Here is a 66,516-nt window from a genome sequence, read left to right on the forward strand (position 1 = left end):
CACAGATGGTTAAATTGTCTGGTCTCTGAATTATACCTCAATAAGCAAGGCTGGAGTGATAGCACAGCGGTTAGGGCGTTTGCCTTGCAAGCGGCCAGCATTGCCAACCCAAGTTCGATTCCTCCACCCATCTCGAAGAGCCTGGCAAGCTACCGAGAGTATCTCGCCCACACGGCAAAGCCTGGCAAGCTACCCATGACGTACTCGATATGCCAAACACAGTAACAACTGTCACAATGGAGACGTTACTGGGCCCGCTCAAGCAAATCGATGAACAACGGGAGGACTGTGACTGTGAAAGCTATTAGGGAAGAAAAGTAATCTTACAGATTATTTTGATGCTTAACATGACCCATGTTTTGGAATATGGCTCTGTATCTAGGCTCAGACACTGTCCCTGTAACCAGAACTTCTGCTTCAAATGCGCAGTCTGACCTCCTGGAGGCGATGTCCTGTCTCTCCCTCACCATTTGGCTTGTCAAGAAGGCCAGGAAGAAGACACGGAGGCTCCAGGTGGAGGGAGGAGGGAGCTGTGGAAGATTCCCTTGCATCCACCCAGACTTAGGCACCCCGAGCTCTCAGCTAGCACCAGGATGCTGGCAAAGGGAGGATTCACTTCTCTGAGAGGTCATGAAGACCTTCCAAAGCTTCACTTTCTCAATCTCAGGTTTCAGGCCAAAGTTTTTGAACAGTCTCCCTGGAGGTCAGTGTCCCTTGGGAAGCTGATTCTCCTTGTGGTGAGGTCTGAGAGGCACAGCGCCTGGGCGGCTAACCTCAGGTAATTAGGAACATGGCCCAAGGCTCCACACGACCTAGAGTTTACCTGAGTGAGTCACTGAACTGGGAGCTTAAAAAGATCTAACAGAGATTATTTCCTAGTCCAGCAGTTCTCCAAGAGTATTCCCATGCATTGTATTCAACGCCTGGGAATTTACTGGGATTGCAGAATCTCAGATCCCTCTCCAGATACCATGACTTGAAAACCCCAGGGTTGGAACCCCACAATCTATGTTTCAACCTTGCATTGCCAAAGTCTGTTGTCATTAAGCTGAGAACCAGCCATAGATTCTAAGATTCACAAGGAGGAGTAAAGAAAAGCCACTTCCCTTGCTTGAGCTGCATCCTCCACTCCACGCTGGAGCTGCACAAAGTCTGGGAGGCAGTCATGAACATCTTACTCAGTGAGAGGGTGAATAAATGAATTGCTTAGCTCCATTTGCCACAGACTGCTTTGGCCCATCAGGTGCCAAATGGGTCTTCGGCGAGCTGATAGGAAGAGAAGGGTGTGGGTATATCTGATCATCCCCTCCAGCTTCTAGTTGGCTCTGTCAGGTCTCTGAATTATTGAGCAGGACTTACAGCCCATTTCTTTTAGAGATGAGGTTTTGGCTTTTGGACAATTGTTTTCCTGATCTTCAGAAACAAAAGCACTTTCCATTTGATTTCAGACTGAAGTTCTTCTGCTCTTCCGGCCTGGAAGGAAATGGAGGATACAGCTGGAAGGATGTTGTGCATTTTACAGTTAAAAGGTACCCAAATTAGTATAGATCTGGCTCTCAGGGGAACCGAGAAACCCAGGGAAATCATTTCTTTTAAATCCTGGGTGTGGGTACCCAAGAAACAGACCACGCTGGGTTGGTGGTCAAAGGTGGGGTGGAGTTGGAACCTCCCTCATCCAGCTGAATGATTGACAAACATTCTCATTCTCTAGTGCTGTCACCTCCTATAATGCCCTGGAACCAAGATTTCTTTGTGCTCATACCTCCTGACACCACCCTTCATTGGTCCAGTCCTTATCTCCTATGCACCTAACACATGCACTTCAGTAGGCCTCAGAGAGGCCAATGCAGTGCCAGGACACTGAGCTGGTGATGTTCTAGCCCCAGCTCTTCCTGGTCACACACTCAGCTGGCACACCCTGAACACTTTTGGGACCCACAGGGCTCCGCACACCTCTTAATCTTCACTGTGTCTCTGTTCTAAAGCTCAGAGTCTTAGCAGCAGTGGGATGGAACCACCAGGCTGAAAAAGTAACTGCTCTCGTCAGGGCTACAGGTTCATACTGAAAACAGCCCCCTGGTCCTACTTGGGGGGAACTTGAGCTATACCTCAGGATGGGTTTCCTGGGTTCACCCTGCCAAATGGGCCGATCAGGCAACCAGGGAGGTGGCTCAGGAGGGAACTGTCCAGAGGGGATGGGAGGAGGAGGACATGGCTCCCAGGCTCGCCAGGGCCCCTGTTTGTGAGTGGGGTGGTCCCAGGAGAGGGGGAGAGACAGTGGGGAGCTGAGAACTCCCACCCAAAGCAAGAGCCTGGCTTAGTTTGAAAGAGGAAGAACCTGGAGCCTGAAGCCTTCTCGGGCCCCAGGAGAAGCAGCCACTGGTGGGCTAAAGACAGGGAGATTCCCCCACCTCCCACAAGTGTGTGCAAACCAGACAGAGTGTGGAAGAGGAGAGGAAAGAGAGACCCTAGCAAGAGACAGGGACTTTTTATTTTTTCCCTTTGGGTCACACCCAGGGTTACTCCTGGCCTCTGCACTAAAGAATTACTCCTGACGGTGCTTGGGGGACCATATGGGATGCTGGGAATCGAACCCAAATTGGCCGCGTACAAGGCAAACGCCCTATCAGCTGTGCTATCACTCCAGCCCTGAGACAGGGACTTTTAGTCAAGGCTCCATTTGTCCTCACCCTTGTGGGTCTAGAAGAACACATGCCCTCCAATGGCTGTGGGCGACGAGCACACAGCAGGTAACAGATGACAGGCACAGAATGTGTGATACCAGAGCTGCTCATTTTCCTTCTCCCCCTTCTTTTTCCTAGCCCTCTCCTTCCAATTCTTTTAATTTTTGCTTTAATATCACTGGGGAGCTCCCAAGCAGTGCTCAGGGGCTCTGGGGACCACTCCTGGCAATATTAAGCCCATCAGCAACATGGTTCTGTCCTAGAGCCTGACAGTGCCATGCTGCTCTGGCCAAGGCACTGGGGACTGTCAAGGTGACTCCTGCAGTTCAAGGGCCACCATGGATACACCTGGTGAGTGCTCAGAGGACCTTGTGGTGCTGGGGATCAATCTTGGAGCTACGCACATATAAGCCTGGACCCCCTGCTTAACCCCTGAGCTATCTTCCCAGCATTACTGTTTCAAGGAACTAGTTAGGGCATGATTTACACAAAGTAGAGTACATCCTTCTTGGTGTACAGTTCCTTATTTTCACAGACTCATTAGTCAGGCAACCCCATCACAAGGCAGGTCATAAAATCACCTCTGAGCTTTCCCCTGGATTCCCAGCAAGCCAACGCCCCATTCTCTACAGCAGTCTCACAGACCAAGATCCATTCGTTGGTGGCTTCTTTTCTTACCATGGTGCTTTAGATATGTATCAGTATTTTCATGGGTGTGGGCAGTTTACTCTTTTGGGGGGCCACCTCCCACCCTGCACTGCTGTGTGCTGCAGATGCATACCGGGTACCAGGAATCACACCTGGTGGTGTTCAGAAGTGAAGCTTTGCTGATGGAAAAGTGTGACCAAAATCTGCACCAAAATCTGATTTTCTCAGCGGCCTAAGGGAGTTAGAATGGCTTTTTCAAAGGATTCTCATACTGTCACTGTAAAACTAGTTAAGATACATCAGTTGACTAATGCAGCTTCAGGAAGGAGGTGGGGAGGTGGTTCAGGCAGCCTCTGTGGTCTGACACGCCCACCAGACATCACAGTCCTGGGTTCCCCAGCTCTGTGTCCTGCCCACCTTCACCACCACATTTTTCCCCTGTCTTCACCACACGGCTGGCTCAGAGCATAATCTTAGACATGCTGTGTGCAGAGACATAAGGTTCTCAGGGTCAGAACTAGGCTTGTCTAAGGGCCATAGGTCTGTGTGGTGCTAATGTAGAAAGTCCATGTGTATTGGTTGGACCTAGTCTCGGACTTTCTTCCTGTGGAGAACTTAGCCAGGTTGCAAGATCTCTTTCAAACTAGCCAAAGAACTGAAGGTTGTTCAATGGGTACACCCAGCTCGGTAGTAACACCTAAAGAAAATGAGGGGAACTGTTGCAGGCAAAACAGAGTTATCATAGAGATGTTGCCAAAACAGAATTCTGGGCCTAAGAATGGTGAAAAAAGGTACCTGTCTTAGTGTTGGAGACATAGTACAAGAATAGTACAAGAACAAGTCACTTGCCTTGTACACAGCAGACTCTAGTTTGGTTTTTTTGGTTTTTATTTTAGTGAATCATCATGAGATGCATTTATAGACTTACAGACTTTCATGATTGCATTTCAGTCAAACAATGTTCAAGTATCTATCCCTCCACCAGAGCCCATTCTCTACCACCAATGTTCCCAGTATCCCAATGCTCCCTCCACCTCCACCCCTTCCCATCTCCTGCCTCTGTGACAGGCACAATCCCTCTTACTCTCTCTGTGCTTTCAGGTGTTATGGTTTGAAATACAGAGAACAAGAAGCCACCATGTTTGGTCCATAATCTACTTTCAACATGCATCTACTATCCCAAGCGATCCCTCCAACCATCATTTATTTAGTGCTTCTCTCTCCATCCCAGCTACCTTTTCCCCCAGCACATGAGATCGGCTATCAAGCCCTGGGGTAGTCCTCCTGACCTTTATAGTTTGATCCCTGGTATCTCCTATGTTCCTGAGTCCCATCAGAAATATCCCTAGAGCCAGAATAAGCCCTGGGCACCACTAGGTGTGGTCCCCAAACAGAAAAGTGCCTGTCTTACAAGGATAAGGCCCTGAATTCAACCCTTAGGACCACCCACATATGCAAGTATGACCCTGGCAACTCTGTGGACTGGGAACATCCCCTCCAAGCACAGAGTGCAGGTCTAGCATAGGGCCAGGTGTGGGGCAAGCATCATAGCTAAAATGTGGGACCTCATAGCTAGCTCAGGGCTTACTCCTGGCTCTGTGTTCAGGGATCATTCCTGGAGGCACTTGGGAGACTATATGTGGTGCAGGAGATCAACCAGCTGCATGCAAAGCAAGCTCCTTACCTCTTATACTATCTCCCCAATCTCTAGACTGACATTCTAACACCAAACATACAGGATGTTTCAAAAAGCCAAAGAAATACTGAACAACTTTTAAAATGTCCAAATAAAGAGAAAAATGTTTTGAAAAATGTGTTACTGTAAATGAAATATGCATGCTTGCTTCTTGCAAAACATACCAAGTTGTAAAAACTAAAAAATCCTATGCTATTGTTAAAATGTCAGAAATAGTCATGAGGGAAAGTATGGGAATGAGATGAATGCGATTTCATTATTGGATGGTGCTGGTGTTTGTCACCTTACATGGCCTCACTTTAACAAGCACTGTCCACAGTGGTGCCGTGGAGCCTCTGTTATGATTATTTGCAATTTACCTTGATTGTGGCATCAGCAGAGAAAACTGGGTCTTGTCATTAAGGCTTGGTGGACCCAAAGCTCGGAGCAAAAAGAGAAAACAGCAAAAGAGAACTCTCTCACCCTCCCCTCTCTTTGTCCCAGTTGAGAAATTTGATTATCATTTTGTAGATGGCAGGAAGTTTATAAAATGAACCTTTGGAGGCCCTGTATGGAGGCACATCGCCAGCGGTGTCCCCAGTGATGATCATGACAGCATCTCCCACTGCACCAGCTCCCTGCCGTGTCCCACACAGTCCACCACGCACCACCAGGAGTGACCCCTGAGCAATGGGTGTGGAGCAGCCCCTGAGCACTAGCATGTATGACCTCCAAACAGACAAAAAAGTGACTTCTATTTCATTGAGACTCAGAGCATACTCTATGCTCCTATTCTTCTCCTTTGGACATGTGGAGAAGGTCTAGGGTCAACAGGGAACTGCAAGTTTAATATAAAATGTTAAGAGAAAGCAGCATACTTAGCTAAGTTATATGTGCTAGAGCTCCAAATCAGTATAACGTGTTGGCATATATACCCATACATCACTGTATCACTGTATCACTGTAATCCCATTGTTCATCGATTTCCTGGAGCAGGTATCAGGAGCATTTCCATTCATCCTAGCCCTGAGATTTTAGCAAGTGCCATATTGGAGGCTCTTTCAGGGTCAAGGGAATAAGACCCATCATTGTTATTTGGTTTTAGCATATCAAATACACCACAGGGAGCTTGCCAGACTCTGCTGTGCAGGCAGGATACTCTCAGTAGCCTGCTGTGTTCTCTGAGAGTGAGAACATATACCCATACATATAGATCTGTATTTTCATTTTCTTTCCTTTTCGGGGGAGGTGGGGTTTAGACCACACTTGTCAGTGCACAGGGGTCACTCCTGGCTCTGCACTCTATAGAATCACTCCTATCATGCTCAAGGGACTATATGGAATGCCTGGGAACAAACCTGAATTGGCTACACACAGGGGAAGTGCCTTCCCCACTGTACTCTTGCTCTGGCCCCCTGCATTTTTATTCATATATTCTCTTCATGAGCAATCAGCATGCGTTACTTTTATAAGAATACACAGACACTATTTTTAAAACAAGAAGAACAGACTACTGACAGAGTTCCAAACAAAAAAGAAACACTAGGTGCTTGTTCAAGGCCGTGTTCGCCCCTGAACACATATTTCACTTGTTTGTCTCTAGGTCTGCTTAGATCCACTCTGGACAACTGTGTTCTCGCTTAAACATGTAAATTCCTTTCTCTACCCTCACATTTTTCTAAATATGTTTAAATAAAATAAAAAATAAAAAAAACCCTATCATGATTCACACACACACACACACACACACACAAACACTCAACACACCAGACAGCTGCAAGTGGCAGTCATCACTGATGCTTGCTCAGTTACTATTTTCTCTTCTATTTAAAATGTTCTAATTTAGTTCTTAGTTTTTTGGTTTTGGGGCCACAGTTGGCAGTGCTGAGGAGTTGCTCCCAGCTCTAGGTTGCCTCTGGCAGTACCCAGGAGATCATGTGGTGCCAAAAAATCAAACCCAGGCCTCCCACATCTCTCACATGCAGAGTATGCACTCAGCTTGTTAAGCGCTCGCTCTCCCCACTCCCTCTCTCTCTCTCTTGTTCACCTGCTCTCTCTCTCACTCTCTTGCTTCCTTTTTTTAAAATTTTTTTCATTTTTCATACGTACTCTACCCAGTGGTGCCTGGGGTCCTGCTGGTGATGCTTGGCTTAACGTTGTGGGGCTGGCAGTCGACTCTGACCCGGCCTGGCAAGGCTCAGAGACATCAGATTGCAGCCTGCAGTGCTCAGAACACTCAGCACTGAGGTGGAGCACAGGGTTTCAACTATGCAGGGCTTGTGCTCTCCACATCAGTCATCCCCTAGCCCCCTTCTTACTTTTCAAAACAAACTCAAATTGATTCAGAGTCAGTACACCCGACTGAGAGAAACAAAATTATAATTAAATTATAATTATAAGCAGAAAATTGATGGTGACTACTAGGAAAGTTTCCTTTTTGGTTACAAATTATTAGAGAATTACAGAGGAAATGATTCCTTATGTGCTGTTTCTAAGTGTTTGTCCTCTGTGTGTATATAAAGTTATTTCTTTTTTACAACTTCATAGTATTTGATTGGAGGTATATATTATGATTTATTTTTATGAAGCCTCCATGGATAAACAGGGTATATAACAAACAATATTACAATAAACTTCATATCATTGTAGTGTGTTAGATAAAAGGAGTTGAATAGCCAGCAAAAAGTAGTCCAAACCCTAAGGGTGTATTTATCATCTCCTGTGGCAAAGGATCTAGAGAACATGGTTCATGGTTCATGGTTCATAGCTCAATGACAACGGCATCGTTTAGGGGTCAGGTGCTTTTTCTGCTTCTTTTGCATCCACAGAGCACTAGATTTTGCGTTTTGGGTTTGGAAGTTAAGATGGCTCCCAGCAGTCCACACTTCTCATCTGTTCAGAGAAAAATACATTTTTTTCTTCTACATATCCCCCCTTTAACATACTTCCCAGGAGGAAAACTTAGCAGAAGCCATGTTGCAAACTTCTCACACATCACTGCCAGAAAATGCCCATTCAAGCCCAACCAAATGACTTTTATTGGTTTATTCCCATTGAAATCATCCCTCAACAATGAGAAGCGCTCATGTTTGCTGAACACAGAGAATATTAGTGCCTGAATCTGATCTTGATCAGATCCTACTAAGAAGTGTCTATAGGGAGGCAGCCAACAATACAATTATATTCACAGAGAGAAATCTTGGCAATAGACTTCCTGGGTTTTAAAGAATTTGTTCAGCACTGGGGAGATAATACAAATGGCTAGAGCACATGCCTTGCATACACTAGGCTCAGAGTTTGATCCCTGGCCCTACATGGTCTTGCACCCAAGCATCACCAGAGTTAGTTCCAGTGGTTTCTGCGCACCACCAGGTATGGCCCCTCAGTTCTCTGAGCACAGCCTGGGAGCAAGACAATAATTTTTTGGCAAAAAGAATTTGTTCATTTTAAACATTTCTAAACATCAGTGGATGCGTGGATAAACAACATGTGGTATACTGTAAACATGAATGGGAAATGATTCAACCATAAAAAGTATTGTGATTCTGACACATGCTATAATATGCATGGGCCCTGAAGGCATTATGCTAAGTGAAGCAAACCAGACATCAAAGGACAAAATTGTACGATCTCATTGATATGAGCTCTCCCGCACTCCAGCATTTTCAGCCAATTCCCGGACAGTCCCTTCCCCGACCTCACGCAGCACCGTGCTGCCTAGAGCAGTCAAACTTACAGACACAGAAAGTGGAATGGTTTCCGGAGGAAAGGGAATGCGAGGTCATTGCTGGCATTTCAGGGACTTGTTGCTGGGGTCTCCCACCCTTAGCCACATTATTCCAGGTTCCCATTCATTCCCTTTGAGTGTCCCTGCCCTGCACTGCAGCTGCTCTCTTCTCGGCAAGGCTGCTTTGCAGGCCCTCGTGGCCACAGATTTCTCCCTTCTCTGTCAGGACTCTCCAGCATTCCAGCCGTTTCAGCTGCTTCACAGGGGGCCCCTCCTCAGACCTCACGTGTCTGGGACAGAAGACACTGCAGCCCCTTTTCTCTAAACTGTTCCCTGTTCCCTTCCTTCTTCCTGCCCCTCTCCCCTCTTTAGAGACATCTAGAAATTCAAAATTCTTCGCGCCTTCCTGGGAAATGTATAGCCTGGTCCACTCTGCCCAGGACCTGAGTGAGTACTCACCTCTCACACCCCAGAGACCCTCCAAGGGTTTTCCAAACTACAGTCATTCTTCCGGGAATTAAGACATGGTTCTAAGTAAGTGGCATACTTGGCTCTTGGTTTTTTTCATCTTTGTTTTAATGATCTTTGTTTCCTCCCCCTCTCCTTCCCTCTATTATTGCGAGGCAATGGTGAGTGGAACGGTTCTCACACACACCTCACTGCGTTGATGAGCATCTTAGCTGTGGTGATCGTGCTCACTCTCAGCTGAGGTTGTGCTCGCTGGGCTCATACAGGCATTCTGCAGGGTCGCACCTCCCCAGTAGTGGAGCTCGCACCTCTGTTCTCAGTTACAGTGCTCTTGACTCATCGTACAAAGCTGGCAGCACCGTATCCAGAAACTGCTTGCAGTGCTAGGGAGGGCATATGGCAGAGCTGCCAGGATCATCACTGGCACAGGTGGCAGCTCTGGGAATTTGAACTGGCTGGTGTAGGAACAAGCATATTCTTTCAAGGCATGCATTCTATGACACTGGGTGGCCCCTCCAGGCCCCAGCTGGTTCTTGTTTTAAGAAGCAAACTTTTGGGGCTGGAGACATAGCACAGCAAGTAGGGCATTTGCCTTGCACAGTGAGTTCAATCCCCAGCATCCCCATACAGCCATACGGTCCCCAGCACCACCAGGAATAATTCTTGAGTGGAGAGCCAGGAGTAATCTCTGAGCATTGCTGGGTATGACTCCCCCCTCACCCCCCAAAAAAAAGTGACTGGGGTGGGGGAGGGGAAGAAGTAGCAAACTTTTCTTCATGTACGCACGTTAGAAAATAACAGAACAACTAAATGGAGAATGAGAATAGGAAATTGTCACATGGATGCCCAAGGAAACATTCTCATTCTGAGAAGCAAAAGAAGCAAGATAAAGTATTTCCCCTTAGGGAATAATGCAGCTTCCCAGATGTAGAACACATCTCTGGGGCCCAGACCATAGTGTTTGGGGCAGCAGAGGATGCAGAAGCAGCAGTCTGCAGGCAGGGAAGATGCAGGATGCTGTTGCAGGGTATTGGCCCATGATCCCCACGTGTCAGTCAGCAGGAGTCGGGAAGCAGATCAGCTGCACAGTATGATTTCTTCAAAATAAAATTTCCTAATTCTGAGTTTCATCAAGCTTTCATTTGATTTTGTAATATTATGCTTAGGTTCCTGTCTTCTGACATTGTCTCAATTCTCACATTACTTTTAGGAAGCGTCTCGATGTACAAAGAGGTGACCCCAAGCTCCACTTTGGAGAGGGAAGGATTCTGGATTGCAGACCCCGGACTGCCATCCCAAACGCTGCAGACTGCGCAGGCTGAACAATGGAAGCTAATTTCTACACATTCTATTTATTCCTAGTATGTATTCTTGAAGGCAAGAAAGTTCAAGGTTGAGTGGGAGCAAGGTAGATTTCCTTCTGGGACACTTCTCTGGGCTTCAAGCAGTCCCTGCCCTCTGGGGCTCTGGGTTATGTAGGGCAAGAGCACGCCCTGCTGATTCTCTTCACTCAAATCCCCTCACCTCTCAAGGTTCCAAATACCAGCTCATTGAGAGGTATGGCCTCTGCATATGAACTGGAGGGGTCGCTATCCCATCCAGAGTCAGATCAGCCTTTGGGCAGTCTCCCCAGTTCCTGATCACATGAAGTGAAACCACTTTTTAACTCTGAAAGATCAGGGTTGGAGAGATAGTACAGCAGGTAAGTTGTATACCATGCATGCTGTCAACCCCAGATCAATCTTCAGAACCACATGTGGTCACTTAAGGTTCACCAGTACAGAGTCAGAAGTAAGCCCTGATCACCAGCAGGTGTGCCACACACACACACACACACACACGAAAGAGACAGAGACAGAGACAGAGACAGAGAGAGACCGAGAGACATAGAGACAGAGAGAGACAAAGAGAGAGACAGAGAGGGAAGAAACTTCGTAAAGGCCAAAGCAATAGGGAATTTTCCTTGCTTGCAGCCAACCTGAGTTCGATCCCCGCCATCCTATATAGTCCCCCAAGCACCTCCAGGAGTAATTCCTAAGTGCAGAGGCAGAAGTAAATCCCTGAGTATCACCAGGTGTGACCCCCAAAAAATAAGAGAAAAGAAAGGAAAAAAATTTCTTTCATCTTCTATCAGACATATGAGAGGGGGTATGGTTCAAGCAGCAGGGCACATGTCTTGTGTGTGTGAGGCCTTGAGTTGAACCCCCAGCACTGCATGCCCCTCCAGCACAGTACAGAGTGCCCCAAAATTAAACAGGAACAGAAAAGTTCCTCTAAGTTTCAAAAGATTTATCAGTTTCTGCCAAATTGCCTTCCTCTGGAGAAAAAGAAACTCATGATAAATAAAGGAAGAAGATGACAGTAAGTTTCTGTGGTGATCTAAAAATATCACAGAATGTTGCATGTTAAAAAGCATTAGAAATGCACAATGACTTTCTCTCCATCCTTTTATAACTCTATTTATGAACCATGATTCATAAGAATGCATTATCACTAGAAAAGCATAAAATCAAATAAAATCAAAGTTCACTCTGGCATATTTATGATTACTAGTAATGAAATATGTAGTGTTAAAACTGAATGTGATTATTTTCCCATTGTTTTTTTTCTCTTTTCTTTGTTGTCATAATTTTGTTGCTTATCTAATTATTTAGGGCTAGAGTGATAGCAAAGTGGGTAGGGCATTTGCCTTGCATGCGGCCCATATGGCCAACCCGAGTTCGATTCCTCCGCCCCTCTCAGATAGCCCAGCAAGCTACTAAGAGTATCTCACCTGCACATCAAAGCCTGGCAAGATACCCCTCGCATATTTGATATGCCAAACACAGTAACAAGTCTCACAATGTTACTGGGCCCACTCGAGCAAATCGATGAACAACGGGAAGACAGTGTCAGTGACAGTGATCTAATTATTTACTGAGCAAGAACAAATACTGAGAACTAACACTGACAGACTCTTAATTACTTACTGACAACCTTAATCTCAACATGTGTTTGCCCATCAAGAAACTTGTAATTTAAAGGGAAAAACAAAGGGCTGGGGAGATAGTACAGCAGGCAAGGTGCTTGCCTTGTATGCAGCCAACCCTGGGTCAATCCCTGGCATCCCATATGGTCCCCCAAGCGCTGCCAGGAGTAGTTTCTGAGTGCAGAACCATGAGTAACCACGGAGCATTGCCGGGTTTGACCCCAAAAATAAACAAAGTAAAGGGAAAAGCAAGTTGCCATTAGTGAAAGTATATGCTACTTAGGGAGGGAAAGATGCAGTTTCTAAAGCCAGCTGATATCCAAAAATGTTAAACAGGGCTGGAGAAACAGTGCAGCAAGTAAATCTCTTTCTTTGCATGTAACTGAACCTCAGTTTGATCTGGCATCACAGATAGTCTCCCTTCCCTCCACCCTAAGACACTCAAATATATCAAAGCAATTGATAACACCCATCATTTGAGCAAAACTTCTTCAAAGACTAGTTCACTTATCCTTTGGGGCAGGGATGGAGCATGATGTAAGCAGCCATATTGTCTGGCTATTCCAGCCATAACATTGTCATCATGTTGTGTTGCAAAAATTTCAACCAGTTCCCTTTTATTCTGAGGGATGGGAGAGGCTAATCTTGGACCTCGAGGACCACCTGTGTGTCTGTGCCCTGATTCATGGGGTTAAGCAGATGTGTGCAGGCACTGAGGTGAATGTACTAGGCCATTGGGATCACACAACTAACCCGTGCTATCAATGCACGTGCTGACCAGGGAATAGAGTCTATAATGGGGCTTTTGTAACACCAAGAACTGAGCCAGGATCTGCCGGAAGCTGCCACTTCCCCAAACAAGAGGAAGACCAGACCTGGCTCCCACTGATGAAAATCTTAACATATGACTCCAGCTGCCAATTACAAATCCCTATTTCTCTTAAGCCTCACAAAAGCCTCATGCGGTAGCTATTATTATTCCTATGATTATTCACAAAACCACACACACACATGAAATGTTAAGTATTTAAAATTGCTTCACTTTCTAAAATGGTGGGTTTCTCAGGGGATTCTTTTTTCATGGTGAGGTGCTGCTGGCAACAGGAATTGAAGAAGTCAAGGGGAGATGATTAGATTAAAGACATGGAGATTGAGAATTATAAGGATAGAGAAAACACAGGAGAGTTTTAAACAGAAACAATGTGTTAAAGAATACAATAGCTTAGAGGCCAGAGAGATAGTGGGTAGGGCACTTTCCTTGTACATAGTCACTGTGTACCTCATATGGACCCCCAAGCACCTCCAGAACTGATCGCTAAGTGCTGAGCCAGGAGTTAGTCCTGAGCACTGCTGGGTGTGGCCCCCAAACAAAACCAAACACAAACAGAAAGATCACAATAGTTTGGCTGAAAAGCACAGAGAGGAAGTCACAGCAAACAAAAGGAGATAGCTGATAGAGTCACAGTGTTGGAATAAAGTCAGGTGGAAAACACACATACAGGTGTTAAAAAATATTAAAAACAAAAACAGCATAAACGCCCTATGGGATATCAGCAACCTTGAAGGGGAAAGGGAATAAAAAAAAGTTTTTCATTCATTCATTCATCATCCTGTTATTCGTCGATTGCCTCGAGCAGGCCCCAGTAACATCTCCTTCATCCTAGCCCTGAGATTATATTCAAGGCTCTTTAGGAGAATGAGACCCATCATTGTTACTGGTATTTGGCATATTGGGTACGCCACGGGGAGTTTGCCAGACTCTGCCCTGTGGGCAGGCTACATTCGATAGCCTGCAAGTTTGTCCAAAGTAGGAATAAGATAATAATAATAATAATAATAATAATAATAATAATAATAATTTTAAAAAGTAAAGCATTAAATTATTTTTAATTTACAAAAGATGAACTTATGCCAGTTTTACTAAATTGAAAAAAAATTGAAGATTCTGAGAAGCAAATAAATATAAAGAGAAAGACTAATATTAGATTATTTCACCTTGCATATAATAGAAGGAAGCAAAATTAATGATAGAAGAAACAAAATTTTGAAACAAACCAGTAGATATTTGTTGGATATTAACCCTAAGTATTTTAGGCTTCATCAATGAATTGCCCCTTTTCCTCCCCGCAGAGAGCACCCCTAATCCACCTGAGTTTATCTTTAACTTTCCTTTGTGCTTTCCCTCTCCCTGTCACAATACCCCAAGGGTTGGTTACTTATAAGTCAAACTTTCTGATAACTCTGGACTTTGTATTTGTAGTGAGTTACTTGCTTTACTATTTTCCCTATAACCTTTCCATATTTTACTATAGAGCAATGCTCTTTGCTCAAACGCAGAAAGACTATTCATGCTATTCACCTAATATTTGGGAACTGAGAGACTCTGAAATATATCTACTCCGGGGCATGTCATAAACACTTGACTCAGGCTTCAGTGGCCGTACTTTCTAATACCCAAAAGGGGGGGTCCTCACTCAGGACTTGAAAGGACCCGGGGCAAGCAGCAAAGCTACCCCTGCATTGAAATGGGGTAGTCTAGAGAGCATAAAAGTACTGTCTTTATGCAAGCCATTTTGAATTAAGAGATAGGATCCCCATGGGGAAGGACAAGCTGAACTGGCCTGAGGACTTAGTCTGGGGTTTACATTAAAAGCCTTGCTTGCTCTCAGAGCCCAGAAAACTTAAGTTTTGGAATCTCTGTTTCTTACTGTGTTTATCCATAATAAGAAGTAAATTTAACTGTTTAACATGTGCAATTAAAGGGAAAGAGAAAAGCAATATAGATGTCCCTGGGAGACAGAGTGTCTACTTAAGTTAATCCCCCCCAAGAGAATTGCCTCTCTAGAAATGCTTTACCTCTGTAAATGATCAATCACACTATGTGTAGTCCTACACCTTGAACCCCCTCAGATGTTCTCTAAGTATGCTAACAGCTCTACCTTAAAAGGGGCCATTTTTGACCATCAGTCTGTGGTCCCCCATCTTTTTGCTCCTCTGCTGGGGGGGGAGGGCAGGGAGGCGGTTCTCAGCCATGGAACATGTTGCGCACCCTACTTCTGAACTCACAGATATTCACAGGAGAACTAAGGTTTTTGAAAGGAAAAATATTGAAGGTAGGAGAAAGGGCAGAAATGGCTGAGAAGGGAGGTGATGGGTATTAATTTTGCTATTTATTCTTTTAAGTAAATTAAAAACCTATAACCCTTAGAGGTTGGAGGGAACTGGGGCTAGGGGATAAAGAGAAGAGTCAGGAGAGTGTGAGGGGAGAGGGAAAGACCAAGGGGAGCCAGACAAAGTGGCAGGCTGCAGGAGGAGACTAGAGAGGAAATGAAGGGAGGAACTGCCGTGGCTACCACAGAGGAACAAGAATTTTGCAAGAACAGGCTATCAGGAGAGGAGCTTTCAAAGATCTTGTACATGAAATATCATTTACTTCTTCCACAGCTATAGGAAAAACTGGGCACAAAACCTGCCAAATTTCATCTCAGCTAAAATGCAGAGACTATAACATGTAATCAATGGCAAGACACATTATTATTTTATGGATGGAAGGAAGGGAGGAAAGGAGGAAGGGAGGGAGGGAAGGAGGAAGGTAGGGAGGGAGGGAGGGAGGGAGGGAGGGAGGGAGGGAGGGAGGGAGGTCTTTCCTTCTCTCTCTTTGGGGATGGGGATTAAAGCCACACCCAGATGTGCTTAGAGGTTTCCTCCTGGATCATTCCTACAGTGCCCAGGGGACCATCAGTAGTTTCAGGGATCCAACCAGGATCTGAAGCATGCAAGGAAAGCACAAGAACCCCTGTACTATCTCTCCAGTTCTTTCCTTTCTCTTTATTGTTATTTTCTTTGTGGGTGTTGCCACGCACCAGGGTGGTACACACTTGGTTTGCTGGACCACACGGGCAGAGGTAGGGATCACTCATCATGATGTAACCTCATGCATACAGAACAGGCACACTACCACTGAGTCATGCCCCAGAATTTGGGTATTAGTCTTCAATCCTTTCACCATCAGATTTATGGGCTTTTCTTCTCTTAATGCATCATTATTTGTCCAGGCCAGATTTAAGCTGCTTAAGAGGTCTGGTTATATTTTAGTAATATCTGCTTTCCAAATAAAAATATTAAGCCTCAAAGACACTAAGTTACTTATCCCCAGGCTCAGGGCAGGTAATTGGAGAGACAAGATTTCAGCCAAGTCTGCATGATTTCTAAAACTGTGCTCTCTTCCTTAATGAAGATATCCGATCAATCACTGGCTAGCATTTAGTCGGCCAGTAACTAATCTGTAGTCAGTAACAAAAATAGTCTTTGAAATACAAAATAACACCATTATATAACATCTCCTACATGCTGCTGTGATTCAGAACCTCCTGCCCCATCTGGAGTGAATTGTGGGAACCCATGATTTGGGGTTTGTGACTCAAGAATTCCTTTCTCTTCTTATTAACTTATCTGGATTCAAACAAAGGAGGAAAGGAAAATGCCCAAATATCTAATGGGCCTAAAATCACAACAGATTCTATGATTCCATTAAGCAAAAACAACACAAGAAACATCTTTCAGTGACTCACAGAAACTGCAGGACACCAAGCTCCCTATGACCAAGCCCTAAGGACAGGTTCTAAGATCAAAACTATACACTATGAATGAGTGTGCACAGCACGATCACAGGGGCAAACTGCTTTATTCCCTCAATCATTACAAACAATCCTGGGCTCTCCCGGTCCACAACAGGCATCAGACAATGGTTTTTCATTATTAACAGCACTTCAAACAAACTTATCCTCCAAGAACCATCCAAGGCTTGCTTGTTAAATCTCAACAGCTGCCCGTCCTGTGCCTTCCCTGCACTGCTCCGCCCTTCTCCGCCAGCATTCATAGCCCTTTCTTGAGCCTCCTGCCCTGATTTCGACTACCCCACCCTCATCTGTGCACTGTAGCACTGTCCTCCATTTGTTCATCGATTTGCTTGAGCGGGCACCAGTAACGCCTCCACTGTGAGACTTTCTGTTACCGTTTTTGGCATATCTAATATGCCACGGGGAGCTTGCCAGGCTCTGCCGTGCAGGCGGGATACTCTTGGTACCTTGCCAGGCTCTCTGAGAGGGATGGAAACATTGAACCTGGGTCAGCCAAGTGCAAGGCAAATGCCCTATCTGCTGTGCTATCAGCTTCAGCTGTATCCAGTACTGGGGATCAAACCCAGCACCTGCCTCACACATGCAGAACAAATGCTCTTCTGCTAGGCAATATCCCCTGATTTTTTTTTCCTTTTCATTTAGTGAGAATTGATGAATGAACTACAGGGCCACAGTAGAAGTGCCCAACCTCTTGTACTGTTTCTCCAGTTCCCTTTGTGAGATGTTTTAGTCTACAACTTGGGAAGAAGGCAGAAAACAAAAGTTTAGAGAGCTGTCACTTCAAAATTTGGAATTGTTTTGTTTTTCAACAGGTAGATCTTGGTGCATAACTTAAGAAAGAGATAATACAGTGGGATGAGACCAGTGAGTTTTTGGACTTATGAGCACACAATCAGTCTGTTCTTTTAGTGACTTTGCTTAATTTTTATATTACAGTAACAATGGCAGTCTCATAAAATGTGTTGGGGAAACCCTCTTTCATATTCTTGCAAAGTTTGGTTGAAACTGGTATTGTTACTTCTTTTTTTTTTTTTATTTTTTTTTTAAATAATTTATTTATTTATTGAATCACTGTGGGAAAAGTTACAGAGCTTTCGGGTTTAGTTCTCAGTCATGTAGATACCAAACACATTTCCCTTTACCAATACTCATTTTTAGCCCCGAACCCCAATAGACCCCCACCTCCCACCCCTCCCAATTCTTGTGAGGCAGATGAGTTCTAGTTAATACTCTATATACTTTGACTAGATAGATTATTTCGATAGAAGATGCACAATTATTGTTTAGAGTTTACGACCCACCCCCCACAGTCAGACATGCTGAAACAGCGTTGTGAAATGATTTGCTTTCTACAACTTGGTTTAAGAATAAAATGAGGTCGGCCGGTTTTGAATTTCTGCTATTTTACTTATTGACCCTGGAAGAATTTCTATTAAAAGTTAGCTAGTTAAGAGATTGGTTTCTGTGCCCTGGAGTCGTGGCCGTGCCGGAGAGCCGCTCGTGGGGGGCAGCTGGCGACCTCGGTGGGGCGTGGGGGACGGCCCACAAAGCCCCCCTTCCCATGAGGTCCCCGCCGCTCCCCCGAGCCCGGCTCAAACCTGCTTTCCACAAGGCTCCCGTGCGGCCGCCATCTTTCTTTCCAGAGAGGAGCGGGCGGGCCGGTCAACGCCCTTCCCCCTCCGGGCCGGCTTGGTGGCGCGGTTCAACACAAGTCCATTTGCTTTTCTGCTCCAAGCGGCTGGTTCTCTGTGCTAAGTCCTTGTGCCTCCGGGGCCATGGCCGTGCCGGAGAGCCGCTCGTGGGGGGCAGCTGGCGACCTCGGTGGGGCGTGGGGGACGGCCCACAAAACCCCCCTTCCCATGAGGTCCCCGCCGCTCCCCCAAGCCCGGCTCAAACCTGCTTTCCACAAGGCTCCCGTGCGGCCGCCATCTTTCTTTCCCAGTTACTTCTTTAAATTCACCATTTGGGTCTGGACCATTCAGTTTTTTGCTTCTTCTGTTTTGTTTGGGGAACACACTTGGCAGTGCTCAGAGCTTATTCCTGCCTCTACACTCAGAGATCAGTCCTGGCAGTGCTCAGGGGGACCATATGGGATGCTGAGGATCAAACACAGGTCAGCACATGCAAGACAAGTGCCCAACCTCCTGTACCATTTCTCCAACCCCCTTTATGGGATGTTTTAACCTACAAATTCAATTTCTTTACTAGTCACAGAGCTAGTAAGGCAATTTCTGTTGAAAGAACTTTGGAAGTTTATGTCTTTGAGGGAATTTGTTCTTCCCATTCATGTTATCATATATGTTGGCATAAATTGTTCATGCTGCTCGCTGGGTTGTGCTAATACTTGCAGAATCTGTTGTTCATGTCATCTCTCATCCCTGATCAGAAGTTTGCATCTTCTCTTAACTTTCTATATGGTCTGGCAAAAGGTTCATCAATTTATTGATCCTCTCAAATATGTCTCTTTTGGTTTCATGGATTTTCTCTTATGATTCACTAAAGTTCTGCTTTGATCTCCATTATTTCCTTTCATTTGGTTTAATTTGGTTCCCTTTTGCTCATTTCTTAAAGTGGAAACTTAATTTTAAACTATTAATTATAAAATTAAGACCTCTTTTATGAGCACTTAGTGCTATAAACTTCTTATGTTCTGCTTTTGCAATAATCATAAATTCTGATAAGTAGGATTTCCACCTTCATTCAGTTTCATGAAGACTTTCTACCATCTTTTTGATTTCTTATATTAGCACTGTCCTCCCGTTGTTCATAGATTTTGCTCGAGCGGGCCCAGTAACATTGTGAGACTAGTTACTGTGTTTGGCATATCGAATACATCATGGGTAGCTTGCCAGGCTTTGCTATGCGGGCGAGATACTCTAGATAGCTTGCCGGGCTCCCCAAGAGGGTTGGAGGAATCGAACCTGGGTCAGCCAGGCTGGCTGCACGCAAGGCAAACGCCCTACCACAATGCTATCCCAATGTGTGTTGGTTTGTTTGGTTGTTTGGGGACTCTACCAGAAGTTTTTGTAAATTGATTTTTAATTAATTTCATTATGGTGAGAAAAGATAATATGACTTATATCTTATAAAACTTATTTACGTTTGTTTACTTTTTTTAGGGGGTGCACACCTGGCAGTACTGGGAGTTCTACTCTTGGAGTGTTTTGGGGTTATGTCCTCCAGGGCTCAGAAAACCATACAATGCTGGAAATTAAATCGATGACTCCCACATGCCTTAAACTCTTTCTGGCCCATTAGGCTTACTTTATGACTTCAAATATGATTTATTTTGGACAACCTTCCATATGCATTAGAAAATATGTTTTTCACTTATTACAAGAATTATTTTAGGTAAGCCTGGTTAATGTTTAAATCTTCAATAGCTCTAATAATAGTCTATTTTGTGTACCAAAAATTACTAAAAGATTACTGAAATCTCTAATTATAGTTATAAATTTTTTATTTCTCCTGGTTATTCCACTTGCCCTATGTGCTTTGACTATCTTTCAAGTACATAATTAGTTTTGGGTTTGGGGATAGGGCAGCTGGTTTGTGGGCCATAGGTGGTGCTCAGGGATGACTCCTGGCAGTGGTTGGGGGACTATATGTGGTGCTGGGGAGCAAACCTGGGTCAGTCACATTTAAGACAAGCACCCTGCTGATGTACTATCTCTCTGCTGTCAATATTTGATATTTTTATCCTCTTGATGTCATCATGAAATGACGTATCTTTATCTCTATGAAAACAATTTTCTGATATTAATAACCCCATCCCAGTTTTCTTTTGATAGGTGTTTGAATATATTTTTATATCCATTTATTTTTATTTTGGGGTTTGGGGTCACACCTGGTGATGCTTAGGGATTACTCCTGGCTCTGGGCTCAGGGATCACTCCTTGCAGAGCTTAAGGGATCATATGGGGCAGCAGGGATCAAACCCAGGTTGGCTCACACAAGACTAGTGCCTCACATGCTGTACTATCTCTCCAGCCCCAATATATCCAATTTACTTTTATCCTATTCATCTGTATATATGTGTTCCATGTAGCACTGTAGCACTGTCCTCCCATTGTTCATTGATTTGCTTGAGCGGACACCAGTAACACCTCTACTGTGAGACTTGTTGTCACTGTTTTTGGCACATCAAATATGCCACGAGGAGCTTACCAGGCTCTGCTGTGAGGGTGAGATACTCTCGGTAGCTTGCCAGACTCTCCAAGAGGGATGGAGGAATCGAACTTGGGTCGGCCACGTGCATGGCAAATGCCCTACCCGCTGTGCTATTACTCCAACACAAGTGTTCCATGTAGGCAGCATATAGTTGGGGTTTACTTTGACACCCTTTTCTTTTTTTCTTCTTTTTTTTTTATTTTGGGCTACACCTGGCTATGCTCAGGGCTTACTCCTGGTGCAGGCTCAGTACTCAAGGATCACTCCTGGCAGTTTTCTGAGGAACCTGGGTCAACCACATGCAAGGCAAACACCCAGTTCCCTGTACTATGTTTCCAGCCCTGTGATCTCCATTCTTTTATTCTGTCTTTCGATTGAGAGCATTTGGATCATTTTTAATGTGTTTATTGGCATAATTATGTTTTAAGTCTATCATCTTATGACATGTTTTCTATTGGTCCTATATGTCCTCTATTTCCTTTTTTGACTTATTTGCAGATTACAACCTACCTTAAATATTTATTAAACTATTCCTATAACTATTCTTATTTAATGCTGTAGAATTTACATATCTAATTTTTCACAGTTCCTGAAAGAGAACTCTCCCAGGGATCTCCAGACCTCCAGTGGTTTGGAGTGGCCCATTTTAACAGTGGCCCATTACAACTTCCTGCTTGCTGCTCCTGAGTGTTCTCTCTTATCAGTCTTTGGTTTCAGCCCATCAACTCCCATCCCCTGAGGCCTGCTGGGATCAGCTGACTTGAGACTGGATAATTCAGGTAGGACTCTGAAGGTACACATAGCTGGGCTCAACCTAGAAATGAGAGAAGGAACTAGGCATTTCAGATGTCAGAAGCGAAAGAAGCTCAGAAAGACCAGACAGATGTGTAGACCAGCTCTGCATCAGCTCACATAGCTGTGGAGGTCAGGGATGGAGGGGTTCAGGGTCCAGAGCTCCCCATGTGTCACCATGTGTCACCACTGTCCTTCCTCCTCTCCCTTCCTTTTTCTTAGAGGTGTTGCCCTTAGTCAGGTTTTCTGCCTATGGACACTTTGGGCACCATTTGGCTTAGATGTGGTCACCTGTCCCAGCGTGGGAAGGGGCGGCTTCTGCTTCCTCCACTTGACCCTCAGTCCCCTCCTTCCAGGTGAGCCCTGGAGTGTGCTGGGACAGCAGCCCGGGCCTCCTTGCCCTCCTTCCCCACCAAGCAGACTTGCTCCAGGGCAAGTGACTGACTTGGACTTCCACTGGCTTTGCTCAGCTGCATCCTGTCCTCGAGGTCCAAGAGGAGAGGGTCCCATACTGGAAACACAGGGAAGCCAAATGTCTCCTCTGCTCTACAGATGGGGGCTCTTTCCTAGAGTGCCTAGGGGACCACAAGTGGTCTGGGAACCAAACTAGAACTGGCGATGTGTGTGTGTGTGTGTGTGTGTCGGGGAGGGGGGGTCTTTCTGAGAGAGAGAGAGAGAGAGAAGAGAGAGAGAGAGAGAGAGAGAGAGAGAGAGAGAGAGAGAGAGAGAGAGAGAGAATGTGTGTTAGCCCTGAGCAATGGTCAACTCTTATCCCACCCGATCCAGGTATACTCAGTAGTGTCATTCTTCAGCACCCTCAGGAAGGCCCTCAAGACTCTGAATGAGAAAGGGCCCGTTGTGAAGGAACAAGTTAGGGTGAAATCATAGCGACACCAGAAGACAATCATCAGAGAGAGTACTGGGACAGAGAAACAATGATGATGAAACGCAGCAGCTGCCATCCATTACGAACTTCTATACACCAGTTTCTAAGCTTTCCAAATATCCACTTAATTATTTGTACATTTTATTTATTGGTTTTGGGGCCACATCCCACGGTGCTCAGAACTTACTGCTGGTTCTGCACTCAGGGATCACTCCAGGTAGGGCTGGGAGGACCACATGTGGTAACGGAACCAGGTCAACTGTGTGCAAGGCAAGTGCCTTACCTGATGTATTACAACTTTGAACCCTGTTTTGTACATTTTAAATATACAAACATTTTCTTTGAGCACCGCTGGGGGTCAAACCCAAGGCTACATCCCTGGCCCCTAAGTGTACAAAAACTTGAAAGTACAAATAAGATAATTTCTGGGGTTTGTTTCTTCAATTTATTTTCTGGGGGGGGGGGGGTTCTGGAACAACACCTGGTGGTACTTAGGGGTTACTCCAGGCAGTGTCTAGGGGACCACAAGTGGTCTGGGAACCAAACCAGAACTGGCCATATGCTAAGTAAGTGCTTTAACCCCTATACTACCTCTCTGGCCCTCTGAGATATTTAGAGACACATAGTACATTGCCAGAGTCAAATCCAGTGAATAAGGTGGAAACTACCAGGAATCATGACACCCGGATGTGACGCTCAGAGGACAAAGCACTGCTTCTGTGGGCTTTTTGCTTCAAAAAAGGTCACCTCATTCTAAATGTGAGAAAACATCAGGCAAACTCAAATTGAAAGCCCTTCTACAAATAACCAGTTTTCAAAAGCATTAAAGGTCATGAAGTACAAGAAAAGACTGACAAGCTGAAACAGATTAGGGATCACGACAAAAATAACTGAATGCAATATGGAACCTTGAATGGAAAATGGTTACTAGTAAGGGGAAAAAAATGATCAAATTAAAGTAGATCTGCAGTGCAGTAACAGAATTAAAGAAATGCTGAGTTTTATCACTGTAATATAGCTGTGTAAGATGCTAAACTAGGGAAAGTCAGCTATAGCCATGACTATTCTATAGATCAGAAAGTAATTCATGAATTTTGAATTTTATTTTAATTTAAAGTTTCCCACATATAAGATTCTCCAAACCTGTACTGGCTCAGAAGAATAACTGAGTTGGTTGCAACAACATTGGTGACCAGAAATAAAAATGTTCAGACTTCCAATGCATAAAACATGCACACTGAAATCAAGTCACATCTGGTGGTGCTTGGGGGCTACTCCAAACTGTACTGAGGTCATCTGGTGCTCAGGGTCCCAGGCAGTGGCAGGGGGCTGATACAGGCCTCCATGCGCAGAACACGTACACCAGCCTTTTGAGCCCCCAGCTCTTTATTTTTTGCAAGATTTTTTCTTTTTTTTTTTTACTTCCGTTCCCTTCCCTTTGTTGTTGCTTTCTGCCAAGACCAGGAGTTGTACCACTGTGGCACTGGGGGGTCAAAAACAATAGTGCCCTTGGGATCATGCTTGACAATGTGAGGCAGGGATCAAACTCAGCCTCCTGCTTGGGAGGCAGCCACTCTACCCTCTACCCAAGCCTCTCAGGAACACAGCTGTACTTAAATGTGTACTATTACTGAATTAGATTTCATCAAGAAAACACAGATTTGAGAATAGGCAGGTGGGTGCTTTTAAATCAGGAAGTATACCTTAGAAATCACAAAATGAAACCCCACTGTTTTAGGTCTCCCCAAGCCCTGGAAACTCAAACACCCATAGCCCAGAGGAGTGGGGGCAGGGAGTGACTGAATGAGACGTATAACAGCATCTGCACTGGGCTGCCTGTAAAGGGGATGGAATTCAGCACAGGGCTGGAGAGTGGAAAGGGGTGAGTGGATTCCCAAGGGCAAGAAGAAATCCTAGACACTGGGGAGGGGAGGAGAAGTGTGCTGGAAATAAACGTGCAGGTTTGCCTTTGGTTTGAAGAACTAATCGCTTCTTACAGAAGTGATAAAAAGTGGGGTTGATGACGAAGAGTGGTAAAAACACCAGGTTGGGGGGATGGGGAGGGAACTGCAGAGGGCAGAAAGAGGACCCCGTGGGAGAGGCCCAGAGATGATGTGGGCCAGTGCAAAGCTCTGGCCCAGGGAGTTGACAGGACAAGGAGGCATCTCCTGGTGTAACAGATGCGAGGGAAAGCTGGTGAGGAAGGAAGCTACTGTAAACAAATAGGAGATAATATATGATCCGGTTAGTGTGGTCCAAGTCTGGAAGCCAGCTATAGTCCTGAGGACCCACCAGTTCAGGAAAATGCAGTCTGCTTCCTCCCCCAGACAAAATCACCTTCAATTAACAATAAAAGGATGCAAAGATAAAGATGAAGAAGCACAAGACAGCAGCACAGAAATGTTATAAAGCATCAATAGCAAGATCTCGGTGTGCAAGCTGGGACACAAGGAGCCGAGTTAAAGGACAACTGGAGAAAAAGCACAGCCCAGAACAAAAATGGAAGCAACATGGCCTAAGGAGCCCACCTTCCAGAGTGATCGAGGGAATGGGCAGCTGCACATCAGAGGGCCAAGCCCCCAGCACACACAAAACTTAGTAAGACTCCATTTTTTTCTCTTTTGAGGGTGCCTCCCAAACAGTGCTCAGTCCCTCACAATGACACTTGGCCAAAAGGACTCAGTGGTTCAATGCAAGGGCCTGAGGACCCTACACCGCTCGGAGGCCACTTGGACTACATGGGCAGCGCTGGCCAGAAAAGTTCCACCAGATTAAAAAGGCCTAGAGATGTGGCACAGTAACAGACATATGCCTTAACTGTATGAGGTTGAGTGTGATCACCAGCACTGAAAACAAAAGAAAGATCTAGAGATGATCTCACCCACCAAACATCATCAGCACCTAGGACTTTGATCTAATAACACAACAGGAAGGCCGCAAGAAGCTGGCAAGAAGCTGTCAGTGGTCCTCCAAATAGTGCCTCCAAAATCTGCTCTCTCCCTTCTCTGCAGGACATTGAAATCTCAAAGGAGAATTCCTTTAAGGAAAAACTAAAGAAATTTCCCTCAGAGAAGAAATCTGGTACCTGCAAATGTAGAGATAAGTTATATGAAGACATACAAATTGTGAAAGTTCTGTGAGCATTACTGTTCTCCTCGAAACCCAAACCTAGGGCCTGGAGCAATAGCACAATGGGTAGAGCATTTGCCTTGCACACGGCCGACCCAGGTTCAACTCCCGGCATCCCATATGGTCCCCTAAGCACCGCCATGGGTAATTCCTGAGTGCAGAGCCAGGAGTGGCCCCTGTGCATCGCCAGGTATGACCAAAAAGAAAAAGAAAAAGAAGAAACTCAAACCTAGGGTGACCCTCTGAGAAATATGCTAGCAACCACGAGGGGCAGTGAAGCCAAATGCTGGCACAGGAAACCTCTAGAAGGAACAAGTTAACAACAGTCTTCAAAACCACATCTAGTATCTGTGTCTTGTACTTTGAGACGCTGATAGGGCCTCCCAATTCTTAGCAGTCTGCTAGATGCCGTCCCAAGACTAATTCAATGCCTTGGGCTTCATCAAATGTCTATTTGTTGAATATTAAACAAGCAGTGAGAATAGGAAAGTAAAGAAGCTTTCGCTTTTTTAATTTCCTCTCCTCCTCTTATGGTCTATATTACAATAAGCAGAGCTGCACATACCCCAGGCTCTGATATTGGCTGGGGCTGCCCCTCAGAGGCTGTGGTGCTCCCCGAGATATACACTCTGGTGGACAGGGTGCTCGGTATGTGCAAGCCAGGCCCCCCATTCTTCACTGAGGTATACAAGTCATGACTGAGATGCTCACTTACCTTTTCAGTTGTGCTGGCCAGGGGCCTGCCATGCCCCTTTATGTGGTGCTTGCACACATCTCGCTGTGGTGTGGCCAGACATCACATGTGGTGCCGGGAGTTCTGACAACAGGGCTGTCAGGGATGCCTTGGGTGTATGTGGGACACTGGGAGTTTGAGCTCTGACCATATGCTTGCTCAGCAGGCACTCTGAGCCCCTGTGCTATTCGTCTTTTCTAAGAAAGAGACTTGAGAGGTCAAGGCTGCCTGCTATTGTGGATGAAAATTCCAAAACAGATATCATAGTTCGTACAGTCTCAACAGGGCTGCTCTAATTCCTAGTTCTTCATACTCACTGAGAATGAAAGGAAGCATAATAATTATTCATGCTTCTCCTTAACAATTCTCAGTGGGAAAACACTTTTAAGAATTTTAAATGCAAAAATAAAGGGCCCAGTGAGGCAGAAAAATGTTACAGTTCAGTACTACTGGATCAGTTTCTGGGGGAAATGGCCTCTGTGAGCAAAATTAGTCAAGTAGTGGTAACAAACCATAAAGGATTATTATAGGGCTGGAAAGATAGCACAGTGGGTAGGGCGCTTACTTTGTACTTGGCAGACCCAGGGTGAATCCCTGATACCCCATATGGTCTCCCTGGTCCCTCCAGAAATGATGCCTGAGAAAGAGCCAGGAGAGAGCCCTGAGCACTGCTGAGTGTGGCCTCAAAACTAAATTACCAAATAAGTTAAAAAATGTTTTTTAATCATACATTTGGTCAAAGTAACAATGGCACTGCTATGGTTCCCCAAACCTTCCAGGAGTGACCCCCTGTGTAGAGAGCCAAGAGTGAGCTCTGAGCACAGCCAGTGTCCCAAAAACAAAAAGAAAAACTGAAGGAAAAAAAAAAGACAGAAATTACACAAGATAATTAAAAATACAGTGACTTTATTTCTACCTTCTCACAATCCTCAAGTGTCACATCTGGTAAGAATCTTCAATTCTATAAACACAAAAATATTTCAAGAAAGCATTTTACAATATATATATAGCAGTTTGGCATAATTTTAAACTAGTTTACACCCACCCTCAAAAAAAAAAACACTTTAAAATTCAAAAATAACAATTAGCTTTAATAAACATATATTACAACTTAACACTTACAATGTCATGCTCTAATTAAATATTTTAACAACACTGTATACAAATAAAATATTACACAAAATATATTTAAGAAAATGTTTTGGTCTTTGATCTGAATAATAAATAAAAACACAGGCACTTCTACACCGAGACAGGGAAGAGTCACTACTCAGTATAACTATTTTCTATAAGCAACATGTGAAAATATGGCAAGAACAGAATCCTGGAGTTTTAAACTGACAGACTGTTACTCATGAAAAGGTCTGCAACTTTAATCTTTTCACTCAGAAGTTACATTTGCTTTCCTGGGCTATACTGGAAAACCATAAACAAAATATGGCTCCCAGGATCAATTCAATCCTTGTTGGCCATTATGGAATCATACTCCGATTTTTTCAAATACTAAAAATGGAGAACTATGACTCCATCCAGCAAACCAAATATAAGTTAAACTTGCTCCTTATTATGACTGAAGACCACAAAATAAATGAGATAAAATATTACACAATGATTCTAATTTTACAAAATTTACTGATAAAATTAACACAAGTAAATACTGTCGAGGCAGCAGGACATTTAAAAGGAAGTCAATTTTTCTAGACCAAAAAAAGAATCCAAAGACTCTAAAAATAAATGTTAATTCCATTTTACAAAAAAACCAATACTTGTACATAACAAAAGTTTTTGTAGCCAATAGGTTTATAAACAACTAAACTGCAGATAATTCTGTCATAATGAAAAACAGAAACATTACCATGAGAGAAAAACAAAAAATTTTAAATGGCTAAATTCACAAACTTAAGGGTTCAGATGATTCAAGGGATCATTCAAGGGATCAATGAGAAACTAATGACCACTAGCCAATTATCCAACTGCAACTTCCCTGAAAACATGAATGCTCTGGTTTCCCTCTTCAGAAAGTACCACATTGGAGGACAGAAAAGCCTGCAAATAGATACTACTTATGAAGGCAATTTTGATGGTTTACATAGAAATTATCCCTAGTGTGTAGCAATACAACATGGGAACTATTCAAGATAAGCCTTCCTATGCAAAAGTTAGTTTGTAACCTATTTTAACATTTTAAATGAACATTTTGCAATCGAGACCATATATCAATCATCTCCTGAGGTTTTCTACTGTGTACTAACATCAGATTGAGATAGGAACAAATGTTATTCTTGTTCTTCTCTTCTATATCAAAGGTCTTGAAGCCATCATGTTTCTCTGGAACGAGGCCAAGTTTCTGAAGGCACATTCCAGTATAAACGTCATCAATGGGGTAGAGAAGGACCCGGTCAGTGACATTGTACAGCCTCAAGGCCAGGGGGCCCGAGAAGAGGAATCCACCTCCCCCCGCGTAAGGCGGGTAGACACCAGTGTAAACAACTTCAGGGATGTAGTACTTCAGTTTCTTATTCCGATGAGGTCCAGCATTGTGGATCACGTCACCTATAAACAAATCTTTGGCCTTCTTCTTAGATAAGCTATTCAAGTAATTCAGGATATGGTGGGTGTTCACAAAGACATCGTCATCGCCCTTGAAAACGAACTCTGCATCCGGGCAGGAGGTGCTCACCCACTTGAGAAAGAGCACTTCCTTCAGAGACAGGTTGAAGAAAGTGTCTCTGTAGTTCCACAGGAGAATGTCCTGGTGCTTCTCGCTCTCGTATTTCAGCATGTAGGACAGGTCAGGGTGGTTGTCCTCTGGGGGAGTCTGGCCCAGCAAGAAGACCCGCACCACTGTGTGGTTTCCCACATTGGTTTCTCGGCCCCAAGACTCCCGAATGGCTTGCCTTCGAGCAAAATGTGAAGTGAGGGACTTAATCGCCAGCAACAGGAAGGGTTTCTTTGCACACTTATTTGGCTGATCGATGAGCAGGGAATAATTTCGACATCTCAGATACAGTAGGAAGTCTTTAAATCTGTCTGGCAAACTGCTGAAGCCTGAAACAATGGATGTGACCCTCAGGTCAGGTTCACAGTAATTCAGATGGCTTGTATTAGAAAACCCATATGCATCCCCCGTCTGGTTGGCAAACATGTTCAGAATGGGATTGTACTTCCTGTTCAGTTTCTCTTGTTCTCTGTTCCAATAGGCCGCAGGTGGCTCCGATATCCTCCAGAACTTTTCTTTGGGTATTATGACTTCCCCCTTGGCATTCTTCTCTGGGTTACTATTTTTGGAGACTTCCACAATCAAATAAATGAAGACATTTACCATCATCAGGATACCCAACAACTTTATTCTTCGACGTCCAACACTCATTTCTCATATCTGGAATAAAAGGGAGGAGGCACCATATTAATGACCAGTTTGCATTTGCTCGCATGTGCTCACTTAAGTCACTTGCCTGCCTCTCGGTCTCTGTCACCACTGGACTCAAAGTTTATTTTTCGGTTTGGGGGGCACACTTGGTTGTATTCGGGGACCATGTGGTGCTGAGGACTAAACAGGGGCCTCCTATATGCAGAACTTGTACCCCAGCCCTTGAGTTCTCTCGCTGACCCCGAAGTGTGGTTTTGAGTTGATACTAAATTTGCCATTGCCATGGCTCAATTCATGGCCCTTTCATCTTGGCTCAGAGAACATGACGACACTGTATTGATATTGTGACTTCTCCATCTATAAAATAGAGAAAATGACCTATTCCAAAGGATGGCTGAAAGCTCTTTATGTATACATGCAGAGGCCTATAGCAAGCACTTAAGTGACTGAGCAGCTGACACCCCTGGCAGATACATGCTGAATAAGCCCCACAGATGTTCAACTTCCTTGCTTACAAAGAAACAAAAAATTGTATACAGCAAACTTATTTGCTCACAATTCACAAGTATGTGTAGCTCCATCTGTGGAAACTGTGAAATGTGAAAATTTCGCTGATTTTCTATTGATTTCATTTCATTGTTTAAAATATGATGGTCTCAACCCTGAATTGATTTTCCAACCCACCATTTGCAGATGAGGAAACCATGGAACTGGAGAGATATTACAAAGGGTAAGGTGCTTGTCTTACATGTAGCCAGACAAGGTTTGATCCCCAGTAACACATATCTGCCAGGAGTAATCCCTGAGCAAGGAACCAGCAGCAAGCCCTGTGCACAGCCAGGCGTGACACCCCTCCCTGCCCCCCCCCAAAAAAAAAACCAAAACAAGAAACAGATGAGAAAACCAAAAACAAAGATTAAGCTCTTGCCCAAGGTTGCAGGGGGATAGGAGATGGAAGAAGAGACATTAGTATCACTGAGTATCTTAAGAGACTAAGGATTTTTAAAAAAGGGGTGGAGCAACACACGGCCAACCCAGGTTTGATTCCCAGCATCCCATATGATCCCCCGGGCACCGCCAGGAGTGATTCCTGAGTGCAAAGCCAGGAGTAACCCCTGAGCACCACCGGGTATGACCCAAAGAGCAAAATAAAAAAGAAAGAAAGAAAAGAAAAGGGTGTTTGCTTCCACAGCACCCAAAAGTAGAGAGAGTACAAAAGGGAATGCCCTGCCACAAAGGCAGGGTAGGATGGGGGAACGGGGGATGGGAGGGGCACTGGGATCTGTGGTGGTGGAGGGATGGGTACTCGATCATTGTATAATTGAAACCCAAGCACAAAAATTTGTAAGTCTACAACTGTACCTCAAGGTGTTTCACTAATAAATAATAAAATAGATTTAAAGTTAAAAAAAAGAGAGACGGGGGATGTTTGCTTGCATGCAGCCAACCTGGGTTCGATCCCCAGCATTCCATATGGTCCCCTGAGCACCTCCAGGAGAAACTCCTGTGCACTGCTGGGTGTGACAAGGAAAGGAAAGGGAAAGGGAAAGGGAAAGGGAAAGGGAAAGGAAAGGAAAGGAAAGGAAAGGAAAGGAAAGGAAAGGAAAGGAAAGGAAAGGAAAGGGAAGGGAAGCCTCATACCAGTTTATCCTAGTAGACCCACACTGATAATTATCGTACTGTATACTAGCAACATTACATGAAAGGCACTCCCCTGCTAAGTTCCATTTCTGTTAGGTTTAAGAAGGCAAAATTAATATATATCCTAGAAAACTATACATGATGAGGGATAGCTTTAAACTACAAAGGTGCAGGAGAGACCTTTTTCTGAGGGACAGAAATTTAATATGTATGTCTGGATTGAGTTCCATAAGTAGGTACATTTCTCGAAACTCAAATTATAAACTTAAGATCGGTGCAGTTTATAGAGAAAAAAGGAAAAAAGAAATGAATATGGCATTTCAGTGAAATATCAAAGGTCAAGAATAGACTGCAGGCTGAGGCTACAGAACAAAGAGTAATGAAACAGTTCACTGGGGTGTAACTCCGGAGTTCAACACCATTCAATGCATAACCCACACGAGAATATCCACTTAATGGACATGGAGAGTATCACACTAAGTGAAATTAGTCAGAAAGACCGGAACAGACATAGAATGACTGCACTCATTTGTGGAATATAAAGTAACATAATATCAGACTAACACCTAAGAACAGTAGAGACAAAAGCCAGAAGGACAGCTCCACAATTTGGAAGCCAGCCTCATGTACTGGGAGAAAAGACAGGATGGAGAAGGGACCAATAAGTAAATGATGGTTGGAGAGAGAGTGAGAGAGACAGAGAGAGAGAGAGACACAGAGAGAGAGAGAGAGAGAGAGAGAGAGAGAGAGAAAGAAAGAAAGAAAGAAAGAAAGAAAGAAAGAAAGAAAGAAAGAGAGAAAAAGGAAAGAAAGAAGGAAGAAAGGTGCCTGTTGCAGAGGCAGGGGGTGGGGTAGGGTGGGGGTGGCAGGAGGGATACTGGAAACATTGGTGGTGGAAAATGCGTACTGATGGAGGGATGGGAATTCAATCATTGTATGACTGAAACTTAAAGTTTGTTAACTAAAGCATTCAGCCGAAGAGAAGGACTACATGGAGGGCGGGATCCACAGATCCCGAAGGAAAAAAAAAAAAAACAGGTTCCAAAAAGAGCCGAGATCATCGGGAAGTCCCAGATGGGGTAGGTACCGCATCCCGCCTCCCCCAGATGGAACCCCGGTGACCAGAAGCCTCTACAAGCACAGCTCGAGTATGTGGGAACTAGGACTTTTCCTCAAAACCGCGCGGCCGCTTAGGCGGCCGCGCGACATCTCTCTATATACAAAGTGAACCATGGGAAGTAAACCACCCAACGTTTCTCTCTGAAAATCATAGTTAAGTTTGGAGCACGGCCACAGCCCAGAAACACAAGGACTTAATGCATAACCCAGCAGCTTGGAGCAGAAAAGTGAACGGACTATGCGTTAATCCAGGCCATCAAGTCTGCCGGAAGGGAAAGGGTGTTGCCCCATTCGCCCTCTCTTCTCTGGAAAGAAGGATGGCGGCCGCATGGGAGCCTTGTGGACAGCAGGTATGAGCCGGGGTTTGGGGGCGACGAAAACCTCATGGGAAGGGGGGGCGTTCCGGTCCGTCCTTCACGCCCTAGCAAGGTCACCAGTTGCCCCCCACTAGCGGCTCTCCAGCACGGCCACAGCCCCAGAAGCACAAGAACATAATGCAGAAACCAGCAGCTTGGAGCAGAAAAGTGGAAAGGACTATGCGTTAATCCAGGCCATCATGTCTGTCCGGAGGGGAAAGGGTGTTGCCCCATTCGCCCTCTCCTCTCTGGAAAGAAGGATGGCGGCCGCATGGGAGCCTTGTGGACAGCAGGTATGAGCCGGGGATGTGGGGGTGACTAAAACCTCATGGGAAGGGGGGCGTTCCGGTCCGTCCTTCACGCCCTACCGAGGCCACCAGTTGCCCCCCACTAGTGGCTCTCCAGCACAGCCACAACTCCAGAGCACAGAAACCAATTTCTTAACTATCTGACTTTCAGTAGAAATACTTCCAGGGTCAATAAGTAAAATAGCAGAAATCCAAAACCAACATTTAATTCTTGAACCCAGCTGTAAAAAGCAAATCACTTCACAATGCTTTTTCAGCATGTCTGATTGGGGGGGGGGGGGGTAAACTCTAAACAATAGTGGTGAATCTTTTATTGAAACAATGAATCTAATCAAAGCAGATAGAGTGTTAACTAGAATTCATCTGCCTCACAGGGACTGGGAGGGGTGGGGGATGGGGTCTTATTGGGGTTCTTCATGGTAAAAAATAAGTATTGGTAAAGGGAAATGTGTTTGATATTTGCATGACTGAGACCTAAACCTGAAAGCTTTGTAACCTTTCCCACGGTGATTCAATAAATAAATAAATAAAATAAAGTTTGTTAACTGTATCTCACGGTGATTCAATAAAAAATAAAAGTAAGAATAACCACTTAGATAAGCTTCATGTTAAATATAAAAACAACCTAAAAAATGGAATAGCAATTCAGTGTCAGAGTTTCTTAAGCAGTTAAGGCTATTGCTGGAAATTAATATTCAACAAAGAATCCGAAAGGCATACTGAGTCCCAGGCACAGAATTCAAAGGCTTCTTACATTTTTTCCATTTGCAAACCCCTCCTGCCCCCAAAATATTTGTGTGACCCTGGGCACATAAGCATATATAACAGGCATACAAAAATATTTACTGATAATCTTAAAATAAAGTTTTTAGTTTATATTTCGACAATTCCCAGCTATGCTCAGAAATCACTCCTGGCAGTACTCAGGGAACCAGATACAGCATTAGGGATCAACCTAGGGATGTCCATGGCCATAAGGTAAGACTTTAACCTCTGTACTCTATCTCTGACAATATATTTCACACATACCCCCAAAGCCAATTTACAACTCTATATGGGGTCCTGATCCATTGTTAAGAAGCCAGGCATTATCTTACTTGACATAGTCTATGAAGTAGGTATTGGCACCTTTGTTTCTGTTTTATACCTGAGGGAACAAAGAATAACTGTGTTAAGGACAGAGCTGGAATCCCAGTCAAGGAAGAAGGATTCCAAGGCCACTGTGTCAAATGTGGATTGTAATCTACAACAAAGGAGTGTGACTATTTTAGTGAGGGATAGTGTTTACTACTTTTTTACACAGAGGATTTTTGAATTTAATGAATTCTAACAGTCTCTGGGTAGCTGTGCTGAAAATGCTTTGACACTGCTGTATGTTAACTGTCCTGACTGGATGAGTAGGAATTGTCTCTCTTTAATCCTAACCTTGTTTTTTTTTTTTTTACTATCACTACTAAACAGTTTCAATCATAAGTGAAAGTTATCTTTTAACTTTTCAAAACTTCCTCCATAAATTAGTACCAAAAACCCCCCCCACATTTCTTATTCCATAACTACAATTTAAAAGAGTCTCAAGTCACACATGACTAATGAAGGCTATGCTAACAACTATACCTGTCTCGGGGAAACACTCTTCTAGGTCAACCCTCTCGGGTGGGGCGTCAGCACGCCAATATGACTCCAGGGGATCTGTGCCAAGCAGAACCTTACCTTCAAAGGCATCTGGTTTATCAAAGAATGGATCATCTTGGGGACTGGAGCAATAGCACAGTGGGTAGGGCGTTTGCCTTGCATGCAGCCAATCTGGGTTTGATTCCCAGCATCCCATATGGACCCAAGACTGCCAGGAGTAATTCCTGAGTACATGAGCCAGGTGTAACCCCTGTGCATCACTGGGTGTGCCCCCCCCCCAAAAAAATAGACCATCTTTTAGAAAATAAATCATAGTTTTGCATTTTGTTTTGGCTCCTGGAAGTGAGACAGAATACTTTTCAAAAACAAATGATCTGAGGCCAGAGACTTAGTCTCAAGTGGCTGAATCAAGTGCTGCCTGCAAGAGGCCCGGGGTTTGCTCCCTGGCACAAGGAACTAACCCCTAGCCCAGAGCTGGGAGTAGGTCCTGACTACCATAGAAATAAAAAGCCTGCCCTCCCCACTCAAAAAAAGAAAAAAAAGATTCAAAAATTGCTCTAGTTGGGTTAGTTCACCTACTGCTAAAGCAGCACCTGAGTAAGCATCACTGATTTCTAGGTGTTAGCCTCCTGAGTAAACAGAACAAAGGAAGGACACATGGGTGAGTGGAGAGAAACTACAATGAGGACAAGGACATGGAAAGGTATTTGGGGAAAAAAACAGCAATGCTGTGACAAGCCCACCAGTTGCCATTTCCTGGTTTCCCTCTCTTTTCGATTTTTTTTTGTTGTTGTTGGGAGTGTGGCAGTGTGGTGCTTGTGGCGACTAAGTCACACTGCCAGCCCTCACTGAAATTTTCAACTCAGAAAGGAATAATTATTATCAGTAGGCTATTCCTGAAACTTCTGCAAATGACAGTGTTAGCTTAAGGAAGAAAAAAGGGAAGCATGGTACTTAATATGGCAGGCCATTGAACCTGATTTAATTTCTGAGGAAAAAATTCAGAATGAATGAAAAGATTTGGGATAAATGAGAAGGTTATGAATTCAGTTTTGGGGGTGAAGGATATATGGAACCCAAAAAAGAACCACTTGAAGTCATAGTTAGGTACCACTGAAAGCACCAAACTCTACAGAATGTATTAAGTGTGCCGACCTTGCCCAAGATGTTCAGCTTTTTCTGGTGTAATCCAAGGTTTTACTTCCTCGATCACAACCCAAGCCCTCCCACCATCTGGTCAGGATGGTTCTCTGGCCCTCAGCAAAGGCACCCAAGCCTCACCTTGCTTCTGCCTAAGGATCCAGGCTGCAGAATCTTTTCCTGGCCATTTCTTAGTTGAGGCTCCAGTAGGAAGCTGACAGGACACAGTTTTACCAGTGTACCACCACAGAGAACATTCCCTAAGAGTTAAGTGGCTACGTGGAACAACAGTACAATGGGTAGGGCACGTGCCTTGCACGTAGCCAACCTGGCTGAGATCCACAGCATCCCATATGGTCCCTGGACCCCTGCCAGGAGTGATTCCTTTGCAAAGCTCCCGTAATAAGCTGAACACAACTGAGTGTGCCCCCCCCCCACCCCAAAACTAGCCACCCTGTGCTAAGAATATGTCAACCATCCTTCTTGAAGAATTTATACTTCCCACAGCACACTTGGGCTGATTTTACAACTACTTGCTGAAGGCATGTCTTCCAAACCAACCTGAGAAGCCAGACTCTCCAATATACATTTTCCATCGAGTTCAAATGTCAATGTTCACTTGTGACCTGGGCACACAGCCCCCGGCATGGGAACTCCAGTTTTGGCAGACACTTCCAACAAACAAAGTTCATGGAAAAGAGGATAAAGCAATGACCCCCATAAAAATATCTGTGGGAAAAAGTTCTCTGAATATCTGACTAAATGTTCCCACTGCAGAAATAAAAACCCATTCTGTGTCCTCGAAGCAGGAAGTTACATTGCTAGAGAAAAATTTGTCTAAGAAAACTTATCCCCAAGCTGGTGAAGATGTTATACAACCCTCACAGTAAAATCTGAAATTTTTACTGTTGAGCAACGGAAATCAAAAATCCCACAAAGAACAATTTAAAATTTTCACCTTATGTTTTGGGATCAAGTCCTCAAACAGGGATGAAGGAGTCCTGAAATTTCTAAAATACTTCAGCTGATTTTGTTTTACGAAAGGAACAACTTCCTTCTTTATTTTGCAAGTAAAGTATTTAGAATGACACAGTAGACACATAAAAACTACACTGGGCATAGATAAAATTATAAAGTCGTTCAAAATCTCTGATTAAACTATGTGAATGTTCAGATAAAATACCACTCAAAAACAAGACAGTTTATTCACAGTGGGATTAAGTATTCTTCTAACATTCTGCAATGCTGCTACATGATAGGTCTGCCTGAGACAGCAGCCGGGAGAGGATCACCCTAATGTCCTGAGGCTGGGTTCCCGTTTATGCAGCCCACAGCACTGGCCTATGCCATGGCCTCACATCCCCCTGGATACTCCACGACTATACTGAACCCCAGGGACCCCAGTGGCCAGCAGGGATCATCACAACATTCCCCTGAGATCTTATGCATGTCTTCCCCAGGCCTGTGCAGCCTAGCTGGAATCATCGACTAGAATGAACTCCTAAAAAGAAGAGTAAAATACAAACCTATCTGCTTTAATGCAGTACTTATGTACCAGGAACCAGCAACCCCATTATAATATGCACAGAGAATTGATTTCACTTGCAAAGAAGGAGTCTGGTTTGGTGATCACACCTGGCAGTGATCAGGGATTATTCCTGGCTCTGTGCTCGTAAGTGACCCTTGGTGGTGCTGGGGGAACAGATGGGGCAACAGAACTGGAGCTGGGCACGTGCAAGGCACCCTTCACCCCATACTATCTCTCTAGCCGGAGCAATGACTTAACTTGCCCAAGGCCACACGTTGGGTCCCTGGCAGAGCCCAGTCTGAGGAGTCTGATGAAGTTGATAGTGCGACTCAAGAGTCCTGAATTCTAAACTCAGTCCCCACCAAATGCTGTCCAGGTTATGACACTCAAGGAACTCTAGTCCTATTTTCAAAAGCCAATCTTCTTGGGGGCTAAAGCAATAGGACAGCGGGTAGGGCGTTTGCCTTGCTCACGGCCGACCTGAATTCGATTCCCAGCATTCCATATGGTCCCTTGAGCACTGCCAGGTGTTATTCCTGAGTGCAGAGACAGGAATAACCCCTGTGCATTGCCAGGTGTGACCCAAAAAGCAAAAAAAAAAAAAAAAAAAAAAAAAAAGTCAATCTTCTTAAAAATTATTAAAGGCTCTAAAACTTTGCTATATATACATTTTGTCTCTAAATCGAACATGCACACATCTCAAACAGATAGGGGAGGTGGGCGTGGTTGCTAAGCAACTTGTTTATTGATAAGGCCAAACTCCAGGTGAAATACTACCATACCTCACTTGATTTTCCTCATCCATAGTCCAAGCAAGCCCAAAGGCCCACTCGTCAACACCAGACTGGACTACACTGGACAGAAGGCCCACATTTCCGAGAGACCAGCAAATGCTGAAGCACAAATTTGGTCATTAAACATTTTTACCAGATCATCCATAGAGGACTCACTCTCACAAAACTGAGTCAAAGACTGACCTTTGTCCTGAAGGGGTACTGACAAGGTAGGCAGGTGGCCACCAACCACTAGTCAGGGGCTAGGCCAATGACCACCCCGAACCCCAACCCTGAAAGCTGCCTGCACTGGTCTACACTCTCCCCTCACCAACACCACCAGGCCAAAGTTCAGGACCTCCTTGTTACCATGACATAAACTGCCGAGTCACCTGGTCTATCCAGGTTGAGACAAGGAGCCTGGTAATCCAAGACTTGTGATGCCCTGAGGTGAACATGGTAATCTGGAGCAGCATCTCCATGTCCTTTGGGGTCCCTCCTCCTTCACTCTCCTGGGAAAAACAGACACGCAAGTCCTCAGAGAGGAAGTGCCCAGGCTCAGGTCATGGGAGGCAGGAAAGACACTTCTTCCTGAGGACTGCTGCCTCATTGTGTCCACCCGCCTCCCTCACTGGGAGCCTGAGCGAGCATTTTCCTCCTTCTCCATATCCAGGAGGCTTCCATCTGCTCCCTGGTCCTCACTAGCCCTTCCCAGATTCTGCTCACTCAGAGAAGGGTCAGTTTGCAGCTCAGTGCTTCTGAGAGAGAGCAGCAGCCTGCAGCACTAATGCTGGGCCATGGGGGATAAGGGCATTAGCAAGGCGACAGTGAGACCGGAAGGCTGGGCCATTCCTGAGCTTGTCTCTTAGTGGGAACAAGAAGTCGGGCCTGGGTTCATGCTAGCTACAGTTGGAGCCGGGAAGCCCCAAGACTCCCTCCACCTCCTCCTCTCAATGCTGATGCAAAGTGAGAATCAGTACCTGACTCGGCTTTCAGATCTGAGAAATCACTACACAGCTAGCAATTACTTTCAAGAACCGTGGCTCACAGTCATTGGCAGTACGCCTCATGTTTAACGAAAAGGGAAAGAAGTACGAGTCTAATTCACTTACAGTGCCCCACAGGCAAAATGCAACCTCAAAGTGCCACCCCACTCCTCTCCACTGTTTACAGCCCTCCCAAATCCCAGGGAAGCTTGTTTTCTCAAATGGTATTTGCCATTTAAAATAAAGCACTAAGTCTATTCTTCAGATACACACATACAGACATTTCAGGGAGAGGCAAAGGAGAGAGCTTAGCCAACAGTGAAAGGAAGTTGAAGTCTGGTTATGCCAGCTACTCACGAGGTTCCACAGGGCAAGTTACTGCCCCCGCAAGGTGGGGTTCGCATGGCTGAGAAACGGAGGTGTATCGCCCACAGCACCCGCTTATCACCGGCCACACAGATGATACCCGACATTTCTTTCTCATTCCTACGCAAACACAGAGCATGTGTCTCAAGTTTTGCTGCTCTTTGCTTCTACTCTAAGCCCTCCTCCCACGATCCCAGGACCCGTGTGGCTAGTTAGGTCACCCTTGCCGTGACCATCATCTCCAAAGGACAAACACAGCCCACCAGCTCTTCTAAGCTCCCTGGGCCTGCCCATTACCCTGGCCTCCAGCCACGGCACTTCTGCAGCTCAGAGCCTGGATGACTGCCCAGCATCACTGAGCCAAGTGTTCTTCCTCTTTCTGTTCCCAGGGCCAACCTAGTCCCATGTCCCCACTGCTATGACCTCTGCTTTCTCTCCCCTACTCCAGTCAGGCTCTGCCACAGGTTATATAGCAGGAGACCGGTGCCTCGCTGCCAGTGAGGCTCCTAAACACTCCCTGTTTCCCACATCCCATCATCAGCTACCTGTACTTATGCTCCCAGCTCACCCCCAGGCTTCCCAGTTTAGTCAGGCCACTGCATGCAGGCTGCTGCTCCCTCCATTCTCACGGGGTCCCATCCTCCAGAAAGCCTCTTTCACTTACAGAACAGCCAGAGTCTCTGCTATGAGCTCTCCAGTCAAGCTCCCGCTTCACTTCTCCATTTTTCCAGTGCACCTGCCTCTGGTCCAAGCCCGGGGAAAGGGTAATAAGGATGCTTCCCTGCTCATCTCCTGCAAACAATGCCTCTGTCGCTTACCACAAAAAACCGGAACATCAGATATAACAAATACAAGCTTAGGCCAGAAAAACCCCAGCCTTCCTCCACCAGCTGCAGAACTGGGTTCTCGACAGGCCACTCCTAGAGCCCTGGCTTCTTCCACGAGAGCAATCCTACAGAGTACCCACTCCCTATGAGAGAAGCATCCTCCCCCCACGTGACAGCTTACTGCACGGGACACCTGTCTCACTCTGTTTTGTTCCAGCTTGGGGATCACACCTGGCAATGTTTAGGGAACTGTGGCAGTGATGGAATGCAAGGGTAAGTGCCCGTTTGCATGAGGAAGCCATCTCCCCAATCCTATCCCCCTTTTTAAAGGAAGATGAGAGTTTCAGAAACACTGAGTTCACATTAGAGCTGAAGATCAGGAAAGCAGGAAGTAGGAAGGAGTTGAATGGGGCGGGATACAGGTGTGCGGATGCAGAGGAGCTCTTCTCCACGGCTCCACCCTCCTCCTGAAGTCGCCAAGCCAACCCCTCCTCCAGGGAAACCTCCAGCCATGGGAACCCACAGCCAAGCAATGCTGACAAGGTACACACACCTACAGGAAAGCGGCACCTACCAGGGCTTAAGACTTAAGGGTGAGAAATCTTTTTGTTTTGGGTGGGGTTTCTGGCTTTGAGGCCACTCCCAGCAATGCTCAGGGGTTACCACTGGCTCTGTCTGCTCTCAGGTATCACTCCTGGTGGTACACGGAGGACCATAGGGAATGTTGGGGAATCAAACCCAGGTTAGCAGAATGCAAGGTAAGTGCCCTACCCACTGTACTATCTCTTCAGCCCTGATAAGAAATCACTCTAGACTCTTGTTTCTGTGGGTGGGGATCAAAGCCAGAGTTTCACACACATGAGGCAACTGCTTTACCAAAGAGCTACATCCTTAGCCCAAAATATCACTTTAGAAACAAGAAATGCTGGATCGCAGACAGTCGCTTCCTGAGGAGCTAGGGATCCCTTGGTGATCCCTACAAGACTTCTCTGATCCACCCTTATGTGCTAGACTGTGTTAGATGTTGTGGGTTTCTGCCTGGGTACAACCAGGAAACAGAAACCACAGGGCAAGCCAAACAGGGGAAGTTGAGCGTGATAAATGAGCAATCATAAATATGGAACAGAATGCTAAAGACACATGGACAGGTGTTTGTAGGTTGCTGAAGAGGGTCTACAGGGAATATAGGCAGCCAAGTTCCTGGATATCTAGGACAGAGACGGTAAAGAAACCAGAAAAGCAGAAAATCTCCCCTGGGGTGCAAACTGGGGAGAAGGAACAGAAGGCAAAGCCTGGAATATACAACGTTGGTGCCACACAGCCCCCACTCCATCGGAAGGGCCAAAGGAGCAAATCTTGGGGATGCAAGTGAGCCAAAATTGCTGGGAGAGGAGGGCCAGGAGAGGAATGAAGTGCAGTTGTCCCCTTCCGCAGAGAGTCTATGTTACTCTGACAGGACCAAAGAGGCCCATTTGGGTGCTGACGCTGCAGAGCGGCTGAAACTGGTGCCGCTCAGGGTGGCTGCTCAGGCCAGAAACTGGGTGATGAGCTCACTAGATTCCCAGGACCATGGACCACCACCCCCAGTGTGTACACATGGACCAAGCTGAGGGTGCAGGAACTATACGGGATGCCAGGGATCAAATCCGGGTTAGCCATATGCAAGTGCCCTTCCCGCTATGCTATCAGGCTCTGAATGTGCTTTCTTTTCAGCCCCTCTACTAAATAAACAGAATCACACAGAAACATAACAGGAACATAAAGACTAAACTGCATGGTTATGTTGATCACATATATCTGTTTTTTGTAGTTATTAAGATTTAAGCTTTGTTATGGATAAAATAAAATCATGACCTGAGCTGTATGTCTCTGACATGTTGCTACGATACAGCTGACAGAATTCAGGTATTTGGTCTTGCTTGCCAATCATCAACACGTGAATTAGTTCTGAATTTTCCCCAGTAAAAAAAATAATAACGAGCTCACACACGCATATCTTTTCATTCTTTGTGCTTTGGAAAAATTACAAAAAAAGATATAATGTTCAGTCACTTGGAATGCATATAACCAAATTATTCCCTTCCCCTCCCTTCTAAAAGGCAAGGCCGACAATTTTCCTCACCATAAGCCCAGGCAGGGAGCAATGCACACTGACTGGACATGTTCATTCCTTTTCCTCTCTATGGGGGGGAGAGGGGGAGGGGGGCGTGGGGAGATCATTTCTTATCTGTGTTTTGTTTGTTTGGGGGCCACACCCAGCAGGGGCTACTCCTGGCTTGGTGCTCAAGGGATATATGGTGCTGGGATGGAACTGGGCCTCCCACATGCAATCTGAGCTTATCTTCTCAGCCTACCTTTATGTGTGCATGGTGGGGCAGGGGAGGTGGGGGGAGTGGTGTCCTAGAAGTGCTTAGGGAAGTCCAGGAGACACTTCCGGCTGTGTTCTGGGGGCCATGCCAGGTTGGTAATTGAGTTGGTAATCTAAGCCAGGCCTTCCCTAATTTATAGTCTTTTCATAGATCTTTTTTTCTCATCTTTACAATAAAAAGAGGACCTTTCTCCTTGTTTCAATTTACATTTCACACATTCCTTTTTCTCTATCCTTCCTGGTTTTTCCATTCCTCAAGCCCTTTGCCCCGTCCTGTGCTGTGATGTTCTCATCTCAATCAACATAATTAGTTGAAAGACAGATAAATAACCATGAAACTGATAAACCACATCTAATTTGGAGCCAGTATGGGGATCCTGGATCCTGACCCCAAGTCCAAAGTCTCACACTTTCTGCCCTGACACACTGCCACTCAAAGAATTTCAAGAATTCCCAGATACACTGCTTTTGTGGATAGCCGGAAGGTCATTTTGTTATTTATAAATCAGTATGAGAAAGGAGTGACGTAGACAAAACCACCAGTTAATGAGCAAAAGGTCTTGGTACAGGGGCACCATTGAGCTCCTGACAGAGTCCTGCATGTCTCCATACTGGAGAGGAGGCTGGCAGGGCTTCAACTGGTCTCATCAGGAGCAGGCAAACCCTCTGTAAGGCTGTTTACCCAGCGAAACTTCTGCCTTTTCAGCCCGCTCCTGCACCAGAGCCCGCAACCTCAGGGAAGACAGCACCACCTCCCACCTCCTCCTCAGGACTAGAGTTAGAACAGGTGTCCGGGTGAGAGTTACAGAGCAGAACTCTGGGTAGGAGACAAGTGGGGCTTGCAAACTGTGAGCTGGGGGGAGCTAGTGAGCAGCCCAGTTCCTGGCTCTGAGAGAAATACACATAGGCTATGTCAGAAAAAAGTGACCAAAAAGGCAAGTAGAACACTTGCCTTGCACACGGCCACCCAGGTTCAATTCCTGGAACCCCCAGCCCCACCACGAGTTAATTCCTGTGTGGAGAGCCAGGAGTAACTCCTGACATTGTCAAGGTTGGCCCAAAGACCAAAAAAACAAAAAGTCATCAAAGAATAAGCACTGGCCACGTCCTTTAGTTTTCTTGGCAATCTGTGCGTACTCTTTACCTATACATTTGGATCGTATACCAACTTTCATTACCAGAATGAAGAAACTGAGATTTGGTCTAGCAGGTATAAACCAGCTGATCCAGCTGGTACACTGTGAAGGTGCCACTGCACTTAGAACAGTTTGTCCTTCTCTAACAGGCTTTCCAGAAGGGTGACATTTGAGATCTGGCCCACAGCAACCCAAGCAATATGGTAAGGAAGGTGACAACTGATGGAAATGTTCCATTTGACTTATTTGGGTGAATGTCAGATAGCCTCAACATCTGTTATTTTTTCCTGGTTGTTTATAAGTAAAGTAAAGTAAGGCCCTCCCGTTGATCATCGATTTGCTCGAGCGGGCCCAGTAACATCTCCATTGGAGATTTTGTTGTTACTGTGTCTGGCATATCGAATATGTCACAGGGAGCTTGCCAGGCTCTGCCATGCGGGCGAGATACTCTCGGTAGCTTGCCGGGCTCTCCGAGAGGGGCGGAGGAATCGAACTCGGGTCAGCCATGTTGGCTGCGTGCAAGGCAAACGCCCTACCGCTGTGCTATACTGTACAAATTCACAAACTCAAACCTCAGCAGTGCCCTGTACATTTACCCCTTGAAACATAGTACATATTGTGTTCCACTGTTTTTCTATCCATCTGCACATAGAAAAATAAGTAGGACATTTTAATGAGAGCACCAGGCTGTGCTCTGGGCTTACTTCTGACTCTGCATTTAGGGTTCACTCCTGGTGGAGTTGGGGGCCCTACGGGGTGCTGATGATCTGATCCAGGTCAGCTGCTTGCAAGGCACATATTCTACCCACTGTATTAACACTCTGGCCCCATGCTTTTATATTTTATCTTTTAAAATTTATGGTATGTTATCGCTTGTAGGGAATTTATTGAACCCTATCTTAGACACCGTAATGACCGCTAATTCAGTGATTATCCAAGCAGCCATTACGCAAGTTCAGAAACGGGAAACTGGGCTTGATCAGCAGTGTGCCTTCGTGATCAAGAGCACCTCTCCGCCTGCCAAGAGAAATCACGACCCTGATTTGGGGGCTAGAGTTCTGTCATTCTTCATACCTGCATCACATTTCTGAATGACACTACGCTCAGTTTTGACTATTCTAAACTTTGCACAAAGAGAGCTTTATAGATCATCAATTCCAACCATCTCATATCCAGAAGGGAAAATCAAGGCACAAGGTGTGCTGAGGAAGGAGGCCCAGCAGTAAGCGTCTTGTGTCAGTCCTACTGCTCCAATTTGGGGCTACCAGTAACCATAACCAAAAGGTCAAATGCCATCACCCCATAGCAAACCTCGGCTGATCTCCCACACCTCTTGCTTTGTTTTCTGGTGTGCAAAAATGTATTACGACCTGCTTTCACCACCAAGACTTATCATCTTGGTCTTTTTTATCTCTGTATAAGGGGTCCATACTCATGCAAAGCATATGCTCCAGCCCACTGAGCGGTGTGTGCTGTGTGTGTGATTTTCTTGCTGTTCTTGTTCAGCTGGACCTGGACACACTTTCTGGTGGCAGAAGTTCACCCATTTGGCTTCAGCTCCTACACAGAGAGGTTGTTAGGTCACTTGGCAGTGCTTGGTAGTCACTCCCAGTGATAACTAGGTGACTACGTGGACCGGGGAAGGAATCAAGATTGGCCATGTGCAAGACAGGGGCTTTTTTTTTCCTGTACAATCTCTCCAGCTCCTTAGGTCCTTTTATTCCAGTACAATTCCCTTTGCATGGGAAGTAACTTCCAAGGGGTTGGCCTTCAAGGATATGCCCAAATGACCTTTCTTGAGCTGCTTCTACTGCTATTTCTGATCTCACTGGTAGTTAAGCATTTCCTGGGAGGAGGAAGGTCACAACACCTGTCCATTCTCCCAGAGTCACCAACTTCTCCACAGTAGTTACTGCACCTGATACACATTACTTGGACCATTTTAACATGTGGCAGCACATCCACAGGACACGTGGGCTTCCAAAGCAAAGACCGAGCACATGCATTTCTGCATCTCTAGTGTCTACCAATCTACTGAAAGTCAATCAGTCAATAAATCTGAGGGCAAAAGAATGACGAGAGAGAGAGACAGAGACAGAGACAAAGAGAGAGAGACAGAGAGACAGAGAGAGAGAAAGGAGAGAGAGAAAAGTGCCTGCCATGGGTGGGCAGGAGGGAAACTGGGGGCACTGATGGTAGGAAATGTACACTGGTGAAGGGCTGGATTTTGGTTTGTATGACTGAAACCCAATCATGAATAACTTTGTCACTGTGTATCCCACAGTGATTCAATTAAAAAAAAAAAACTACAGAAATGTAAAATGAGGGTCCCTCAGTAAACACTTGACAAGCTGTATTCAGTTGGTTCCTGAGAACATTTTCTGTCATATGAACTAGCCTGCAGTGAGGGGATGGGAAGAAGAGTAGGGGGCAGGGGGTGCAGTTAATTTGTCAGGTTACCAAGGACTGACTGAGAACTAAGGAAAAGAAGGCTTTACCACTGCTCTAATTGAACCACTCCTTAATCATGGTTAAATACCAGACAGGCCCTTGGGCTGGGGAGGTGGTATAAGGGTATTTGCCTTGCACACTGTGACCCAGGTTTGACCCCTAGCACTCACCAGAGAGCCAGAGGCAAGCCTTTAGTACTGCCAGATGTGGCACCAATATGGGCGGGGGGGGGGGGGGGGGTAAGAAATAAAATTAAAACACAGGTCTCATATTCTGAGCAACCCAATCCAATCCTTCTGGAGCCTGGGCTGTCTGTGTATCAGACCAAATCATCCCCACAAGCCTTCCCTTCAAAGCCTCACTCCTCAGAACAGCATTCCCACTGGGATATTGGTGGGAAGAATGTGCACTGGTGAAGGGCTGGGTGGTGGAAAACTGTATGAGTGAAACTCAATCATGAACAACTGTGCAACTATATATCTCAAGGTGATTCAATTAAAAAAGAAAAAGAAAAAAAGAACAGCATTCCCTGATGTCAACAGAGTACATCATCTAAAAACCTCTCTCTCACGGAAGTCACATAAGATTAAATCCGTAAACACACAGAGACCTCAGGGATAGTGAGAGGAAGGCAGCAATTAAAACTTAATAAAAATGTACAAGCATAAATTTTAGTAACAGATTAGAAATAGAATCCTATTATATAAGCTAAATTATCAAACTGACCTTGTGAAAATGCTTCTACAACCAAGAAGGCTGTTCATCAGCACAGCCTGGCAATACTGGTGTACAGAGATGAGAGATCAGAGAGAATTTGGCATCTGCTATATTAACTATTCATGTCTAAGACACATACACTGAGAAACCAAAAGAATGAATGAGAGAAGAGTATCTTGCTATAGGAATTAGGAGGCTGGGGCTTGAGAGAGAGTGTACAGGAGGAAAGGCGCCTGCCTTGTACGGCCAATCATGATTTAATTCCCAGCACTGCCAGGGGTTATCCTGAGCACAGTGCCAAGCACAGCCCCTAAACACTGCCATGTATGGCCCACTGAAAGTAATTGTTGTCATTTTACATCATGAAATACATGGGGGGAGGGGGGGAACTAAGGACTAATAAATAAAACTTAAACTTGATTTTCTTCAAAAATTTAAGGTCCGGAGCTGGACCAATAGTACAGCGGGTAGGGCGTTTGGCTTGTGTGCAGCTGACTCGGGTTCAATTCCCAGCATCCCATATGGTCCCCTGAGTACCGCCAGGAGTAATTCCTGAGTGCAAAGCCAGGAGTAACCCCTGTGCATTGCCAGGTGTGACCCAAAAAGAAAAAAAAAATTAAGGTTGACTTTCTAAAATTCCATCATCCCCCACTATTCCATTGGTTGGAACAACTGATCTCGAGCAGAGAAATTTTAGATTTTAAAACAATTTGTTTTTATGGGCCTTGCACATGGTCAAGGCAACTTCCATTCCCTGGTATCCCATGTGATCCCCTGAGCATACCAGGAGTGATCCCGAGAGCAGAGGTAGAAGTAAGCCCTTCACACTGCTGAGTGTGGCCCAAAAACCAAAAAAAGAAAACCACAAAAACCAATCACTTTAATGTTAAGCACCGTGGGCAGTCAAATTCAATCTGCTCTTTCCTGGCGGAGATAATTACCTGTGGCACCTCCAGAACATGCTCCTCAGAACAAACATTGCCCTTCCCAGCTCTATTAAACTGTGTCTGGCAATTCTTGTGCCCATAAAAAATAGTTTCAGAGCATTTTCCTCAATTTCTTGCAAAATGAATGCTTAAACACACAGGGTATATATACAGTGAACTTTCGATGATCAAACCAAAAGATCACGGTCTAAAAATGCTGCGTGTCAGGACTGCATATGGTAAATTAGAAACTTCCTTCCTTTGTAAAAAGATATTTAAATTATTCTCAGTGATATTCTACTTGCTTAAGTAACTTACTAAACCACATGGGAAATTTAATTTCCAGGCTGTCAGGATGAGGATAACCAAAATGTCGTGTGACATATTCTTAAAAAGCACTTGCCTTTGTTACAATGAAGGGGGTCCCCAGGAATATAAGGTCCCACCAATGCAGGCAGTAGGACACCACAGCTCAAGTCCTGGCACTGGAGAGGAGCAGCTTTCACATAAGGGCCTGACTCCTGAACCACACAGGGGAACCGCAGTCCTACAGCGTTCGGATAGCAGGTTTTTCAATGATGTTAAAATAAAAAGAGGAGCGGCCAGTTATATTTCAGTGGGCAAAGCACTTGCCTTGTACATGGCTGACCTGAGTTTGACTCCTGGCATCCCTAGAGCACCACCAGGAATAATTTCTGAGCACAGAGCCATGAGTAAGCCCTAAGCACTGCCAGCTGTGGCCCAAAAACTAAACTGAGAGGGAAGCAGGTTCGATACCCTAGGGGAGTAGGGAAGAGGTGAGTGAAGAAGCAGGTGGAGGCATCAGAGATGTGCCGGGCATCCTAACAAAGCCATGAGCATGCAGGCCACTAAATGCAAGTCTGTCCACGCCACAGGAATCAGGCTGAGCCCAGCTAGACCCAGTCCTGCGAGGTGCTCTCTGAGCGTTTCTCACTTCTCAGCTAAGTAGTAAGCTGCTTCCAGAAACTTGTCAAAAGTTCCCCAGATGGAGAGCGGACAGAGGAAGGAAGGGAGGATGCGGAGAGGCCACTCCCCAATGCTGAGACTAGCATAGGGCTATGTGCAGATCAGCAGGGGCAGAGGACATCCGGGAAACACGACTCCAAGGGCACAGGCACTGCCTGGCAGATGCCCGGGTACTGGCTGCAGCACTGCATGGTCCGTGAGCATTGCCAGCAGCACAGGCTGCCCCGCAGACCCTCAGCATTACCAATCCAAGCATCGAACCATCTATCCCAGACGTCTGAGCATCTCCAGGAGTGACACCAGGTGGCCAGAACATGGTTTAGGAGATCCAGAAAGAAACAAACAGGATTCCAGATCTAGGCAGGCCACCCTTAAAACCCACTCATGCAGCACGTGGGCACTCGTGGCCCTCCTCAAGAACAATCCCAGCCTCTCCCCATACCTCTGCTCAGGCTAGAAATGCTGCTTCTCTTGGGTCTCAGTCCTGCTCCACTTCCCTGACGTTTTAAGTTCGAATCCTATCACCCGTCCCTGCACGAGGACATGCTCAAAGACCCCGATCACAAAATGTAATCCCTTTACACTCAGGACAACCCTAACTAGAGCCCCTCAAGGGCAAGACTATCCGTTTCCCAGCAGCAGACTTTCCCATGGGAACAGATCTCTCAAAGGATCCCCTCACCCCAGGACACAGGGAAGCACCTGGAGCAGCACCCCAGTCTTACAAAGATCCTGGAAAATCCCAACCAAGACAATACGAGCGATTCTGGGCAGCAAACCAGGGTTGGAGGAAGGACGTGCCTGCTAACAGTAGCAGCACTGAGAGCACCCAGGAAGGGGAAACCATCCCAACCAATGCAGGATTAAAGGAAAGAGAGTAATGGTGAGAGCACTCACCATGCATGTGGCCAAGTTGGGTTTGATACCCAGTACCCCACATTGTCCCGAGTCCCAGCAGGAGTGATCCCTGAGAGCAGAGTAAGCCCTGGGCACCACTGGGTGTGACTCCAAAACAAAACAAAGTACCTAGAGCTATTAACAGAGAACCAACACCAATGCCGTTTCCCACGGAATGGTTTTTGGGGGGGGGGGGGGGAGGCAGATCCAGCTCTCCTCACCCCAGGGGAAGGTGGGTGGGGTGGGGGGAGCAGAATTGCCCTGAGTGGACGATGCACACAGCTTCTCAACTCTATTCTCCACACACAGACTAAGAAGCCAATTAAACCTCCCACAAGACAATCTTTCTAGTGTCAAGTGACGCTGGCGTGGCAACTCCAGAACAAGCAAAAGGGCGCTCCCCTCCCAGGTTTCAGATTCCTTTGTGCCACTTCTCCCTTCCTCAAATGTAGGTTAGATTTCAACCTGTTACTGAGGGGTGCTTGGGCCTTGCTTTTGTTTTATTTATGGCCCCTGCCCCCCCTCAGCACTCAGGGGGGAAAGGGGATGCCATGCCCAGAGATGCTCAGCCAGCAGGGCTCAGGGAGGACCAGAGCTACACCTGGAGGTGCTCAGGAGGCTGTGAGGGATCAAACTCTGGGCCTTGCATGTGCACCGGACCATTCTGACACAGAGGATATCTCCCCAGCCACTGAAGTTGTTTTTTGTGGTTTTTTTTTTTTTTTTTGCTTTTTGGGTCACACCCAGCAATGCACAGGGGTTACTCCTGGCTCTGCACTCAGGAATTACCCCTGGCAGTGCTCAGGGGACCATATGGGATGCTGGGAATCAAACCCGGGTTGGCCACGTGCAAGGCAAACGCCCTACCCGCTCTGCTATCGCTCCAGCCCCTGAAGTTGTTTTTCATATCAAAATAAATCTGTAGCACTGTCCTCCCATTGTTCATCAATTTGCTCGAGCGGACCCGTAATGTCTCCGTTGTGAGACTTGTTGTTGCTGTGTTTGGCATATTGAATACGTCACGGGTAGCTTGCCAGGCTTTGCCGTGCGGGCGAATACTCTCAGTAGCTTGCCGGGCTCTGTGAGAGGGGCGGAGGAATCGAACTCAGTTTGGCCGGGTTGGCCATGTGCAAGGCAAACGCCCAAAATAAATCACCTGGATCTAAAACTCTACTCTCAAAATCACAACATTGTGGCCTTTCATCCAAGTGTTTGATTAAAGGGTGGCTGTACAAGGAAGATGAACATCCCTGAGGGCCGGGGAACAGCTTATTCAGCAGAGTGCCTGCCTCGGGCGTGAGCCCCAACACCACTTGGTGGCACTCCTGTTTGGATACCTGGTAGCATGTGAGTGGGTGATCTCCAGCACAAGCAGGGAAGCGCTGAGACTAAGTGTATCCCTCCCCCCATTCCCAAAACCACAAGGGGGGAAGGAAATAAATCTTAAATGTTTTAAATAAACAAGACATGAAATAGTAACACTGCTTTCTCTGGCCATCTGCCAAGAAAAAGTTATGTTGCCAAAATAGAAGAGCACATGTTTGCTCAATATATGGGCTCACAACAGAGGGGCACTTTTGGATCCGGATCCATCTCCTCCCTAATGGGGAGGGGGCGACCCTTCATTACAGGCATCCATTGGTGTGAACAGTTGCTCCTGTCTGCTCAGGTTTCTACCCACTCCCTGGAGATTCTGCACCCTCACTGCCAGATCCCAAATGTGTAGGCTCAGTGAGCACTTGCTCTGTGTGGGTGGATGCACACACCCCAACAGTCAGGGCCAGGAAGAGACCCACAACCCAAAACCCAACCCAGCCGGCTGGGGGCGCCATGACATCCTCTTGAAAATTTCCATCATGAAGTCTTTTCAAAAACGAGGTCCCATGAAAACCCAGAGGAAAAAGAATCTGAAAGAGAAACATTTTGCTTTTGAAAAAAATCCTACTTAAGAAAATAATTCATTATTATGGTAAAGGGAAGGGAAAGATTAAAATGGCTGCCTCTAATTTACTTAGAAGCTACAAAAGTCCCTTAAAAAGAAGCTTCCAATTCAGCCATAAAATGAGAAATGTTAAATGTTAAACACAGGGACTGGAGCGATAGCACAGCAGGTAGGGCGTTTGCCTTGCACGCGGTCAACCCGGGTTCGAGTCCCAGCATCCCATATGGTCCCCTGAGCACCACCAGGAGTAACTCCTGAGTGCAGAGCCAGGAGTAACCCCTGTGCATCAGCGGGTGTGACCCAAAAAGCAAAAAAAAAAAAAAAAAAGAAAAAAAAAGTTAAACACATTCATCCTAAATGCTAAATATTTAGAAAGGTGGCATTGGTAACAAACCGACTTTGACCCTTTCAATATTAGACAATAGATCTGATTCTGCGAACACCATCAAGCTTCCCACTGAACAATCTAGAGAGAGACAGACATGGTCTGTGTGTGTTTTAGACCACGATGTTGTTACTCCCTAATCAGGGGAAGGGGGGGAAAACAGCATTTCAGAGAAGCATTTGGGTGTGAACAGCTTTTTCAAAGGAAAATGATTTTTAAATTCTGAAGTGCAAATTATAAGTTTCAGCAAGTTCATAGTCCCTAGAAATAACAGGGGTGGGAAGACATTCATATCCAAGACTGCGCTGGATCCAGACAACAGGCATATGCAGTCAGGCTGTGCAGATTGTTTTCCTGGTCTTTATCTCCAGGTGGGTGGGTGGAGAAGGACCAGAAGCCAAGTGCGTATCCATGGTTACAAAGATATCTGATGTCAGCTCTGGGACCAAAAATTGACTTCAAGTTCTCCACTAGGACTAGTATCCCCTTTCTAGCAAGCTGCTCCCAACCCCTTCCTGCACAATGCAAGATTTCTGCACCCCAAGATCTTGTGTCAAAGGCAATGCCACTATCTCCTTCACCAACTCCAGGCAAAGGCTCCTTTTTTTCCCCTTCTCTGCCAACTTCCTGAAAAAGTTTCATTCCCTGACATGCCTCTGGGTCCTGCCTTGACCTTGCCAGTCCTTTCATCCTCTACAGCCTTAGTCTCCATGGGCTTCCCAAAGAGCTCCCATTGCCTCCACCTCACCCAGCCCCAAGTTTAAGAACCCACCCACCCCCCTCATCCTGATTCTCCTCCTGGTTCTCTGTTTATAAAGAGAACACAGACTTATTCGGATTAGAAAAAAAAAAGCTGAGAGAGAGATACACGTTCAAGAAAGAACATGGAAGCCAAAGATTTTTTTTAAGGGAATTGCAGCCATTATATGAGACGTTAAAAAAAAAAAGTGCTTTTACTGGGAAAAACAGGGTGTGACAATTATGCAGTGAAGTATGATAGCAGGGAACAGTATGGGGCTGTAAACATAGGCCTTTACTACTGTACTCTCTACCAGTTATCTCTCTAGGTAAATCCACCGATCTCTTTTAAACCTGGCCAAAGTGCTGGAGCATGTTCTTCCTAAGCTCATTCTAGAAGCATACAGATGCAGAGAAGCCATCTGGGATTCAGGCCAATATAACAGTAGTTACAGTATTAAGAAATGGTGAAATTAAGTTCATTTTTCTTAACCCTATTCTTTGCTTCCCTCCATCCCAAATGTCTGTTTACCAAAAGAAAAAAAGTCTCCTTATACAGAATGCCAAAGTATCACCCATGTTACATTCAAAGAATGGCTAAGAAATAAAAACACACCAAAAAAAGAAACTGTCTCGTGGGAATAGGAGACCAATGAATATATAATACCACTTAAATGCAAGATCATAAAAGGTGAAAATGTTTTAAATGGTTTGCTGAAGCAAGCAATTAACAATCAGTACTGTGCTTTCACTTCAGAAATAATTCCTTCACAAAACACAAAGCACTAATGTTATTCTGGGCATCTGGTGCATCTCCTCTCTCAACTAAGGAAGCTCTTCCCTGGGCTTCATAATTAGGTGTAATCTACTGTCAATCCACGGTCCATAGACTGACACCATGGAAGAACACATAGTTCTGAAGGGGACATGTCGATGACTATCTTCTAGTCACAAGATGATAAAAAAAAAAAAAAAAAAAACAGAAACTACCACCCAGGAATATGGGTATGTTAGAGATGTTGTATTAAGGCTAAGTTCCATATCAATCATATGTTGTACAAACAAAAATATGACTTCTGGGGCTGGAGCAATAGCACAGCGGGTAGGGCGTTTGCCTTGCATGAGGCCGACCAGGTTCAATTCCCAGCATCCCATATGGTTTCCTGAGCATCGCCAAGGGTAATTCCTGAGTGCAGAGCCAGGAATAACCCCTGTGCATTGCCAGGTGTGACCCAAAAAGAAAAAAAAAATGACTTCTAACATTCAGTAGAAGACCTCCATAACTTGAATAATGTTACAGCTTATTAAAGCACAGGTGGGCCAGAGATGTGACTCCACAGTAGAGAATTTACCTTGCATATGTGAGATCTTCAGTTTGACCTCTGGCAGCAAGTAAATAAAAAACTTAAAACAGAAAATACACCTGCTTATGGCCTTCTTGTTTGGGAGGAGGTACTTGAGATTGTATCAGCATCAGCATTGCTGGGGGATGGGGGGTTGCTCCTGAGAGTGCTCAGGGGACCATGTGGTATCTGGGATCAGAACGGAACCAGTCAGTTACATGCAAGGCTGTCACCTTAACCCTGGACTATCTCTCCGACCCTCATTATCATCTCCTTTTGAAATAATTAAAAGAGACCAAGAAGTTTCACATTACACTAAGTGTATTATGACTTTAATTTATTAGCAAACCTGAAATAGGACTCTATTGTTTTTCTATTGTACAAATGAGGAAACTGAGTCTCACAGAGGTTAAATAACTATCACACAATAAATGACCAAAATAAAACTTAGGGACATTTAATAAATGATTACACACTACATGGTTCTGTAATTCCATTTATTTTTTTTTAAGTTCAAATAAGTAAAACCAGCAGAATCACATCTAAGATCATGTGGGAAAAAAAAATGGTTCCAGTTCTGGCCTGTGAAAATGTTTACTTCTTCATCTAAGTGGTGAATACACATTCCTGCTGCACACTTAATATCAGCACCCTGCACAACATTCTGTATGCTGGACCTCATGTTGATTTTTAAAAACCTCATCTGATGATCAACTCCAAGTTCATGTTCTTAAATCACCGAATTACTGAACAGCTTACTCTGACAGAACCTCGCTCTGTAAGAACTGTTTTAAAAAATCCACTTTTACAAACACTATGGTAATCAACCCTACAGTACATCTTATTTACATCAGAGATATAATACCTGTACAATAAACATCTTTTTAAGAGTCTCAGAATGAAAAAAAAGAAAGTATCAATTTCCTGGCTAACTGGGAATTTCCCCTCCTTAGCCACAGCAGAATAAAACCCATTTCAAACCTAGCTCTAAGCTCTAAGGCAATGTTTACAGAAGCACAAAAGGTAATTGGAAACAAGACTGCTTTTTTTTTTTTTTGCAAAGCCAATATGCCCCCCACCCCTTACACAAAGTAAGTTGCTGTACCACTGGACACATCGCTGGTATTTATGGAAAATACTTAAAAGCTAAAATTGCACAAAATATTTTAGAACATGTTATAACTTTAACAACTATGTCAATACTCAAAACTCAAAAGAGGGTGGAATTTTGTAACAAAACTTAACAAGACAAAGCTGGTGGGCAAAGAGCACAAAACTGACATTAGGAGCAAAAAGCGTGAGTACACAAATCTCAACTCAGGTATAACAACTAAAAATCTCAGTACTTTTTCCAGAAGTCATATTGCTTCATAAGCGCTAACAACAAATTCCCCATCAAGCAACAAGCTCTTCCCACCTAAGCTTTGTTCAGACCTAGCAAAGCTCCATCACTACAGATGATGATGAAACCATTACATCAATTCTCTCAAAGACTTGTCCTTCACACACACACACACACACACACCTCTTTCTTATTCAAACATTAATTGCCTCTCCAGAGAGAGGAATTTATTCGTCCAATAATTTAGGGACCTTCAGCTAGAACCTATTAAGTTACCCCACCTGGAGTGCAGTGAGGGGGTGCGGGGGGGAGGTAGACAGAGACCCACACTGGTTGGGCAGAGGTGCTGCCTTCTTTACTGGATGCTATTACAGTCAGGAAATGTACCTTTCAAATTACCAGAGCCTAGTTTAATTCACTTTGAATATTCTGTATATACCAGAATGTTCAAAATGCCAAGCCATCTACAGAAATACTGAAATGACTTGTTTCCACTGACATGTTGCTACACATTACCAAATATTATTCCAACTGCAAGAATACAAGTGTTTCTAAAACTAACCATTTGCATTAATATTTCTAGTCCTTGACAAACTGTCCAATAAAACTGTCAATAAACAAAAAACTAAGTGGAGTCAAATATTGATACTATTAAGAACATTAAAAGAACAAAAAGCATCTCACCAATATGTTAGGGACAGAGTGCACTTCAGGAATATGCACAGCCCCTATCTGCATCTGAGTTCCTAAGTTGCTAAGAAGGTCTCACCTTTTTCTTTTCTGGGCCACAAAGAGGTGCTCAGAGCTTACTCCTGACTGAGCACAGGGGCTGGGATCTAGGTAGATCACATGGCATGCAAGACAAGGATCCTACACTCAGTACTATCACTCTGGTCCCACTCTTTTTATTATGCATAAACCCTGTCATTACTAGAAAATAGTAAAATGAAGTCTTTTTTTTATTAATGAAACACCATGAGGTACAGTTGTAGACTTACAAATTTTTGTGCTTGGGTTTCAGTTATACAATGATCGAGTACCCATTCCTCCACCAATGATCCCAGTATCCCTCCCAGAACCCCTCTATATCCCCCGCAATCCCACCCCGCCTCTGTGGCAGGGTATTCCCTTTTGTTCTCGCTCTCCTTTTGGGTGTTATGGTTTGCAAAAGAGGTACTGAGTGGAAATCATGTTCAGTCTATATTCTACTTTCAGCATGCATCTCCCATCCTGGATGGATCCTCCCAACACCCTTTACTTGGTGTTCCCTTCTCTATTTGAGCTGCCTTTTCCCAGTAAAATGAAATCTTGAAAATTTCTTTGAGAAACAAGGGTTTCAATTTTCAGCCCGGCACAAATTAAAAAAAAAAGCCACTTCCATCTTTAATTTTTATACTAACAATGAATCATTTATAAAAATAATAATAATAAATTAAAATTTTAAAATTAAGCTTTCTGTATTCTCTTTTGGGGGGGATGGGGGGAAATCACACCTGGCAATGTCCAGGGGTTACTCCTGGCTCTGCACCCAGGAATTACTCATGGCGGTGCTCAATATAGGACCACATGGAATGCGTGCAAGGCAAGTGCCCTACCTGGTGTGCTATCACTCTAGCCCCTCTTTCTTTCTTTTTTTTTTACTAGCCCCTCTTTCATTTTTTTAAAGTCACATTCAAACAGCATAGTAAAAAAAAAAAATCAATCATGAAGTCTGTTCCACTCTCCTGTTTCTAGCAAACTTTGGTTAAAATTAGTTAAATGTAAATTGCTTTTAAACAAGAAAGTCTTCAAAACTACAAGTCTTCTTTCCATATGCTCATCTTTTCATCAGGAAGTCAAAAAATCAATTCCTGATGAAAGGGACAGACCTCTGGGCACACCTTGCATGCCATCTAAGAAGCTAATCTATGAGGTAGTGCTCAGGCTCAAACCAGGGTCAGCAGGCATAAAGCACGCACCTTAACCCCTGAACCTACTAACTCTCTGACACTCAGTTCATAATTTTTACAAGAAAAGATGACCTCATTCCTTGGATTTGAAAACTTAATTTGCATCTGCCAAATTTGGCTGATTTCAGTCTCAAGTAAATCTAAACAGTTCCCACAAGGTTACTGTTTTCGGTCAGAGGAAGTTACTGCCTGAAGGAACTTCTATGGGATTACACAATGACCCGCACTTAAACAAGCACTTCCTAAATCCTATACTGCAGAGTTGGGAATCTGGCAAACATTATCTATTTGTCCTCAAAAACAATCTAGTAAAGCAAACTAGGCACTCCACCCCCAAAGCCCAGCTATGGAAAATGAAGCTGGGATGACAACTTACTGAACAGAATGCAGCAGCATCAAGACCGTGATGGGGGGGTGGGGGGATGCTGGGAGCATTGGAGGTGGGGAATGAGCACTGGTGGAGGGATGGGTACTCAGTCATTATATAACTGAAACCCAAGCACAAAAATTTGTAAGTCAAAAAAAAATTGTAAGTCTACAACTGTACCTCATGGTGTTTCACTAATAAAAATTAAAAGAAAAAAAAAAGACCCGTGAACAGTGAGGTCGGGGAACTCAGAACTTCATGAAGTAGAACCTTTCACTTTACACATAATCTGCACAAAGACGGGAGAGATGAGCAACGATCTACCGAGAGATTCCCCAAGGGGGAAAAGCAATCTTCTAAACTGATCAGTTTTAGATTTTCACTTAAAAAAAAAAAAAGCTAGAGCAGCTAAAGACACAGGTATTCGTTAAGGCTGGGAAGGGTGGAAATTTTTCCCAGATTGTAGCTCGGGGCTCCCGTCTTTTAAAATCTAATCTGGTTTAAGAACACAGGGGCTGTGCTTAACACTTGCCCAAATTCCACTAGGCTTAATAACATCCATGCAAAAGGAACGAGAGCGGGAAGTGGGGGAGTGGAAGAAGTGACCCGGCACCCTCGGTCTCCCTCTGGGTCGGCTGTCCCAGCGGCTCACGACACAAGAAGTCACAGGGGCCCTCGGCCTAGGCTCGGTTCAAGTCCTCCTTATCCCGTCCGGCCGCCTCCTTAGTCATCCCATCCTTCCGAGGCACACTGGCAGAATTTATTCTAGGGAGCACAAGGCCACCCTGATTAGCTGAAATCCACAGCCGGGCTCAGACCCACCAGGGAGAGCTCAATGTTTGCAAGCACGGTTCTACAAAGTTGGGGAGTCCCTGGCGGGCGTGGGAGAAACGACCGAGAATTCTCCCCACCTCCCACCCCCGCAAGCTTCAGGCAGGAGAGGGAGCAGCCTCACGGACCCGAGTTATAAACGTGTCGATTATTTCCCGAGATGAACTTTCACTCTGCGGGGAGCGTCACGTGCGGGGACAGTCCTGGCTACTTCTCACCACCCGAGATGTGGAGACAAGTGCGTTCGGGGGTACCCGCCTCCCTCCAACCCGGCCTCCGGTGTAAGCTGCCCGGGTCTGGAAATTAAAGTTACGGCCCCTTCTTTTGACTTCAGCCAGGGTTCGCCAGGCATCTGGGGTGCCTAAGTCCGTCCCGAAGTGAGGCCCCATTGCCCCCACCCCTCCCGCGCCGGCTCTCTCTCTCTCTCTCTCTCTCTCTCTCTCTCACACACACACACACACACACACACACACACACACACACACACACAGTCTACCCTCCCGCTGGGAGTTTCGGAGATGAGGACTGAAAGCGCACCCCGCAATCCACCCTTCCCCCTCCGCAGGTCTCCCGAAAGTCGCCTGGTTAATCATTCAAAGCCCAAAGCGCGGAATATATTTTTTTAAAGGTCAAGCGAAAGGTTCTCCCCAAGTTTCGCAGAAACCGGTGCTGGGGACCCCGGGGGTGCCCGCGGCACGCTAGGGCGGTGGGGGTGGGGTGCGGCTGCCGGCTGCTCCTCGGAACACCTGATCTCCCCATGCGGCGCCCTCGACCGGCGCAGTGCGGGAGGCTGGAGAGTGCGGAGGTGCGAGCGCAAATCCCGCCCGGATCCCCCATAGTCCCCGTACCCGCGTAACCCAGGTGAGGGCGCCAGGCGCCCCTTCCCAAAGTCTGCATCACTCGCGGCAGCTCCCCCGGAAGTTGGGGTGCAGCGAGGCAGAGAGGGCACCCGGGGTGGGGAGGGTTGGGGGGAGTTGCAAAAAAGCAAGAGGTTCACAAAAACCTCCTGCCAGCGGTTACGTTGTCCTCCTCCTCCTCCGGGAACGCCTAAATGCGGGAGGAAGCACCTAGGGACGGTTTCCTCAGCTGGGGTGCCGACAACAAGCCGGAACCCGCGAGGAAGAGACTCGGAAGAAGCGGCAGCAGCCGCGCGGCTAGCGGGGCAGGAGGCAGAGCCCGGGTCCCGCGGAGGCGGCGGGAGCGCACACCGCCCCGACCTTACCTTGTCCGGGAGCAGCTCCAGCTCGGCGGGGCGGGGGGCGGGAGAGCGCGGCCGCATCCACGTCCCGGCCGCTCGGCGCGGCTCAGCCCGGCGACCGCCGCCGTTCACGCTCCATGCGTGGCGCCCGCGACGGGCGGGCCGGGGAGGGGGGGGTGTCGCGGGGGAGAATGGCTCGAGCTTCGCTCTTCTCCGGCACTTGTTGCCACCCCGGCCGCAGCGCTTCACCCACGGCTCCAGCTCCCGGCGCCGTCACCGCCTGAGGGGCCCCAGCCCGGCCCCGCCCCGGTACCGCCCCCGCGAGACAGGCCAATCAGGACAGGCCCCGCCCCTCGCGTCACCTCCAGGCCCCGCCCCCTGCTTCCCGCCCCAAGTTTGGGGAAGGCCGGGCTCGCTCCTCTCTACCCGGTAGGCGCCGGCATCCGCCTGGCTCGCGCTCTAACTCCTCCTGACTTCTGACCATCTTCTGGAAAGCAAAGTCCTGGGACACACACACACATACACACACCAGCGACAAAAAGTAGACACACACACACAGAGCCAACGCCTAAAAGTAGACAGACACACACACACACCCAACGCCAAAAAGTAGACACACACAGAGCCAACGCCAAAAAGTAGACAGACCGACAGACACACACACCCAATGCCAAAAAGTAGACACACTCACACAGAGCCAACGCCAGAAAGTAGACAGACAGACACACACACACGAGTCAACCCCAGAAAGTAGACCCCCGTGGAAAAGCCGGCAGCTCGATTTTTAAATAAACAGTTCTGACTCTGCTCTAACTCATAGCCGGCTGCAGGTCGCCCCTCTTGCAGTAAATCTGATTTGGAAAGTAAGCACGTGGCCCAGTGAGGTGACAAGGCCTACATTTCCAGCCAGCTGCGTTTCTAGCATTTGGGTCAAAGCACCCCAGCCATCAAAGTGTGAGAAGGCGACAACCAGACCAAAGTGGGGCTTGGCGACTGATAGCAGCCCAGTCACTTCTTGGCCCCCCCAAGTAACTCCTAAACTCTAAGACCTAGAGTGGTGTGCCACTTGACCCTGCCATCCGATTTCGAATTTCTAATGTCACCCAATACATCCTTAGGACAGGGTTCTTAGTTGTCCTCCTTGCAGTGGGGAGGAATTGCTCAAGGTTCCGCAGGCCTTTCCAAAACCGAAAAACCCAAGGCATACTAGGAGTTTCAAGCCCCTAGGGGCAGGGCACAAACCCCAATGCAACCCCAATGCACAAACACCCTGCCCTACCCTCATGCCCTGCTGGATGGGGACCTGCCACCAAGGTCAGTCACTGGTCAGAACTTTGTGCATTCGGACAGAGAAATTGCCCAGGCTTCAAAGGCTAAGCTCAGCCAACTTGTCAGTCAAGGCCTGAGGCTCCTGCAAGTCCGCCCTGTAATGGTCCTTATCTCTCAAGAAAGTTCAACCCCCACCAGATAAGCAGACTGAGGAATTAAGGACACACTACCCCACAATCATCTTGCATTTTTCAGCTGGTTGCAGATTAAGAACTGGTAGAAAGGTTAGGAATTGCTGAAAGAAGAATTTCAGATACCTGTAAACTCCACACATGGGCCTATCACCAGCTCCTGCCTAGAACACGTGGGTGCAGTCCTTTAGAAACTGGAATTCTGAGTCAGATCTGGAAAGGTTCTGATTTGCCTTCAGCCCTTTTTGCTTTTGTTTTTATGTTAATCACATGATTCGCCTAAATCCCAAGAAACAAGTTCAATTTTTGCAGTCACAGAAAAAACTGGGAGGATGCAGATTGTTACCAACTGTCCTGAGTGAGAGGTTGGGGTGCTATAGGAGATGAGATTAACTTTATCTGCTTATTGACTTTTTTGTTTTCTCAGTTAATATTAATATATATAATTTAGAAAAAGTTTTTGTTATTTGTTTGAAGCCCACACCCGGTGTGGTATTTGGGGACTACTCTTCCCTCAGTCTTGACTACTCTAGGGGTCACTTTTGGCTCAATAATAAAAGTTGATATTGTTTTCTGGTGATTAAACCTAGGTCTTGTGTGCCAAAAAGGTACTTCCCCCTACACCACATCCCTGGCCCTACTAAAGGATTTTTGTTTTCTTAGCAAACACTCAACAATGTTACTCCCACAGTTCGATGGATGGGTTGCTCCCAGTGGTGCTTAGGAGATCATGCAATGCCAGGGATCAAACCTGGCTTTCTGCATACAATATATACACTCCACCCATGAACTATCACTGCCCCCCCCAAAAAAAAACTATTTTGATATAGAAGTTAGAATTCTTTATTTCTTTGCTTGCTTTTGTGCCATGCCCAGTGATGCTCAGGAATCACTCCTGGTAGTGCTCGGGGGCATATGGGATGCTGGTGATCAAACTCTGGCCAACCTCATGCAAAGCAAGCATCCTACCCATTGCACTATCTCTCTGATCTCAGAAATTAGAATTCTTAAATAAGTTTATAGAAAATATGAATGAATAAGTAAATAAAACCTGTGTTTTTCATTTTCTGTCAAAATGTATCCCTGAGTACCTGCACCTTGGTTTAAATATATCTCTAGGCTACTGTTTTGATGTTAAATGCTGTGATGGGACATGACTAGCATTTAAATATTTTTCTGTGCCATCAGATTGGTTGTTGTTTCTATGCCTATGTATCTTCCCTTTAAATGCACTCCCAGTAACCACAGACACACTTTCAAAGATTGCCAGCCAAGGAGTTTTTAGCAAAGAAACTGCTACATATCAGCTGGCAACCAGTAAGGAAATTAAGCCTGTGTCCTTCGCAGCTGCCAAAACTAACCCAGTCCTGAAATTTAAAAAGTAAGGGCATTTTTTCCATCCTCTCATTAGCTGATGCAGCTGAGGGAGTGTATCTGTAAGAGGTACATGATGTCTTTGAAGAGATTTCTCAGCGCTAAACTGTAATCCCTGCTCTTGAGTTTGGGCCTGATCTACCATTAATAAATACAGATATTTTATTAAATTGCTTTAAAAATGTGTTGAGCAGTGGAGGAGATAGTATAGCAGACAAGGCACTTGCCTTACAATCACCATGGGTTCAATCCCCAGCACTACATATGGTCCCCCAGCACTGCCAGGAATAATCCCTGGGCACAGCTGGGTGTGCACACCACCCCCTTCCCAAATTGACCACCCACTGGAAGGACAGCACAGGACTTGGCCCTGGATTGATAAACATGGCAGAGAAAACACTCTTGGAGATCAGTTAAGCTGGAGAAAGACGGGTTCTGTCAGTTCTAGAATTATACCTGGGATATAGCCAAAGGGAGTGCAGGTAGCAGGACCCTAAGAGGAGATCACAATTCATTTGAGCTCTTAAGGGTAAGGATTGAATGGCAAAAGAGGTAACTAGAGCAGAGTTTCTGGCTGGTTCAGTTTCCAAAAGAGGATGGTAAGAAAGGTCGTTGCAGGGAATGGCAAGGGCCTTATGGTGCATGGCCTAATACACCATTTCCAGGAAGGTCCATCTGACCACATGTGCTAAAAGATAGAAATAGAAGGGCCGGGGTGGAGGGGTAGGAGTGGCTGAGGCATAAGAGGTGAAGAAATGAAGAAATAAATGCATGTAGACAGTTTTTGAAGGATCTGACTGAAGATTCAGAGAAACAGCAGGATAGGAATGTGATTTCAGCAGTCAACTTGTATTTTTATTATTTTGCCTTGGGATGGTACAACTTGGGTGTGTTTAAGTACAGGTGGGGAAGGTCCTTTAGAGAAGAGGAAGATGACAAACTCAAAAGAGGACAAGGGTCAATAAAGTCCCTGTGACGATGGGAGAGGATAAAACCAGTCTGTGGGTAGAAAGACACAGATTGGAGTGGCACAACAGGAGGGAGGATTGGGAGAGATTGCACTGGCCAGCTTTGATGTGGGCCACTGCATCTGCTCACCTACTGGTTTCTTACTATTCCTTATGGGGTGTCTGGGGTGAGTGCAGAGAGAGAGAAGAGAGTAGCAGCTTGACATAGTTATTGCAAAAGGTCAAAGCGTGGAGATGACCCGGCCATGGCCAGTCAGCAAGGCCACATGAAATGGTGACTGTGAGCTTGTCAGGTGCCTTTCAGCCTTCCTCTGTGATACCCAGAGCTCAGCTGTCTGCTCAGGCCACTGCTAGGACTCGAGCGCGCTAGTAATGTCTCCATTTTGAGACTTCTTGTTACTGTGTTTGGCATATCGAATACATCATGGGTAGTTTGCCAGGCTTTGGCGTGCAGGCGAGATACTCTTGGTAGCTTGCAGGGCTCTCTGGGAGGGGCGGAGGAATCGAACCCAGCTCAGCCAGGCTGGCTGCGCGTAAGGCAAACACCCTACCGCTGTGCTATTGCTCCAGCCCACTGCTAGGCAGAGAGCTAAATTCTTTCGCCAATGACTTTCGAACACTGGCAAAAGTGAGGCTGCCATGATACATGATCAGAGAGGACAGAAGTGAACGCTCCAGAGAAACTTCTGGAGTTGAGGCTCAGCCCTGTTGAATGGAGAAGGAGCAGGGCCGGACAGCTAGAAGTTTGATAGAGTTAGCGGAAAAGTGGGTTTTCCTGCATTGGTGGGTTCTTGAGAATTATATACAAGATTGCGACAAAACTCAGAAGATTGAATGCTAGTTTATTGTACAGATAAAGTAGATGGGCCCTGGTTCCTTTCCAGATGTTCAGGACTCTTCTTTATCCATGAACACCATCACTAGTTCTGTCTGCACTGACGCTGCCTGGTCCCATGAAAGACTCGCCTCCCGTGAACGATGGCCTGGCCTTGTCCCTGCGCCACTCTCTCTATCCCATGAAGGCTTTCCTCAGTCTCTGGGCATGGCCACATGCATGTGGATGAGATCCCTGAGCTCTGTACCCATCGCTGGGTCTCCCAATTGTACCCCAGCAATTTCTGTCATCCTGCCCCGGCTTTCCTAGTCTTCAGCCATGGCCACATGTGTGTGGGTGAGACTCCTGTGCTCAGCACCTTTATCCATAATTTCATATATTGGCCAAAAGCTAAATAGAAACTTTCAAAAGATTCCTAAGATGGCCTTCTTTTGATCATTTCTTCTTAACTTTTGAGAAATAAGTTTCTTGAGGAAAGGGAGGTATTGGTTCACACCCAGCAGTGCTCAGGGTGCCAGGTCAAGAGATGTGTGGGGGACGTCAAACCTGGGCAGCTGCATGCAAGACAAGCATCTGTCTCCTGTTGAACAAGAGTTTTCTCTATTTGGAATCTAATGAGAACTGTACTGGTAGGAATGACATTTGAGGTCCCAATCAGTTGGAATAGCAGCTGATAGTGTTTCAAGGGACCAAAGACATAGTTCATGCTCTTGAAGCTAGAACCAGGTTGGGATAAATATTATGAAGCCACAAGCCAAACAAGCCAAACAGTCTTTCCTCTGAACCCAGAGACTGGGTGGTACCGTGTGCTATCACTGTTGAGAAACACCATATTGGTCTGCTCAGCTAGCAGGGTCAGAACGGGATGGAGGAGGAATTCTAGTTAGAGAATATTTAAAAAACTAAACTATCCTTTTTAGTGGTACATTTTCTTATTTATTCATAAAATATAAAAAACAGTGCCTACAACACTTTTATTTAAACACATTGTCTACTCTGCTGCCTCATCTTTATTCATGTTATACCAATTATAAACCTAATTATTGGGCCATTTGATTTTTTTTCTTCAATAGAAAATAATGCTATTAAACATTCCTCATAAGCGGGGGAGGGGGGAAGCCCTGTCTGAACCTGGGCTTTCCTGGGCATCTGAGTCCTTGCCTGTGTTATGCCCCTGTCTGGCCCTGAGTGGTCTGCCAGTCACATTAGGGGGACAGAGAGAAAAAGGGGAAAGGAGGGTTCCCCAGCCATCCATTCTGATTGGCTATCTATTCCATGGGAGGAGATTTAAAGTGACTTTGCACTCCACACCTCAGCTCCTGCTTTATCAGTAGCGGTTCAGAAGACAGAGTTTAGGTTCATGACAAAGTCAGCAGGTGATGGGGAATATTAGTGGAGGGACAAAGAGGCAGGACATTAAGGGCTGGACTCCCATGGAGTATGCGCCTGGCATGATAAAAGTCCAGAGATTGATCCCAGACAACACACACACCCCAATATCACTGGGCCTTAGCACCCAGTGCCAACCTCGGCTCTGAACCATCAGATCTGCACCAGCAGGTCAGGTATGATCAGTAGTGGACCTCAGTCCAGGTGTGTAAAGGAGTATGGTGAGGCGTTGCTCCTATTAAAAATAAAAATTTTATAAAGGTACTGATTGAGTCATCAGTATAGGTAGTAAAGCCATCTGGAATGTAGGAAAGAGTTGTGGGGGTAGGAGGCAGGGATGGCAGTAA

At 45.6% G+C, this 66,516-nt stretch overlaps 1 protein-coding gene across 1 annotated transcript; it reads right to left on the minus strand.

The window, feature by feature from the left end:
* Window positions 1–27,408: 27,408 nt before the first annotated feature.
* Window positions 27,409–60,406, minus strand: B3GNT2 (UDP-GlcNAc:betaGal beta-1,3-N-acetylglucosaminyltransferase 2). The gene is made up of 2 exons (XM_056123494.1): window positions 60,168–60,406; window positions 27,409–29,899 (listed from the first exon to the last, which is right to left on the minus strand). Exon 2 carries the CDS (start codon window positions 29,888–29,890, stop codon window positions 28,697–28,699), a length of 1,194 nt encoding a protein of 397 aa, XP_055979469.1. The 5' UTR covers window positions 29,891–29,899; window positions 60,168–60,406; the 3' UTR covers window positions 27,409–28,696.
* Window positions 60,407–66,516: the final 6,110 nt, after the last annotated feature.

This window comes from Sorex fumeus, unplaced genomic scaffold (genome assembly GCF_029834395.1).
Source record: "Sorex fumeus unplaced genomic scaffold, SorFum_2.1 ptg000006l, whole genome shotgun sequence".
Classification (NCBI taxonomy): domain Eukaryota; kingdom Metazoa; phylum Chordata; class Mammalia; order Eulipotyphla; family Soricidae; genus Sorex; species Sorex fumeus.

What these genes read in the sequence shown, in the direction of transcription:
- B3GNT2 (XM_056123494.1), bottom strand. Translation starts at nt 29,890, where the DNA reads ATGAGTGTTGGACGTCGAAGAATAAAGTTGTTGGGTATCCTGATGATG.